Below are 63,813 nucleotides of genomic sequence, written 5' to 3'. Positions count from 1 at the left end.
TCAATGAAGGAAAATGGCACAAGCTTGTATAGACAATGAGATGGGAAAAGTTTAGAGGAATTAGATGATTTATAACTAAAACATAAATTACTAAAAGTGGTTGGAAAGAAATTGCAACAGAGCAATTACTAGAGAAGAAAAGGGCCAGGGATTATCACAGTTGAATTATATAAAACCTTTATGATGTAACAGCGTGTGATGGTCCCCCAGATGCTTATCAAAGCATTGATCTTACAGTCTGACAAAGACGGCATAGTAATAAAAAGGATAAGTAGTAGTACCATGTAAAGAATTAAGTCAGCCGTGCCTGTGCGAGGGCTTCCTTAATGGCCCAGTTGGTAAAGGATCTGCCTGCAACGCAGGAGACTCTGGTTTGATTCCTGGGTTGGGAAGATCCCTTGGAGAAGAGATAGGCTACTCACTCCAGTATTCTTGGGCTTCCCTTGTGGCTCAGCTGGTAAAGAATCTGCCCCGCAGTGCAGGAGACCTGGGTTCGACCCCTGGGTTGGGAAGATCCCCTGGAGAAGGGAAAGGCTACCCACTCCAGTATTCTGGCCTGGAGAATTCCATGGACTATATCACAAAGAGTTGGACACGACAGTGACTTTCAGCTTTTCATGTCTATGCAAGGCTGATGGCAGGGCATTTCCTCTGAGATCAGGAACAAGGTAAGGATGCCTACCATAATTACTTCTGTTTAGCATAGTGTTGGAAGTACTAGCTAGAGCAATTAGGCAAGAAAAAAACTGGAAGTAATATGTTTGCAGATGATATGATCTTATATGTAGAAAATGAAATATTTCACAAAGTTTGGATGAGTTAAGTAAAGTAGCAGAATACAAAGTCAACACAAAAATCAGTTGCATTTCTACATACTAACAATAAAAAGGAAATAAAAACAATTCCATTTACTAAGGCATCAAAAAAAAAAAAAATCTTAGTGATTGACCAAGGAAGTGGAAGGTTTTTATAATGAAAACCATAAAACATTGCCAGATGAAATTAAGACAAATGGAAACACATCTTTTGTTCAGGGATTGGAAGAGTCAATATTACCCAAAGTGATCTACAGGTTCAATGCAATTACTATCAAAATCCCAATGATGTTTTTTGCAGAAATAGAAAAACCCATCCCAAAATTAATAAGGAATCTCAAAGGACACCAACCAAATAGTCAAAACAATCCTGAAAAAGAACAAAACACTTGGAGGACTCAAAATTGATTTCAAAACTTAACTACCAAAGATACAGTGATTTTAAAGACAAATAGACCAATGGAACAGAGCCCTGAAATAAACACTCATATATTGTCAAATAGAAAAGGACAGTCTTCAATAAATGGAGCTGGGAAAACAAGATAGTCTTATGCTAAACAACAAATTTGGACCCTAAAGTAACACCAGAAAAAATGGAGCAAGACCTAAAAAAAAACAAAAAACAACTTTTAGAACTAGTGTTACTTGGAGAAGGAAATGGCAACCCATTCCACTATTCTTGCCTGAAAAATTCCATGGACAGAAGAGCCTGGTAGCTTATAGTCCAAAGGGTCAGAGTTGGACACAACTGTGTCTATGCATATGGTATTAACTACATTGGACTTGGCAATCATTTCTTGGTACATCAGGGAAGGCACAGGTAACAAGGGGAAATAGACAAATTGGACTTGGTGAAAATTTAAAAATTTTATGCATCATAAGACACTCAACAGAGTAAAAAGACATCCCTCAGGAGAAAATACTTGTAAATCTTATCATCTAATGTGGGATTAATATCCAGATTGTATAGAATTAAAACTCAAAATAACCCAGTTCAAAAATGGGCAAGGAACTGGAACAGACATTTATTCAAAGCATCAAGTGCTGGAGTGGTGCAGGACAGGGGTCTCTTATGGTGGTCCCAGCAGGCAGGCCAGAGCCCCAGGTGGTCTTCAATCTGCAGCCTCCACACTGGACTGGAAGCAAGTCTGTGCTGTTAAGGAGCAGAGTACTGGTTACTTACAGCCCTCTAGTAAGACTCACCATTTTCAAGTCCCCTAAATGGGGCTCATCTTGGTGTTGGGCCCCAGGGCTGGGGTGTCTACTATGTGGCTTAAACCCTTTACTGCCCAGGGTGGACCCCTGGCTTGCCCTGTGACACCCCCTCTTCTGGGTCACCCACTGGGGTTGCAGGTTCAGACTGTATCACTTTTCTCATAAGACTATATGGTTCTTTTTTACTGCCTGGTTCTGGGAGAGCCACACTGCTAGTCTTCAGATCATTCTCAGAACTATATGGAGTTGCAGGCTTGTTGTTTTAGAGTTTTATTTATATTTATTTATGGCTATGCTGGGTCTTTGTTGTTGCCTGGGCTTCTCTCTAGTTGTGGTGCACAGGCTTCTCTTGTTGTGCAGCACAGATTTTAGGGTGCCTGGGCTTCAGTAATTAAGGCACTTGAGCTCAGCAGTTGGCACACAGGCTTAGTTGCTCCTTGGCACATGGGATCTTCCTGGATCAGGGATCGAACCTGTGTCTCCTGCATTGGTAAGCTGATTCTTTACCGCTCAGTCACCAGGGAAGCCCATGTAGTTGTAGTTGTGAGTTTGTTGGGGGAGGTGAGCCCAGGGTCCTACAGCACCATTTTGATCCTGCCTCCCAGAGTTACTGTATAATGGGTAGAGTTTCACTCTTGTTCTTTTTTTCAATGGCTGTGCTGGGTCTTTATTGCTGCACATGGGCTTTCCTTAGTTACAGCAAGCAGGGGCACTCTCTAGCTGTGGTACACGGGCTCCTTATTGTGGTGGCTTCTCCTGTTGTGGAACACGGGCTCTAGGCACACGGGCCCAGCAGTTGCGGCATGTGGGCTCGAGGGCGCAGGTTTCAGTAGCTGTGACACTGGCTTAGCTGCCCGAGGCATGTGGGATTTTCCTGGACATGGATTGAACCCATATCACCTGCAGTGGCAGACAGATTCTTAACCCCTGGACCACCAGGGAAGTCTGAGTTTCAGTTTTAAAGAGTTAAGATTATGGGGCAGAATGGTGGTTGATGGTTGCACAGCAATGTGAATGTATTTAACACGTTTGAACTGTACACTTACAAGTGGTTCAGATATTAATTATGTGTATTTTTACCACAATAAAAAACCCAGAAAACTTGAAGTTCAGATAGTTCAAACTGTCAAGCACAAAAGGAAATTAAGTGTTTAAAGATTAATGTAACTACATGAAAATCTTATTTCACAAAATTCCAGTAAAAAGGTAAAAAGATAAATAGCATGTAATATCTAATTGCAAAACAATAAGGAAAATACCATTTCTCCTCTATTAGTTTGGCAAAAGGGTCATAAAGTTTATTGGTATGGCAACAAGCACATGAAAAGAGGCTCAACATGGTAATTATTAGAGAAATGCAAATCAGAACTACAATAAGCTATCACCTCACACGGGTCAGAATGGCCATCATTAAAAAGCCTACAAATAAATGCTAGAGAGGGTGTGGAGAAAAGGGAACCTTCCTATATTGTTGGTGGGAATGTAAATTGGTGCGGTCACTATGGAGGTTCCACAAAAAACTAAAAATAGAGTTGCCATATGATCCAGCAATCGCACTCCTGGGCATGTATCTGGAGAAGATGCTAACTTGTAAAGATCTGTGTACCCCTAGGTTCACTGCAACACTATTCATGATAGCCAACAAATAAATGCCTATCAACAGATGAATGGGTAAAGAAGGTGTGGTGCATATATATAAACAAAAGAATACTAGTCAACAATGAGAGGCAAAAAGCAAAGGAGAAAAGGAAAGATATAAGCATCTGAATGCAGAGTTCCAACGAATAGCAAGAAGAGTAAGAAAGCCTTCTTCAGCGATCAATGCAAAGAAATAGAGGAAAACAACAGAATGGGAAAGACTAGACATCTCTTCAAGAAAATTAGAGATACCAAGGGAACATTTCATGCAAAGATGGGCTCGATAAAGGACAGAAATGGTCTGGACCTAACAGAAGCAGAAGATATTAAGAAGAGGTGGCAAGAATACACGGAAGAACTGTACAAAAAAGATCTTCACGACCCAGATAATCATGATGATGTGATCACTAATCTAGACCCAGACATCTTGGAATGTGAAGTCAAGTGGGCCTTAGAAAGCATCATTACAAACAAAGCTAGCGGAGGTGATGGAATTCCAGTTGAGCTGTTTCAAATCCTGAAAGATGATGCTGTGAAAGTGCTGCACTCAATATGCCAGCAAATTTGGAAAACTCAGCAGTGGCCACAGCACTGGAAAGGGTCAGTTTTCATTCCAATTCCAAAGAAAGGCAATGCTAAAGAATGCTCAAACTACCGCACAATTGCACTCATCTCAGTTCAGTTCAGTTCAGTTCAGTCACTCAGTCATGTCCGACTCTTTGCAACCCCATGAATCGCAGCACGCCAGGCCTCCCTGTCCATCACCATCTCCTGGAGTTCACTCAGACTCACGTCCATCGAGTCCGTGATGCCATCCAGCCATCTCATCCTGGGTCGTCCCCTTCTCCTCCTGCCCCCAATCCCTCCCAGCATCAGAGTCTTCTCCAATGACGTCAAGGCTGTATATTGTCACCCTGCTTATTTAACTTATATGCAGAGTACATCATGAGAAATGCTGGGTTGGAAGAAGCACAAGCTGGAATCAAGATTGCTGGGAGAAATATCAATAACCTCAGATATGCAGATGACACCACCCTTATGGCAGAAAGTGAAGAGGAGCTAAAAAGCCTCTTGATGAAAGTGAAAGAGGAGAGTGAAAAAGTTGGCTTAAAGCTCAACATTCAGAAAACGAAGATCATGGCATCCAGTCCCATCACTTCATGGGAAATAGATGGGGAAACAGTGGAAACAGTGTCAGACTTTATTTTTGGGGGGCTCCAAAATCACTGCAGATGGTGACTGCAGCCATGAAATTAAAAGACACTCACTCCTGGGAAGAAAAGTTATGACCAACCTAGATAGTATATTCAAAAGCAGAGACATTACTTTGCTGACTAAAGTCCGTCTAGTCAAGGTTTTTCCTGTGGTCATGTATGGATGTGAGAGTTGGACTGTGAAGAAGGCTGAGCGCTGAAGAATTGATGCGTTTGAACTGTGGTGTTGGAGAAGACTCTTGAGAGTCCCTTGGACTGCAAGGAGATCCAAACAGTCCATTCTGAAGATCAACCCTGGGATTTCTTTGGAAGGAATGATGCTAAAGCTGAAGCTCCAGTACTTTGGCCACCTCATGCGAAGAGTTGACTCATTGGAAAAGACTCTGATGCTGGGAGGGATTGGGGGCAGGAGGAGAAGGGGACGACCCAGGATGAGATGGCTGGATGGCATCACGGACTTGATGGACGTGAGTCTGAGTGAACTCCAGGAGATGGTGATGGACAGGGAGGCCTGGCGTGCTGCGATTCATGGGGTTGCAAAGAGTCGGACACGACTGAGGGACTGAACTGATAAAATGAATGAAATAATGCTATTTGCAGCAACCTGGATGAATCCAGACCATGCTAAATGAACTAAGTCACAAAGAGAAAGACATGATATCATCTTAATCTAAATCTAAAATATGACCCAAATGAACTTTCCTCCGAAAAGATCCGCAGACGCAGAAAACAGACTTGTAGTCGCCAAGGAGGCGGGGGTGGGGGAGGGAGGGCTTGATTAGGAGTTTGGTAGCAGATGTAAGCTATTATCTACAGAGTGCAGAGACAGCAGGTCCTACTGTATAGCACAGGGAACCATGTTTAATATCCTGTAATAAACCATAATGGAAAAGAATATAAAAATATGTATGTGTATAACTGAATCACTTTGCTATACACCAGAAGCTAACACAACATTGTAAATCAACTACGCTTCAATAAATTAAAAAAAAACAACATGCTTTAAAGATGCATGGTTCAGTAAAAATGCAAGATACACTCACTTTAAACTATGGGGTGATATAAGCACATTCATGTACAGAATAGTTTGGAATGACATACCAATAAACTGGTAACTGGACAGGACAAGGATTGGGAGGTCAGAGGGTCAGGGAAGATGAGACAACTCACTTTATAAACTCCTTATACTGTTTGAAGAAATAATGTTTTACCCATTAATCCAGCTTTGCCATTATGCAAAATTAGATTCAATGCTCATTTTAATGTGAACATTCTAAAGTGTCTTTCCTATAACTGAATTATCAAATGTTTTAAGAGTCAACTAGCCAAATGCTATTAATTTAGAACCAAGTCTGACAATTTTAAAATAGTGAAAATCATAAAGCATACACATTTTTAAATCATATAGTAATTTTAATGAACATCAATATGAGCAGAATTTGTGCTACTACACAATCCCAAAGAATGGGAAGAATGGAAATGGAAAAAAAATCACTATCAATTCTTCCCAGATAGATTCTGTTGGAAGAAGAAAAGTAAGCAGTTGGTAATAACAGTGAAATGGCAAGATTGAAATAACAAGCAATTGATCCATTTGTTCGTTTTCATAGGTAATTTTATTTGGTTTTTAGAAAAATATATACAATAAATGGAACCTCAGTTTTCTTAAATAGTTTTAAATTAAAAGTATGCAAGTGAGAGGACAAGTGTATTTCCACAGTCAGGACATCAACACTGTTTAATACAAAGTGGCAGATAGGCATTCTGCAGCAAGTCACAAACGTGTACAGGAATGGTAGGAAGTGAGTAGGAGCAGCTTGAGACCAGTGGGCTAGCCAGCTCAGACAACACAGTGGGGGTGAAAGTTCTATCTTGCCCCTTTAGTGTGAATTTAAGAAAAGAATGATTTGCCTATCCTAGCCACTACAGCTTTTGAGTACAAACGTTTGAATGTGGGGAGAAGGCCCTCCAGGGCTCTGCTAACAAGCTAAGTGGGCCAGCCGGAGCCTGCCCTTTCCGTTTGGTATTCAGCTGGACTGAGATGTATTAGGATTACCCGTCAGTCACAGTGCCACTGGTAGCAGATGTAATGAACTCAAAGGCTTGGAGTATTTGTAATGCCATTTGCTTTGGATGGGACCCCTGCTTTCTCCTGAACATTCTTCACGAATTCACAGTATCCAAGTGTTTGTGAAAGACCTTTTCATGTGGCAGCCGTCTGACTTCTACATAGTTTTGAGAAGTTAAGCAAGAAGGCAGCAGGAACTGCATTAGCTTCGTTTCAGCTCTGCCATTTCCCCTATATAATATACACTAGATTATACATACTATATACTACAGTTACTCCAGGCCTACTTCTCTAGGGGCACAGATGTTCCCTCCACTGGTTCTGGGGCTTTTCAAGGAACTGCAACCTAATCATCGCGCTAGCCAGAGGCCAGTCTGTCATGGGATTTCCTGAGGAGCTTAAACGGACTGGATTATACAACTGCCACCAGGAACCACCTTCCTTCCTCACTCCATGCATTTGCTAATACTTAAGCAAAGCAATGAGGCCAACGTCAGGAGCAACATCAGGCTTCGGGGTCGACACACACTTGCGTGAGTGGGAGAGAGAGGTAACAGGAAACAGGCCAGTTAGCCGTGGAGCTGGTGGTTCACTTAGGAATGAGAGGAAAGAGATCGGTATTTGGTTCTCTGTTCGTCTATTTCCTGTTTCGTTTTCTTGATGCAACTGAAGATCTCCTTAAAAAGCGCTTTGTATTCTGGTGGCGTCGAGGCGGTGGGGGAGCTGATGGGCTCTGGGGTGACAGAGGCTGGGTCCCAGCTGAGGGTGCTGGGCTTGGGCTGGGCGTTCAGGGCAGCCAGGTCCTTGGCCGGAGCCCGGGAGGTCTGCACAGCCTTGTGGGACAGGCTGTCCTCCTCCTGCTGGCACTTCTTCAGCAGCTCCTCGTACTTCGCCTTCAGGGCGCTGTACTGTGTGTCCACCTCGTGCAGAAGGGAGATGCCCCTCTGCTTCACTGCCTGGGCCCGGCGGATGCAGGTCTCCTCGTGGCCCCTCACAATGTCGCTGCCCGCCAGGCTGCTCAGCACTGTCTCACTGCTGCTACGCTTGAGGGGCTTCCTGTGCGCTTCGGGCACGGTCAGGAGCATCTCATCCAGCAGGCTCTGGCCGGGCTCTTTGAAAGGGACAAACAGAGAGTCCGGCACCAGCTTCTCCACCCCGTCCACAAAAGGGTGCTCCGCCTGCAGCATCTGCCGCATCTCGGCCACCTCTGCCTCCAGCTCCAGCACGCGGGCCCGGTAGGCGTCCGTGGCTCCCAGCTGCTGCTCCAGCTCGCTGTTCTCCTTCAGCACCAGCCCGTATTCCTCCTCCATGGTCACCCGCTTCTGCCGCTCCAGGCTCAGCTGGGCCTGCAGCATTGTCACTGTTTTCTTCAAATGCTCATTTTCTTCCTCATCGGGGCTTTGCTGACTTGGTAAGGAAGTGATCTTCTCGGCAAACACATGATCGTACACGAAGTGCCTGGGGGAAATATTGAAAGACTCTTACACAGGCCAACTGAGAAGGCAAAGAGGGAGGCTGATGATTTTTCTCCAACTACGTATTTTTGAGCTGTGATGTGACTGATTTTTTGCCTATTCCACCCTAGAGCAGTGGCTAAAATGAATGTGTGAGGCTGACAACACATGGAAGAAAACACAACTTTTGTAATTAATTTTTTTTTAAACATGAAAAATGCTATAGAACATCCGTTCCCAAAGACCAGTAGTATGACTGAGACTGTTCAAGGAGATCAGAACAGCCAGCGGTGCTCAATCTTGGCTGCAGATTAGAATCACCTGGGCAGTCCTAAAACATACTGACACCTGGGTCCCACCCCCATAGATGATGACCTAGCTGGTCTGCCACATGGACTAGAGGATTTGTATTTTTTAAAGCTCTTCCTATGATTCATAATATGCAGCTAAGACTGAGAACCATTGCTGCAGTGATTTTAAACCAAGAACAGACAGACATCAGAATCACCTGAATAGCCTTTTACTCATACCTAGAGATTCTGATTAGGCCTGATGGTGATCTGATGAACAGTCAAGTTGAGGCCCACCAAATGCACGAGCTGGTCTCTCTCCTGGTCAGAGTCCTGGGCAACTTGTAACTGTACTTATTTGCTACCTGCCTCTTCCTGAGACTGAAAGCTCCATGAGGGCAGAAACTGTGTCTGTTTTGCTCACCACTCCTCACATCTGGCATAGCACCTGCCTTACCACAGGTGTTCAAGAAATAGTTCTTAAATCAAGATTCAATCTCCAAAGTCTAAATTGTAAAAGGCTTTTCTTCAGGCAAAAAAAAAAAACAAACAAAAAACAAGCCTTCTGTTTGCCTGGATTTTGTTTTACTGAAATTTCAATTGGACTAAACAACAACAACAAAAACTATCACCTGTATGTTTAAGTGGTTTTGTTCAAACCACTGGTGGTCTAATAGCCAAGTGGCATTTCCTAAAAGGGTACTTTTAATCTACTGGGATCCAGAATGTGCCAATGACACGAGATGTTCTCCTGCTTGCAAATGGAAGGTGGGCTCTTACTGGCGGAGGTCATACAGCTCTTTCAAAGACGAGAAGCTGGGGGCCGACTTCTCCTGGTCATGCCTCCCCTGGCTCCTTCTCCTTTGGCTGGATGATTTCAGCTCCTCCACTTGGCTCTGGAGGTGATCAATGTTCATTTGCAGGCATTCAATCGTTTCAGTCAGACTGTGAGGAACAGACAGAAGCCAATTGCAGCTTGTCATATTAAATTAAAGGCATAAGCAGTGAGGAGAGCTTAGTTGGCAACCACTCAAACTGGGCTTTTGTAATTGGAAAAGACTTCTATTTAATCTCTATTCTCCATAGAGAATTAAATTAAAGCTTACCCCACACTGACCTGAACCCACTACAGCCATGTTCTATTCTAGTTTATACTAAATGACTTCCCCTAGGGCTTCTTCAACAGATTCTAAAGAATTTACCTCAGAATCTTTTGCTGTGAGGCCTTGCTGTCAGCAACGAGCTTTTGATTTGTTTCTTCCAGTTCCCTCGCTGTGACGTCTAATTGCTCATAAACCTTTGCATGCTGTTCATTCATCTGCCGCAGAAGCTCCACCTGCTTAGTCAGATACTGGAAGAGATAATTGTGACCAGGTTACACATTAAACATGTGGGATACCTGCAGTATTCCAGGTATAATACAGAATGTATCCTGCAATTCACTTCAATTCTGACACCACCTGGAGTGATAAGGGCTCAGTTCCACAAAACTGCCCCCAATTCAGGTACCAGAGGTAAGTCCTAGGGACCACCCGTCCTTTCGACCAAATAGCTATAATTTGGGAATTCCCATGACCTCCTCTCACATTCAATAATCTGCTAAAACAACACACAGGGCTTGGGAAAGGGATTTACTTACAGTTTTATTCTCAGATGCACCACCCTCCCTGGAAACCTCTTGGTCTCCTTTCAGAGTTTTACTGAAGCTTCATGGCACAGGCATGATTAATTAAATCATGGGCCACTGGTGAACAAACTTCATTCCAGTCCCTGACCCCTCTGCAGAGGCTGGGGACAGGGCTGAAAGTTCTAACCCTCTAATCATGTGGTCGGCTCCTCTGGTGAGCAGTCTCATTCTATTATTCAGGAAATTCCGAGGGATTCAGGACATGGGGACAAAGGTCGAATATATAGTTTTCATTATACCAAAATACCACAAGTTTATTTTACAAAATGAAGAACTTCAAATCTCAGTTAAACTACTTTTCTTAAAAGGAGCTGAGTACAGGCCGTCCTTTAGTTCCCCTAAAGCTCACCAATACAGTTTAGGCTGGTCTACTTTTATAAAGCACAAAACACACATAAAATTAATATTTGACAGGAAAATCTAGGCAAGACATGATAATCCCACAAGAGAAAACACTTGGAACACATCATCAAAGTTTAAGCAAAAATATATTTTACAGAAATAAGGGAAGCCTAAGAGGGAGGATTTTAGATGATTTTTGCTTGAAAAATATTTGATTTCTTTCTTCTAGGTGAGATATTCTGGACAAAAAATAGGGAAAAAAATACTGACTTAGCCAGAAAAAGATACTTTAACTTAATATTATTCAACAATATTTTTAATTCTGTGAGAATGTTGTCACCATAATCCTCCATATTTGTGAGAAATCTGAGAGATTATTTATTTTGCTAAGGGTGCTTTCCAATTGGCTGAGGATAAAGGGGAATAATCACAATTTTAATGCCTTGCTGTCACGTTACCTTGATTCCCTACCCCCGCATCTCCCCAACTCCCCCCTGCCGCTCGACTCCACTTGAAGACCATGAAACACTGTATCTATTCCATATGAAACAGTCATAATATTTCTCTGGGGGCACAACCAGAAAGAGGCAAAAGGTAAGTGTGAAGCATTACCAATGGCCAAATGGTAACAGACCAAAGACACAACTTTAAAAATACTTTCTCGAGGATCTTCAGACACATCTGTTAAGTATTTGCAAAGCTAATGGACTTCTTTCAAAGAACAGGCTACATGACTTTTAACGGGCTCTTTAGATGGCAGTGTGGCAGAGTTGAAAAAAGTATATGAGGTCTTTTTTCAAATCTAGTTACACAGTTCAGTAGCAATGTGTTGAGAAAACACTTCATTCTCACACCTTTTCATACCCCTGAAACTCTTGGCTGAGAATGCTTGGGAAAATTCTTTGAATTTTAGGAAGACAACACACACTTTATACCATCCTCAGTGAGGGCTGGGCAAAACCCTGTAATCAAGATTTAATACTCTCATCAGAGACTATGAGTCAAGATTACAGAAAGCCTCATGCAGGTTCACGTGAAGGTTTGCTGTCAAATGAATTTGCTGCACTTGGGCCAAAAAAAACCCTTGTTTTTATAGAGCTTTTTGGGTTCAGAATTTAAAATGAATTGTGGATCAGTTAGTATCTACCTTGTAGGACTGAAGGGGCTTCCCTCATAGCTCAGTTGGTAAAGAATCTGCCTGCAATGCAGGAGACCCTGGTTGACTCCTGGATCGGGAAGATCCCCTGAATAAGGGATAGGCTACCCACTCCAGTATTCTTGGGATTCCCTTGTGGCTCAGCTGGTAAAGAATCCGCCTGCAATGCCGGAGACCTGGGTTTGATCCCTGGGTTGGGAAGATCCCCTGGAAAAGGGAAAGGCTACCCACTCCAGTATTCTGGCCTAGAGAATTCCATAGACTGTATAGTCCATGGAGTCTCAAAGAATCGGACACAGCTGAGCGATTTTCACTTTGTAGGACTGAAAGTATTAAGTGAGGGAATGAGCACAAGGCATAGCACCTGTGAAAGCCTGTTTACTCCACTCCCTCAATGCCCACCAGCCTCTCCTAGAGGTGTGCCCTTCATCCTTCCCTCTCGCTAGCAATGTCCTGGTGGGTTCCTGTCACTGACGGGAATGTGTTCAATCTCTTCAGAACACTGGAGTGGAAAAAAGAATATAGAAATGTGTTTAATAGCTGCAGACATTCTGCAGGCTACTTTATGTCAATTATAAGGTCTCAAGTAGAGCTTCCCATGTGGCTCAGCAATAAAAAGTTTGCCTGCAATGCATGAGATGTGGGAGACTTGGGTTTGATCCCTGGGTTGGGAAGATCCCCTGCAGAAGGAAATAGCAACCCACTCCAGTATTCTTGCCAAGAAAATTCCATGGAAAGAGGAGCCTGGCAGGTTATAGTCCATGAGGTCACAAAGAGTTGGACATGACTGAGGAAGGAAACTATGACAAACCTAGATAGCATATCAAAAAGCAGAGACATCACTTTGCCAACAAAGATCTGTATAGTCAATCTATGGTTTTTTTTCCAGTAGTCCTGTACAGATGAAAGAGTTGGATCATAAAGAAAGCTGAGTGCCAAAGAATTGATGCTTTTGAATTGTGCTGGAAAAGACTCTTGAGAATCCCTTGGACTGCAAGGACATCAAACCAGTCAATCCCAAACAAAATCAACCCTGAATATTCACTGGAAGGACTGATGCTAAAGCTGAAGGATAGTTTGGCCACCTGATGCGAAGAGCAGACTTATTGGAAAAGACCCTGATGCTGGGAGAGGTTGAAGGCAAAAGCAGAAGAGAGCAGCAGAGCATGAGCTCATTAGGATAGCATCACCGACTCAATAGACACGAACTTGAGCAAACTCCGCGTGACAGAGGAGGACAGAGGAGCCTGGTGTGCTGAGTCCATGGGGTCAAACGTCTCAAGGATTCTTTGGGACAATTCACAACAATCTAAAAGTCTAATACATAGCATGTGTGTGTTTAGTCACTATGTCATGTCTGACTCTTTTGCGACCCAATGCACTGTAGCCTGCCAGGCTCCTCTGTCCATGGGATCTCCCAGGCAAGAATACTGGAGTGGGTTGCCATTTCCTTCTCCAGGGGATCTTCCTGACCCAGGGATTGAACCTGCTACTCCTGCACTGGAGGCAGCATAGACAAGACACTAATTAATTCAAGAGAGATTCCTGCCCAGTAACTGGATTATTCACATCCTCCTTAGGGTCTGCCCCTTTGAGCAGACGGGAGGCCAGTGCCCGTGGAAGTCTTGGTGGACAGAGGACCAGAGGAGAGAGACGGCCTGACGGGAGGCAGCAGTAGAGCAGCTGAGAGCACAGGCTGTGGGGCTGGAACTGGGTTTGGAGTCCCACTTTGCCGTTTCTAACTGGATGACTCCTATAAGCAACTCAGTTTTTCTAAGGTGCAATTTCTTCATCACCTAGGGAAGGGTTCAGCATGCTATCTTGCAAATGGTAAAACTGCTCAATAAAAGCAGCTATTTTATCTTATTTACAGTTAAGTTTTCAAACTTTTAATGTGCTAAAATTCATCTAGGGGATTTATAAAAGTATAAGAACCTGGGCCCCTTTCCCCTAAAACTGAGTCCATGAGACTGGGATTGAATCAGGATTCTGCATTTTTAGTAAAAACCCCAGATGATATTAGTATAAGTGGTCCGTGGATCACACTTATTGGAAAAATGTTGATCTCAGAAATGGAAAATCCTGGAAGCCTCCCCTCCTCCAAACCAATGTCCCTTTCTCATGGGTCTAGGAGACATAAACATTCACTTGGATCAACAATGAACAGCTTGCAGTTATTCAACAAAATTAGACTATATTTTAACTGTATCACAACAGCACTCTTTATCATGTTATACTGTGACATGTTCCTACAGTCATAATTCCCTGAAATCAACTCTTTTCGACCCCATGGACTGTAGCCCGTCAGGCTCCTCTGTCCATGGAATTCTCCAGGCAAGAATGCTGAAGTGGGATGCCATTCCCTTCTCCAGGAGGATCTTCCCAACCCAGGGATCGAACTTGGGTCTTCTGCATTGCAGGTGGATGCTTTACCGTCTGAGCCACCAGGAAAGCCCTCACATACTAAATTGTGAGTGCTTCTTCCTAAATTTTCAGTCCACCCAAATACTCTCTACAGATGGCTTATCTACTGCATTTTAAAACACTTTAAATGGATAACTTCAAACATACATAAATGCAGAAAAAATGGTCTAACAAACCTTCATCACATCATCCAATTTCAACAACTGTCAATACACAATCTTGTTTCATCTCTTCTATTCTCCCAAGCCTCAATCAATTTAAAGCAAATCCAAGACAGCTTAAATATACATATTTATATATCTCTAAGTGATAAGACTTCATTTTAACCACAATTCAAATCATACCTTTAAAAACCCCAACAATGCCTTAATATCATCTGTTATGTTTTAGTATTAGCATTTTCCTGTCTCAATGTTTTTTCCAGTTTCATTTGTAGTCCTTATTTCCCACTCAGGGGGTAATTTTATCTTGAAATTGTGGAGCTGTCTCACGCTAAGGCAAGCTCCTTCTTCCTTTAGGGCCTTTGTTATCCTCCTCTCCCCTCTCCCAGGGCCTCACTTTTCCTGGCTGGCTCCATCTAATCCAGCAGTTCTTGACCTGAGGTCCCTGGGCAGAATTGAGAGGATCCAAGAACTTGGTTGGAAGAAAAGTTATACCTTCATTTTCACTAACTTCTAACTGAAATTTAGCATTTTCTTCAATTAGGAATGGAAGCAACAAATCACCAGTAGTATGAGGAATCCTTAGGAGTTCATCACCACCAGAAACCACAGTTATCATATGATAGTGGTTGCAGAAATCCTGATTTATTTCATCACTATTTGAAATTACAATTTTTAGATTACCATTTGATTTTGATATTTAATGTATTAATAAACACATGTTAATATATCAGAAATTTATTTTTTCAGTATTTTAATAGTCATTTCAATATAACCAATTCCCTTTGTAATTCTGTGTATTTTATGTATTTTAAGAGGGTCATCAAAGAGTCACTAGAAAGCCAAAGGGATCCATAGCATAAAGATGGCTAAAACATTCAAGATTATCCTTTAGGCCTCCATCCAAACATAAAGGATTCAGAAGCCTTTCTAGGCCACCCCGTTTAAAGCAGCACCACTCCCAAGGGACGCTGTCGTTGGGTTGGCCAAAAACTTTGCTTGGGTTTTTCCATAAGACATTATGGAATAATTTCTCTCAAAACACTTTGCACTTAATAAACAACCAAATTGCTTACTTAACATCATAGTCTTTCTAATGCTCCTTGAAGAAGGGAAGTGTCTTATATATCTAGTCCATTGAGCACAATTCTTGATCCACAATAGGGACTAAAAAAATATTGGTAACTGACAATTTCTAGACCTCTCTTCACAATAGCTTATCATGCCCAGTACCACAACTCAGACTGCTGGAATGTTGAGAGGATCATTCAGAGAGGCTGAGAAGAGCTTTGGCTATAGCCCTTTTGGGAAAAGGCCCTGTTAGTCCCTAATTCTTCCCCCCTGGCTCCATTTACAGATAATTTCTCTGTGTTTATTCCCCATGGCACAGCTATGCCCCAGCAATCTGAAACAGACTTTTTTTAAACAAGTCTCTCTTACATGGGCCCCAAGATATTGAACCTTTTGTGACCAGTATAAAGGAAACAAGTCAGTATGTAAATAAGTACAAAGAGGCTGTTTAGAAAACTACAGTAGGTCCCCCTTATTTGATATATAAAAACCTGTGGGGGGTGGGAAAATATAATGAAACTGATTAGGAAGAACTTGTGATATTTTGGTCTTAGATGACTTGGCTTAGGACAACCTGAAGAATGGCAGGGAGCTTGTTTTCATGTAGTAGGAGTTTAATCTTATTATTATTATTAAATCAAAGCTAATCAGAAAAGCCCTTCACTTCTCCAAGACTCTGTGATAGGTTACCTAACAAAGGAGTCTGACTAAACTGGTCAGCAACTTCTAAGAAAAATGTTGAGCCCTCTCAGCAAACAGTGAGTGATATGAGACCAGAGAATCAGAATCCATGTAGTCAGACATTGCTTTAAGGTTGGCCTCTAAAACTTCAAATTAGTATTTAATCAAATTTTTCCAATTCTACAAGGAAATGGGTTAGCTTATTTTCTACCCTTTAAAGGCATGGCTATGCTTCCTATGTTCTGGTTTTTTCAATTCAGAATCTTTGATCACAGCCTCAAATAAATCTGCCTGGACTGCAGAGATCCTAAAATTCAAGTGTCAAAAAGAGCTTGAGTACACAAGTATTTGCCATACTAAACAGGGGAGAGTGACGAGGGGATATTTAAGCAAAACAGTGGCAGAAGGGGAACATGAGGGTAGCAAAATCATAGGCAAAAATGTCAACTTATAGCCAAGAGTATCAAAGTTTAAGTTCTGTGGGTTGTCTCCCAAATGTCTTAGAATATGTACAGAATGTCACCTCAAAGGAGTATATGCCTTTTAGGAGTATAAGGTCCAGGTTATATGAAAAAAGCTATAAGTAGGCTGCCTTTACAATTGAGGCAAACCTTTGAAAAAGGCCACAAGGATTATATTAACACCTATTTGCAACTGTAGAACCCTGACCTGGAATGCTGAAAAGACAGACACAGCCAAACACTCATAAGGAATGGAATGGAAATTTGGCTTTTATGTAGTGTTGGGATTATCCTGATATTAAAGATTACATCCCAACTCCTCTGAACTTAGTATCAAAATGACCTTCCACAACACTGAAGAAATGTTTCCCACTACCTTTGAAAAACCTCTCTCTCCTGATTAAAATTTCCCTTGGATGAAATTTAGGAAAAAGTTAAAAAGTATGAAATATGAAAATAAAAACCACTTATAATCTCATTATTAAAAGCTTTGCTTGTTTTAATTTAGATCTACTTTCCAGTAATTGAAAAGGATTTATTTTTTTCAGAATTAAGATTCTTTCATTGCTAAAATTCTTGAAACATGGATCAACAGTGCAACAATTCATACTGTCCAAAATATATACACTTAAATATATATGTGTATATATCATTTCATCGCCTCAGAACAGCCCTGTGCTAATGTCATGCAAGCGTTCTTATCACCATTACACAGCAGAGCAAACAGGATCTGAGAGGTAATTCATTGGCCTAAAATCTAGCCAAAGAATGCTCAAACTACTGCACAACTGCACTCATCTCACATGCTAGCAAAGTAATATTCAAACTTCTCTAAGCCAGGCTTCAATAGTATGTGAACTGTGAACTTCCAGATGTTCAAGCTGGATTTAGAAAAGGCAGAGGAACCAGATACCAAATTGCCAACATCCACTGGAACATCAAAAAAGCAAGAGAGTTTCAGAAAAACATCTACTTTCGCTTTATTGACTATGCCAAAGCCTTTAACTGTGTGGACCACAACAAACTGTGGAAAATTCATCAAGAGATGGGAATACCAGACCACCTGACCTACCTCTTGAGAAATCTGTATGCAGGTCAAGAAGCAACAGTTAGAACTGGACATGGAGTAACAAAGGAGTCTGACTGGAACCAGAACAGACTGGTTCCAAACCGGGAAAGGAGTATGCCAAGGCTGTATATTGTCACCCTGCTTATTTACTTATATGCAGAGTACATCATGAGAAACACTGGACTGGATGAAGCACAAGCTGGAATCAAGATTGCCGGGATAAATATCAATAACCTCACATATGCAGATGACACCACCCTTATGGCAGAAAGCAAGGAAGAACTAAAGAGCCTCTTGATGAAAGTCAAAGAGGAGAGTGCAAAAACTGGCTTAAAACTTAGCATTCAGAAAACTAAGATCATGGCACCTGGTCCCATCACTTCATGGCAAATAGATGGAGAAACAGTGGAAACAGTGACAGACTTAATTTTTTAGCCTCCAAAATCACTGCAGATGGTGATTGCAGCCATGAAATGAAAAGACGCTTACTCCTTGGAAGAAAAGTTAGGACCAACTCAGACAGCTTACTAAAAAGCAGAGACATTACTTTGTCAACAAAGATCCATCTAGTCAAAGCTATGGTTTTTCCAGTAGTCATGTATGCATGTGAAAGTTCAACTATAAAGAAACCTGAGTGCCAAAGAATTGATGCTTTTGAACTGTGGTGTTGGAGAAGACTCTTGAGAGTCCCTTGGACTGCAAGGAGATCCAACCAGTCCATTCTGAAGGAGATCAGCCCTGAATATTCACTGGAAGGACTAATGCTGAAGCTGAAAGTCCAACACTTTGGCCACCTGATGCAAAGAGCTGACTCATTTGAAAAGACCCTGATGCTGGGAAAGATTGAAGGCGGGAGGAGAAGGGGACGACAAAGGATGAGATGGTTGGATGGCATCACCAACACGATGGACATGAGTTTGAGCCAGCTTTGGGAGTTGGTGATGGACAGGGAAGTCTGGCGTGCTGCAGTCCATGGGGTCACAAAGAGTTGGACATGACTGAGCGATTGGACTGAACTGAACTGAAAGTCTAGCTATTTGGTATGGAATTGAGAGTTTAGGTCTGAATCTTCTAACACTGAGGTCAGAGCTTCTTCCACTTCCTTTCAAAATCTCCAGAGGTGGAAACATTTAGGAATTATTGGAAGTGCTTTGTAAACTGCTTATCTGTCCTCTGTTAAGATATTGATTTGAACAAGTACTCATTGATTATCTACTATGTTTGAAAGACCATGAATAAACACAGCAACAGCCTTCAAAGTTGCAGTGGAAAATGGGAAGGTAAGGCGGGGCGGGGAGAGAAGGAGACTAAAACAAATCAAGAAATAAGTATAATATACAGTAGAATATTGATAAATGTAGTAGGGGAAGCACAGAATGCTTTAAAATTTTCAAGGAAGACATGAGCTCTTGAAATAAGGGGCCCTACGGCCAGACTCCTTTGACTCCTGTGGGGATAATGCAGGTTTCCAGGCAGAGAAGCAACAAAAACTCAAGGCTGTAGGCTGCTCACACAACTGTCAGAAACTTTAAGAGAATCCAATCACGTTTGATGGTGTCAGATCTCATTATTCTCCAAAGCTTCTCTCCTTCTCTTCAGCCAAGAAAAAAACACTTGCTCTGGAATCTTGAAAAATCAGATGCTGAGTAAAAGCCACAAAGGCTATATAGGCATCTCTGGAGCCAATCATTACTTTCAAAGCTTATTTAATCTTTTTTTTTTAAAAAACATAATGCCTAACAAAATACTGATCAATTTTTATGAGGACTGTTTGAAACCCACAAACAGTTTTTGAAAGCATACTTGTAGTTCTACTGAGAAAATATCCTTTGACAGTTTCCTAGTTGTCTATTTCCATAATGAGTCACAGTTTGGGGGATTTTATCCTAGTATTTTCACCAGTTCCCCATCATTCTTCATCCACTCTTGAGTAGTTTGTTCCAGGACTATTTTCTGGCTGATTTAAAATTTCTCTGGGTTGGTAGAGAGGTTCCTTTTTGGTTTTCAATATATTTTCTAAATTTAAAAAATGATCCATGTATTACTTTCCAAATCAGGAAAATTTCCAATGGACATTCTAAAAAGTTAGTTTAAAACTTGTACAAGTCACTTGTGTAAGTGACTCCATTTATGTAAAGTTCAAAGATAGGCTAAACTGATATATAAGGGTATTAGAGTGCTGCTTAGTGGGGGTGGTGACTGGAAGAGCTGATAATGTTATTTCTTTTTTTTCTAATTTTTTTATTTTTAAAATTTTTGGCTGTACTGGGTCTTCATTGCCGCACAGGCTTTTCTCTAGTTGCAGAGAGCAGTAATGCATGGGTTTCTCATTGTGGTGGCTTCTCTTGTTGCAGAGCACAAGAAGCTCTAGGCGAGTGGGCTTCAGTAGTTGTGGCATCTGGGCTCTAGAGCGCAGGCTCAATAGCTGTGGCACAGGGCTTGGCTGCTCCACAGTATGTGGGATCTTCCCCGACTGGCACGCAGATTCTTTACCACTGAGCCACCAAGGAAGCCCACTTTCTCATTTCTCATCTGGCTGTTGGCTGCAAGGGTATTTTTATGAAAATTATCTGACCTAGCATTTGTGTTTTTTTCTGCATATTTTTTTTAAAGTTTACTTAAAAGAGAAAAAAAGACATCAGGTTTGAATTAAAGGAAGAGTCCTTATAAAGTTTAGGGGGCTCTCCACGGGTATAATGATAAGAGACACTATACATACTGCATGGGTCATCATTTAGTAGAGAATTAGGTTCTTCAGCTGCCTGGTTACTTTTATGAGAGTGTTCAAGCCATCCTTGGTATAGACTATTGGACAGAGATCTTGGAAGTCTGTCGTGATCTGCAAGTCTGCCTGGGCACAGGTATAAATCGAGCAGGCAGTAAGTCTAGTCTGTAGGAGGCCCCTGGCTGGTAAGTGGGTTTAGACAGAATTGCCATTTCATCCCACCCCTTATTGACTTTCAGGAAGCGATTTATAAAGAGAAAGAAAAAAGTCAACCATAATGGCAGAGAAGAAGTCTAAGATTTCTAAAGAGAAGAAATCTTTGTTCTTACGCAAAAAATAGCTTTTGATAAAGAGTGAAATGGTGAACACTACAATACTTGGTCTATGAACCACTGGATTACAGAAGCAAGAGATCTATGGAAATGTTTCTGGAAGTACTCCAGGCTAAAGTTACTCAATTAGCTTTATATTAATACATATAGTTGATTGTATATTTACTCAATCATTAAGGTCTGACCTGGATACTTCATTTCTATTATCCTTTTCAATATCTCATAAGAGTCAGGGGTTGGGGAGAGGTGACTGCTGGGGCCATGGTACCACCTCTGTGTGAAAGCCTGAATACAAACAATTTTTAAGGAAAAAAATCTTATAGAAGACATTAGATAGTGGAGTGTTATTTATACATTTGGATAATCTCAAAGATCTTTGGATTTTTTTCAGAATGTCAATGATCTCTTTTAATTGTTTAATTATTTTCAATACCACAGAAAACAAAAGTAGAAAGACAGGTAACTTAGATCATAAAGCAATTGTGTTTGTCATCCTTACAGTAACAAATAGGCATCATTCTCTAATTATACAAATACTTGGACTTTTTAAATCTGTATTTGGCAGATGTGCTAAAATAAGTATTCACTACAGTATTCAGTTATGGTGATTTGTAGGTGCTTTCATGGAAAACACCAATACAAGGTATGAAGACTATTCAGATAAATGTACCACACAGTACATGATAATCTTCAGGTATATGCCCTGGGACCACTCTATGAAACCTTCCAATCAGTTGAAAAACAAAGCCCACAAAACAAAACAGGAATGAGTTTCTTGATCATGTATGACACTTGGATATCACAGTTTTAAAATGCCTGGTTTTCCTGCATTTTTAGGTTTCTGCCCAATTCTATGAGTAATAAATTCAACTTTAGGTATGGGAAGTTCTATGCTCTTCTGATATAGAATATACTTAAAATGATAGCTGATGACTTCAATATCATTACAAGGTACACCTTTCTAGAATTATAAAAGCATTTTTTGTCACATCACTGGCTAAATTCATAAACCCTGAGATGGGGGAGGGGAATCTACTGTATGCATCTTAATTATGATCACTATGTAAAAGTAAGAATACTGAAATGATAAATTTGTCTTAGTTTTAATGACAGGTTTATTTGTATTCAAAAATGGAAATCTGTAATTTCGATTGAAGTCAAGGACTATGTCATCTACTCTGCCTTTCTAGCACCTGGTTCAGTGTATAATCAGAGCCTAGTAAGTTCTGACCCTGATGAATGGGTTCTGCGTTCTAAGGTCTTCTACATTTTCCTGCACAGAGACTTATAAGAGTCCTGGTTCTACTGTATCAATTTGAGAGGAAGGAGCTACAATTTAAGTGCAAGACTTTTTTAAGGTGGGAGGGTAGTCTGGGGGATGAAATGTTCTGATGGACAATTGTTTTGTTAATATCCATAACTATCATCTTTACAGTCACCTGGCCTACACATAGTTGGGCTACATTAATGGGACCATTTACAAGACAGCACTTCCATTTTAAAGCCTTGAGCTTACATCTTTCATATCAGGTACTACAATTTTAACATTTTTCATCAAATTTAGGATGGTGTTTGGTTAAGGGGAGGGGATGCAGCCAAGTGGGGTCTACAGAGGGAGTCTCAACAGACAGTTTTCTTTCTCAGTCTGGTTGGTGGGTACAAGGGTACCCACTATATTTTTCTCTTGTACCTCTTTGCAAATCTTAAATATTACATAATTCATTTTTAAAAGAAAAAAATAAAAAACTGAACGTAATATTCACAGCTTTACTTTGCTTCACATATTGGTAAATACTGGACCATTTACTTCTAAGTATACTTCACCAAGGGAGTAGAGAGAAATGCTTTTCATCATAGCAGATTTATATACTGCGAAAGCTTAAAGACAGTAAAAATCAACCTCTATACACTTTCCATGGTTCTTAATACTTGAAAAGTCTATGTTATAAACATTACTTTTAATTGCAAGTGTTACTTTAGTAGAATACAATTGGTATAAGAGCAGAGACAGCCAATACTGCAAAAGTAACTCTCCCGTTGAGTAAATTACCTCGATTTCCTGTAACTGCTCCTGATTGGTTGTGTACATCTGCTGAAGAGAATCCTCCAACTCTGTGTTTCGATCCAGTAATGTCTTCCCAAGCTCAGCTGCAAGTTGGAGATCTAGCACAACAAGAAATCCTATTAGGTTAGTGCAAATGATCTCATTTCAACTTTTTACATAAGCCAGGGCTTAGAATAGGAATGAACTAAAACCCAACCCATGTACAAAGTTTACCTTAGATCCCAGTGGAAGATGGAATGGCTCAGAAGGAAACCCAGATTCTACTTAAAGTTCAGGGACAATGGGGCCTTTTACCTGGTACTGTACTCTTGATGTGCCCTTACTGACAAGACGTCAAGAATAGTGATGTACTTTATGAAGGTGTATTCATTTGTTTAGGAATGATCATTCAGCATTGTGACATCTAAGTTCATAATTAGTTGCCAAAGTGCAGGCAAACCTAAAGTCCCACGAGTTTGGCTGCTATGAATACAACTGTCAAAGCAAGTGTGTTACAGACCCTGGCCTTCTCAGTGTACTAAAACTTAAGTCAAAAAAAGGAAAATGACATCAGTGATAAGAACACTACCGCAGGCCTCTCTCATTTTTTCTGTTTATTTTCATGCCTTCTTCAAGATGAGCAAACCAGATAAGCAAAGCAGCAGAACAGTTTGTGTGGTAACTCGCTCATAGCTCAGACTTTCATTTAACACAGAACCATATTTCCATTTTAAACCTCGCTTTTCAACACTCTCTCTTCTTAGGCATATGTGCATATATGACAGCATTAGTTTTGTTACACACAATCCTAGAAACAAAAATTCACTGATACAAACAAGGACAATAGTTGTAACATAGGTGCCTGAAACACTTTTCTGCATAGTAAGTTGGAGAGGTCCTTTGATAACAGTGGAAAATGCACTGAACTGAGTAGGAAAATTTGGAGTTCAGTTCTGGCAGCCGTTTACCAAGTGAACGCTTTAAACAGAGTGACTTTAAACATCCCTACATGTAGTATTCTTGTGTAGAGAGATGACTGTCCTGTCAATACGATCGTGAAAACCAAATGGAATAATGCACAAGGAAGACTTTACAAACTACGCGACAGTACACGGGCAAAGTCATTAGTCTTCACTGATTTACAAGTGAATGACCTTGTTGCTGACTGCCATAGCGCAATGAAAGTGTGAGCTATGACTGAGTTACCACACAAACTATACTGCTGCTTTGTTGCTAGACACCATGCTAAGATGTGGCTAGAAGGCTGAATCAATGGATGGAGTTCCTGCTTTCCTGACACTCCCAGGTTTACAGGGGAAGTCAGACAGCAAATAAGTAAATAAACTTGAAAACTGTGATAATCACTATTCATGCATGTATGCATATATTCAATAATACCAAACATCATTCTGGGGATATACAAGTGAACTCAGCTAACTCCCTGCCCTCATGGAGCTTATACTCTCATGGGAGAAACAGCATGAGAAAATAGACACTAGATAGCAAAAAAATGTTTGTTTTTTTTTTAAAAAAAAGGAAGGAAGAGGGAAGGAGGAGTATGGATGTGGGAGGTTGAAATTTAAGAACGGGCAACAAGGGTGATATTAGACTCCAGACGTGAAGGACTGAATAAGTGCCTCACCGTAGGTCTACTGAGGGGCCCAGCACTGGAGGCAGAGAGAAAAGAAGATCAAAGACCCTGGGAGGAAGCATGACTGGCGATAATAAGGACTGCAGCCAATGAGGCTTGAGCACACTGCGTGCGTCTGCGTGCATTTTGTGGCTGGGGCAGGAGGAGACAAAGAGGGCTTCCAAGGATGGCCAGCTTGTTAAAGCCAAACTACGGAGATCAAGATGCTGGTTTTCACTGAGTGAAAGGGAAGGCTTTTGATCAGCTCCACTCTGGCTGTTGGGTAAGTCGGCCAAAGAGACTAAGGTGGTGGCAGGGTGACAGGGATACTGCAGTCACCTGGGTGAGAGGTCGTGGTGGCTTAGACTAGAGTGGCAGAGACGGAGATGAGCAGAAGTGGCAAATACCGGATGTGTTTTGAAAGTAGAGCTAAAAGGATTTGTTAATCAATTGGATGTGCTATGTGATAGAGAAGAAAAAAAAAAAACTTCCAGGTTTGTGATAAGGAACAAAGGATTTTCTACTTTAGAAAAGGAGGTCATGATGGAAGTCTCTCTTAGAAGACGTTTTAGATTTTACCACATAAACGGCAGGAAGAAGCCCTAACACGGGAAACTGGCACACTGTACAGCCCAACATGGCTCATAGTTTCATGTCTGAAATGCAGTCCTTGGTTGCAATCTCAAAAACGACAGAATGATCTCTGTTCATTTCCAAGGCAAGCCATTCAATATCACAGTAATCCAAGTCTATGCCCCAACCACTAATGCCAAAAAAGCTGAAGTTGAACAGTTCTATGAAGACCTATAAGACCTTCTAGAATGAACACCCAAAAAAGATGTCCTTTTCATCATAGGGGACTGGAATGCAAAAGTAGGAAGTCAGGAAATACCTGGAGTAACAGGCAAGTTTGGTCATGGAGTACAAAATGAAACAGGGGAAAAGGCTAACAGAGTTGTGTCAAGAGAACACACTGGTCATAGCAAACACTGTCTTAAAACAATACAAGAGATGACTTTACACATGGACATCACTAGATGGTCAATACCAAAATCAGACTAATTATATTCTTTGCAGCTGAAGATGGAGAAGCTCTATGCAGTCAGCAAAAACAAGACTAAGAGCTGACAGTGGCTCAGATCATGAACAATTATAGCCAAATTCAGACTTAAATTGAAGTAGGCAAAACCACTAGGCCATGCAGGTAAGACCTAAATCAAATCCCTTACAGTTATACAATGGAAGTGACAAATAGATTCAAGGGATTAGATCTGACAGACTGAGTGCCTGAAGAACTACGGATGAAGGTTCGTAACACTGCACCAGAGGCAGTGATCAAAACCATCAAGAAAAAGAAATGCCAAAAGGCAAAATGGTTGTCTGAGGGGGCCTTACAAATAACTGAGAAAATAAGAGAAGCAAAAGGCAAAGGAGAAAATGAAAGATAAACACATCTGAATGGAGAGTTCTAAAGAATAGCAAGGAGAGATAAGAAAGCCTTTCTCGGCGATCAATGGAAAGAAACAGAGGAAAACAATAGAATTGGAACAACAGAGTGGATAAAACGTGGTCCACCGGAGAAGGGAATGGCAAAAACACTTCAGTATTCTTGCCTTGAGAACTCCATGAACAGTATGAAAAGGCAAAAAGAGAGGACACTGAAAGATGAACCCCCCAAGTCGGCAGGTGCCCAATATGCTACTGGAGAACAGTGGAGAAATAACTCCAGAAAGAATGAAGAGATGGAGCCAAAGCAAAAACAACACCTAATTGTGGATGTGACTGGTGATGGTAGTAAAGTCTGATGCTGTAAAGAGCAATATTGTATAGGAACATGGAATGTTAGGTCTATGAATTAAATTGGACATGGTCAAACAGGAGATGGCAATTTAGGAATTAGACATTTTAGGAATCAGCGAAATAAAATGGACTGCAATGGGTGAATTTAGCTCAGGTTACCATTATATCTACTACTGTGGGCAAGAATCCCTTACAAGAAATGGAGTAGCCCTCATAGTCAACAAGAGTGTGAAATGCAGTACTTAGATGCAGTCTCAAAAATAACAGAATGATCTCTGCTTGCTTGCAAGGCAAACCATTCAATATCACAGTAATTCAAGTCTATGCCCCGACCAGTAATGCTGAAGAAGCTGAAGTTGAACGGTTCTATGAAGACTTACAAGACCTTCTAGCACTAACACCAAAAAAAGATGTCCTTTTCATTATAGGGGACTGGAATGCAAAAGTAGGAAGTCAAGAAACACCTGGAGTAACAGGCAAATTTGGCTTTGGAGTACAGAATGAAGCAGGGCAAAGGCTAATAGAGTTTTGTTAAGAGAATGCACTGGTCATAGCAAACACCGTCTTCCAACAACACAAGAGAAGATTCTACCCATGGACATCACCAGATAGTCAATACCGAAATCAGACTGATTATATTATTTGCAGCCAAAGATGGAAAAGCTCTATACAGTCAGCAAAAATAAGACCAGGAGCTGACTGTGACTCAGATCATGAACTCCTTATTGCTAGATTCAGACTTAAATTGCAGAAAGTAGGGAAAACCACTAGATCATTCAGGTATGACCTAAATCAAATCCCTTATGATTATACAGTGGAAGTGACAAATAGATCCAAGGGATTAGATCTGATAGAGTACCTGAAGAACTAGGGATGGAGGTTCGTGACATGGTACAGGAGGCAGTGATCAAAACCATCCCCAAGAAAAAGAAATGCAAAAAGGCAAAATGGTGGTCTGAGGAGGCCTTACAAATACCTGAGAAAAAAAGCGAAAGGCAAAGGAGAAAAGGAAAGATATATCCATTTGAAGGCAGAGTTCTAAAGAATAGCAAGGAGAGAAGAAAGGCTTCCTCAATGATCAATGCAAAGAAATAGAGGAAAACAATAGAATGGGAAAGACTAGAGATCTCTTCAAGAAAATTAGAGATACTAAGGGAATATTTCATGCAAAGATGGGCATAATAAAGGACAGAAATGGTATGGACCTAAAAGAAGCAGAAGATGTTAAGAAGAGGTGGCCAGAATACACAGAGGACTATACAAAAAAGGTCTTCATGATCCAGATAACCGTAATGGTGTGATCACTCACCTAGAGCCAGACATCTTGGAGTGCAAAGTCAAGTGGGTCTTAGGAAGCATCACTATGAACAAAGCTAGTGGAGGTGATGGAATTCCAGTGGAGCTATTTCAAATCCTAAAAGATGATGCTGTAAAAGTGCTGCACTCAATATGCCAGCAAATTTGGAAAACTCGGCAGTGGCCACAGGCCTGGAGGAGGTCAGTTTTCATTCCAATCCAAAAGGAAAGCAATGCCAAACAATATTCAAACTACCGCACAATTGAACTCATCTCACACACTAGCAAAGTAATGCTCAAAATTCTCCAAGCCAGGCTTCAACAGTACGTGAACCGTGAAATTCCGGATGTTCAAGCTGGATTTAGAAAGGCAGAGGAACCAGGATCATATTGCCAACATATGCTGGATCATTGAAAAAGCAAGAAAGTTCCAGAAAAACATCTACTTCTGCTTTATTGACTATGCCAAAGCCTTTGACTGTGTGGATCACAACAAACTGTGGAAAATTCTTCAAGAGATGGGAATACCACCTGACCTGCCTCTTGAGAAAGCTGTACACAGATCAAGAAGCAACAGTAGACTGGTTCCAAACTGGAAAAGGAGTACGTCAAGACTATATATTGTCACCCTGCTTATTTAACTTATATGCAGAGTACACCATGAGAAATGCTGGACTGGATAAAGCACAAGCTGGAATCAAGATTGCCGGGAGAAATATCAATAACCTCAGATATGCAGACACCACCCTTATGGCAGAAAGCAAGGAAGAACTAAAGAGCGTCTTGATGAAAGTAAAAAAGGAGAGTGAAAAAGTTGACTTAAAGCTCAACATTCAGAAATCTAAGATCAGGGCATCCAGTCCCATCACTTCATGGCAAATAGATGGGGAAACAGTGAGAGACTATTTTTTTTAGGTTTAAAATCACTGCAGATGGTGACTGCAGCCATGAAATTAAAAGATGCTTAGTCCTTGGAAGAAAAGTTATGACCAACCCAGACAGCTTACTAAAAAGCAGAGACATTACTTTGTCAACAAAGGTCCATCTAGTCAAAGCTATGGTTTTTCCAGTAGTCATGTACGCATGTGAAAGTTGGACTATAAAGAAAGCTGAGTGCCAAAGAATTGATGGTTTTGAACTATGGTGTTTGAGAAGACTCTTGAGGGTCCCTTGGTCTGCAAGGAGATCCAACCAGTCCATCCTAAAGGAAATTAGTCCTGAATATTCAATAGAATGACTGATGCTGAAGCTGAAACTCCAATACTTCGGCCACCTGATGCGAAGAACTGACTCATTTGAAAAGACCCTAATGCTGGGAAAGATTGAAGGTGCGAGGAAAAGAGGACGACAGAGGATGTGATGGTCAGATGGCCTCACTGACTTGATGGACATGAATTTGAGCAAGCTCGGGAGTTGGTGATGGACAGGGAAGCCTGGCAGACCGCTGTCCATGGGGTGGCAAAGAGATGGACCCGACTAAGTCACTGAACAACAGCAGCCCAACATAAAGCCAGTGCGACAGAAGCTCACTGGGGAGCGTGGAATGGGAGCTGGAGGAGCAGGTACGGTTCACATTACACAAAGTATTATCTGCCATGGTAAGGAAAGTTCAGATTTTATTCTAAGTATGTAGGAAAGTCATTTCACCCAGTGTCAAGAAATACACTTATTACACTTATTATCAAAAGAGGGAACCTCACCACATATGATTTTAAAACAATTTTTAGAGGTTGACAAACAAGATTTAACATTTAATTCATTAAACCAATATTTGAACTTAACCAAGAATAAGTGGTAACTGGAAAGCAACTTGTGTTACCTGGTACTGGCCATTTGAGGGCATAATTAAATTGTGGTTGGTTAATTTTCCCTCACAAGGCAAAAAACAAAGCAGCAAAACCCATGAAACACCACTCCAGCTCATTTTAAAACATTTTACACCCATTTAAAATAAAACAGCATACTGTTGGTAGATCAGTGTTAAAATACATTCTCTTGTGATTTAAATATTAACAATGTCTATTAATGTACTTAAGACTTCATATACCAAGTCTATGAAATAATATCTTGTATTCACAAGACATCGAAACCCTTTACAAACTGTTCAACATTGCAAACATCTGACATTATTTTTTAATATCTTTTAAAGGTAGTTAATCCAGATTTTCAAGTGAGAAGCACAAAGATGCTAAGAAGTGATCTGACCCATTCCACATGGTAAGTCATAATAAGCAAAAGAGAAACCACTGTCAACAGATTCTAACTTTCACCCTCATCACGATTCTCTATTATCCACATCCACACACTTTCAAGTTTGTTGACAGGGATGTCCACATCTTTGTTTAAGGTACAGAGTACCTCAGTCTTTTTACTTGTTTTCCTAGATGACAATGAGAAACTAGAGTTGAGCTCTTTGGCTTTCACTGCCTGTGCTGCCAGGGAAAGCACACACAACCCCAGGCGAGTTGCTATCTTGTTTTCACTAAATGAAAAAGGAACTACGTACAGCTGAGATTTCCAGAAATAATTATTTTACACTCATAGAGTGTGTAATGTGTATACACAGCCCCACAAAATAACCACCATGCTGAATTATTAAGGACAAAGCAAACATTACCTAGACATTACTTAAGTCTCTCCTGGCCTGCTATAAAGTGGTGAGTAACCACTTTCCTCACTGGGAAAGACCAGAGACTCACCAAAGATATTCTTATCCAGCAACCAAAACTGAGCCAAAACCTATTCCAGAAGCAAGACTAATTTGAGACCATCTACAGCTATTTCCTTCAGTTAGGAAACTACCCATGTTACTAAATGTCAGCTGGGAGCGCCTTTCCCGTTTCTGCTGCCGCAGAAGAGACGCCCAGTATAGCACTCTTGCAGTAAACATCAAACAGAGAGGAATTTGAGACTTGTCCTTATCGCAATCCTTATTTTGACTTAAACAAAACCCAAGCCTGGCTCAGTAACCTGAAGTCTCAGTCTTCTAAATATTTCATTGGATGTGTAGGATAGAATTCTGGCAAAACAAGTCTCAACTACAAGAAAGCGTCTGTGAAGTCACACTGTATAATAGGATATTACTTCATCTGTTAGTTTTAAGACAAATGTCTTTTTTGGTCTTTAAAAAAAAAGTTTATTTCCTGTTGTGTAGCATCTGGCTTCCATTACCAAAAGGAGCCAAAAGCTGGCAGTAAGCCCAAGAAGGTTTTCTAAATAATTTGGGGAGGGAATGGGAGAATATTCAATGTCCTTTATTCTTACTTAACCCACAAAAGAAAAGGAAACAATATAGTTTTGAAGCCTTATACACCTGTTCATCTCACTTTACAAAAAGGATTTTCGTTAAGAGGTTGTCTTTTCTAAATCCTATTGAACTGGCGTAGGCAACCACTAAAAATACCACAGATTTACTGCAGGCTTGAGAACTGTAACTTTCAATACCTTCATGTTTAATATTCTTCCACTAATCAGTCTTTGCAAGTGATAATAATCTATTTTAACAATATAAACTATTAGCTTTAAACAGATAGTCTACTCAGCCCCATGCCCTAGGTAAAAAATTAACTCTAGTAGTCAGGTGATTTTTAAAAAAGATCTTCCTTCCAGAATTCTGAAATCTTTAAATTTCACTGCTCTTACATTTTTCTTCAGTTTTTTTTTTTCCTTTAAAGAGGACGACATATTCCCATGTTAGCTGTAGTCTCTAGCATTCATTCAATAACGTTAAGGCTGAAAGTTTTTCCTCCTACAAAACCAAATGCGTCATCTGGTGATGCTTCTGTGTAACTCCTGTTGCCGATGTTACTATAATTGGGAAAGCAAAAAATCTGAATATAAACATCAAGAAAAATGACGGTGTCAGTTTTAATGACCCTCCAAACAGTGATTCAGCAAATTCGTTGCTCATATGGAAAAGGTACTCATCTTATAAAGTAGAAATCTTAAACTAAGATTTCATTTGCTGATCTATACAGTAGAAACCTGAATCCTTACTCTAAGCTTGCACAGCTCGCCAAATGACAATTACAACAGCAGCTGGTCTAAAAGAAAACCCAGTCTCTGAAGTCTTTCCACCTTGTTCTCAGGGGCACATTTCAAAGCAAGCACCATCATTACCTACAGAGAAGGCTCCTGCTGTCCCAGAAAGGATCTTACTCACAGAGATCACAGTCAGTATTCTTACTTTGTCAACTCAGCCCTCTGACAAAAGACACTCTCTTGAAAGTGTTTTATAAAAGCAACGGGTTTTCTTCTTCTGCCTGCACAGTTTCACGTTTCTAACAAGGTATGAATGGTAGACCACAGCCTTCTGAGGTTAGAAACTTTCAACAATTTTAATTTTTACAAAGAATGCCCCAAGCAAACTTTGGTAAAGAGATTCAATCTACTTAAGTAATGCTTCTATTGCTAAAGAAAAAAAAAAATTGTAGTTCTATGACTGAGCACAGGATCTCAGAAAACTGTTTTAGCAACTCTCTTCAAGTAAGGCTCTCAGTGAAATTAATAGTGAGGATGTTAAAAAATGAACAGACATGTGTCTGCACTTGATAAAATCCCACTAGATCTGCTTATCAGCCTAAGAGGACAGACTTGCTCCCAAACCTTACTCAGCAGCAAAATTATCTAGGGAGGGCCCACCCACTGCCAAGCACTGTAGTGGGCACACCAGAAGGCAGCACCTCCAGTCAACAGATTCCTAGTAAATGAGTAGGATCCTGTCTGTCCTGTGGACAGGCACTGTAGTCCTAATGCCTCAATGAACACCTGGCACAGAATAAATACAATTTTTGAAAAATTAACAAAAGATCCATTAGAAGTTTAGGAGTTAACATATAATGTAATGAGAGTGGGACAAAGAGACCCTTCTATTCACACTGTAGCCTTCATTCTTTCACAGGCCAAATTCACAGTTGTGACTGCTGGAATTTCACATCTATTCCTACCCCACACACTTGGTTATGACACACAGGGTTATGTCAAAGTCCATTGTGATAACAAATGTAAAAGTCCTCTGAAAAGAACAGACCAAATTCCAAACGGAAACTGGCACAGGAAGTTTGGACCTGTGCGCTTCAAGATTTCATTACATCTGCACACCTGATGACTGATTTCAATCAGAGGTTAGAGAGTTCCGCGTCTAACCTCAATATGTTGCATTTGCTCCTCAGTAAGTTGAAATATTACAAGTGGTTGTTCCTAACAACCTCCCACAGGGGAAACTGCAGTGTAGACTAAGGTGCCTGGTGGAAGAGAGCCATGAAAACAATAATCCTGTGTGAGTGCCTCAGTTCAGGTCAACAAATGTTAAAATTGAGTTTCTATTATGTGCTAAGTATTGTGCTAGATTAAAAAAAAAAAAACCTGTACAGAGCTACACTTTCTAAAAATAATAAAGAAAACTATTTAGTTATGATTATAGGGCAAACTGCTTCATTTCTTTATAGGGAAAGGTTGCATTTGCAAAATGGTTGCCTCATAAATTCTGGAGAAAGTATCAAACTAGGCCATCGATCCCTCTGAGGCATTCTGAAAACAGGTTAAAACATAAGACAAATCTGCCTTGTGGATGCTGTGAATATGATGGCAAATACTGCACTGCAGCCACTGAATAGGTTAGACTATGTAAGCATAAACTTTGACTTATATAAAGGCTATATAAACTTTGATTTAAGCTACAAGCCACAACATATTGATTTAAGAAATCACCTTCCCCCAGAAGAGTTCCTTATGTTTCTTTTCTAAGTATGAGTCTTTCGAGCCTACATTCTTCCCCCCGGCTAAGTTCAATGGTTAGCATGAACAAACACCATGGTCATTTAATGTTCAACTAAATGAGATGGTAACTTTTTATGCCAGTTGAGAGATGAAAAAGTTGATTTACACAGAATTGCTGAAACAGAAGATGCCTGAAAAACATTTCTCAGGAGACAAGAAATCCAGGACAGGCCAAGATAGGAATGCCTCTTGTGAAAAAGCTAGGGAGCAAAGTGAAGAAAGCAGGTGAGGCACAAGTGCCCTTAAGTCATTCACTTACTTGGCATCTGGTAAACTACGCCCAAGTAGCCCCCCTCTCAGTCCGTCTAACACCAACTGTAAGAGCTGTAAGCCAGGTGGCGAAGAAGAGATAGGGGTTTGAGCAGCGACTAGGACGACTCCTCATTCTGAGTGTGTGGATTCAAAAATACTTTGCCCTACGGCAGAAACTAACGCAGTATTGTAAATCAACTAAATTCCAATAAAATCAGTCAAAAAAAAAAAAAAAAAGACTTGCTTCCACATTTGAGGGAAGTCACTTGGCCGCTTTAGCATCCGCGTTACCCATTTGGAAAAGGGGAACATATGAGTTACTCTCTCAACGGAGTTATCGTGCGGATCAAATATGTGCGCGACTCCTGCCACACGGCACTGCCACCCCGGGTCCACCACCTGCAGCAGCTCACACTCGCCGGCTGTGAGCACCGGCTGTGGTTCCGACAGCCCGGTAAGGGGCCACCCCCTCTCCGCTCCGAGGAACACCTTGGGGATTAAACCAGTTAATCCCCGGAGAGAGCTCCAAACGGTGCCTGGCGCCCGGTCAGCTCCTGACACGCAGTAGTGGCGGGGACGATGGGGGATGCTGATTACCGTGCAGGAGCCCGGGCCCGCGCAGCGGAGTCCTCCCGCGCAGGACCAGCAGACGCGACAGTCCCAACGCCAGGTGAGCGCCAGATCTTCCCCGATCCTGGCGTCGGTGGGCCCCGAGCAAAATAAACTTTTTAACAGTTTCGAGGCCAGGAGGTGAAGCCTCGAGCCGGCAGCCGCCCTGCCCTGGCGAGGCCCCGCCTGGCGACCGCACCCTCACCTTGCTGGAGGTCCTGGTGGTCGTACCACGGCTCGTCCTCCTTCATCTCAAACTCCTCCACCAGGTTTTCCGCCAGCATCTCGGCCGGCTCTTCTGGGGGCAGCGGCCCCCGCCGCCGCCGGCCCGCCTCAGCCGCTGCCCCGGGCTCTCCCCCGGCCCCTCCGCCCTCAGCCAGAGCCGCCCTCGGGCGGGACGCGCCGCCGCCCAGGCTCCACCGCGACGCCTGACCACAGCCGCCCACAGCCGCCGCCGGCGCCGCCGCGGGGCGGCCCGCAGCGCACGCCGCGGACTGGCTTCCCTCGCGCCGCCCAACCGCCCCAACGGCCGGCGCCCCGGCGCGAGCTCCTGAGTCGGCTCTCCGAGCCGGCTCCTCACGAGGCAGCCGGGCCCAACGTGGCACTTTGGCAGAACCCTCCCCGACCGGGGCTGCGATTCAAACCCCCGGCGGCCCCTCGGCCAATCGCGAGCAGGCCGCCGGCCGAGCGGCGGCGACTTCGTCCAATCGCGTCTCGCCGCAGGCCCGCGGTTCGCCCGGTATCAGAGGCAGGCAGCCAATGGTGACTCCTAAGGAAACAAAGAAGGCGGGAAAAGGACAAGGGGTGCGGCCGAGGGTCCCGCCCTCTCCTCCCTTCGAAACGCTTCTGGCCGTGCATTCGGCGAGCTGGGGTGAGGAGGTAGTGGCCTTCGCTTCCCCTGTGGTGGGTGGCCGGCTGCATGGCCGGTGGACGGGCTATGTGGGCGTGAGAATCAGAAGTACGGTCTACGAGCAGCGGACGGTTGCGGGAGGGCGGGAGGCGCGAGGCGTGCCGGGACCCTGAGGTCCGCTGCCCCGCCGACCCCTGCTGGTCTTCTGACTCCCAGATTTGCTCTGCTTGATGCCGGGAAATCGAGGATCGATCGGAAGTTCAGGGCAGTTAACTGTTTTCTTCTTGATATCTGAGCCCTCACCTCCAAATCGCTGAGAATTTGTACTGCCCCTGAAACGGTGGGCCTCAGACCCACCTGAAGGTGCAGTTGAAGCGACTCCTGAGAAAAAATCTGCAAGCGTTTTTGCATAATTTTTTAAAAAGAGAGATCACCTGTTAAGCATCTGGAGTCATGATGTTCCACCTGGAGAGAGATTGCAGCCCTAGCCCTTGATGGCCAGTAGGATAGTGAAAGCTGTTCTCTCCATACAACAAAATAAATACTGCTCGTAGGTTGTGGCTTTTACCATCTTCGTGCGGACAAAACATAAAAATTCTAAAATAAGGTGACAGATCAGAAAGTCAGTGTTCTTAGCCTTGATGTAATGGTGAAGGTACAGCTGACAGAAGACAGCTATGGTAGAATGCCAGCCAATAATCTTAGAAGGAACAGTCGTTTCAGAGGTGATAAAAGAGGAATGGTAAACTCACATTTCTTTTAAATCCAGGGACACTAAAAAGTAAAATGTTACTGATATATTTTTATTGTTAGGTTAAGAAAGAAACTAGGTTTACTATTCTGCCCTAACTGCCCTTATTCTGGTAGAGGTATTATTAGTCCACAGCCAAAAGAAAATAACTAAAACTATCTTAATTTACAAGTCACTACAGATAAACCTCTTTGGAAAGAGAGATGATTGGATTTAGGATTTGCTGATGATGATTTGTTGAAGCTGAAGGGCCACAATCATGCCTCTGACCTTCAAGAAACTCATCTTTCATAGCCACTAGTAACTGAAAGTGCTAACACTCTCCCCATGGCAAAAGCTTATTTTGACTCCAAATCAAACGGGAAACTGTATTGAAATGTTCTTTAGCATTCTTCAAAAAACAATTGCAAAACAACATCGAAAAAGAACGATCTGAAGAATTAAAGTTATTGATAATTTAAGTCCACACAAAACCCAACACACCAGACTTTATGCCTTTTGGTATTAGTGTGTTCTTTTTAAGAACACTGGGGGAACTTCTCCTCCACCCTCCGCCCCTGCCCCGGAAAAGCTTGAACAAAAATTGCACTGAAAAAGACAAGTTAGCTTTCAGTGCTAAACGCCCTGCTTTCAAGGGGTCTCCACCATTATTTAGAGTCCATGTAGTCATAGCTGAGAAGCAATCATAAGCAGCCTCTTCAGCAACATTATTATTTGGTTTAGCAATAGGTTAACAATAACAACCCAAGTTGATTCTGAAAGAAGGGTTTTGGATTTTCATTTAATAATTCACCAGTATTTAGTGCATGTTCCCAGCCTAATCATTATACCATTTTGCTACTTTTAAACTCTTCTATATAAAGCATTTTGTATTAAAGAAGAACCAGGTTCAGAAATCCTTTGTTCCTGCTTGTAAAGATACACTTACTATTCATGTTCTTTGGTGTTTTGTTGCTATAGTAAGGTCAAGTCAGAGTTTTAAGTAGTGTTGACTTTAAAGCCATTGTAAGTGGTGGTTTTCAGTTTGATACCTACTGAAATAAGTGTTTATTATAATGAAAATAATCTAAAGCAAAATATCAATAGTTCTTTCTGCAGATGGAAATAAGAAAGATTTTTACTTTTTTTTTGTCATAAACAGAAGTTCAGGCTATGGAATTTTTTATAATGTTATCAAAACTTTGTATCTACCATGCCTGCTGCTGCTAAGTCACTTCAGTCGTGTCCGACTCTGTGCGACCCCATAGACGGCAGCCCACCAGGGTCCCCCATCCCTGGGATTCTCCAGGCAAGAATACTGGAGTGGGTTGCCATTTCCTTCTCCATTGCATGAAAGTGAAAAGTGAAAGTGAAGTCGCTCAGTCGTGTCCGACTCCTAGCGACCCCATGGACTGCAGTCCACCAGGCTCCTCCATCCATGAGATTTTCCAGGCAAGAGTACTGGAGTGGGGTGCCACTGCCTTCTCCTGTATCCACCATATATATACATATATATGTATATATATATATATATATATATGACATTAACTTTTATGTTTCTGACAAGATGGGTGCTTAACTCAAAATCTTTTAAAAAAATTTGAACTCAGCTAAGCAAGCTTATGATTCCTTGCAAAATTCTGAGTTTATAAATACCTGCCTTCTGACTTAATGATAGATCAGTTCAGAAGGTGTGGCACGCTTCTTGTTTTAGCACGCCTGAAATAAAACTAAGAAAAAGAAGAGTGCCTAGATTTTGGTGGGCTAAATTTGTGTCTTAGGGCTTCTCTGGTGCTCAATGGTAAAGAGTCTGCCTGACACTTCAGGAGAGGCAGGTTCAGCCCCTGGGTTGAGAAGATCTCCTGGAGAAGGCAATGGAAACCCACTCCACTATTCTCCCCTGGGAAATCCCATGGTCAGAGGAGCCTGGCAGGCAACAGTCCATGGGATCACAAAAGAGTTGGACACAACAACAAATTTGTATCTTGGCTTTTGGTTCTCCTGATCTCCTTGTTTTTGGCTCTCTTAGTAACCAGTGGCCTCGGCTTCAGTCTTCATTCTCACTTATGCCAAAAGTAAGTCTCTAGAGTGAGGTCTTCAGCAGTAGTTCCCAGCTTTTTCAAACTGGAGAATTACCTTCATAGCCAAAAATGTTGGTTCATCTCCACATTTTAGTACTTGTATTTTTCAAAGGTTTGAGCATGCATAGTAACAAAGAAGTTCATGTATATGTTTTTTCTCATTACAGCAGAATCTATAGACATTTTAAGAAAGCTAGTACACAAGTGAGTAAAAGGGACATGAGTTTCAGCAGGTTCTGGGAGTTGGTGATGGACAGGGAAGCCTGGCATGCTGCAGTCCGTGGGGTTGCAAAGAGTCAGACATGACTGGGCAACTGCACTGAACTGAGTACACAAACGGGCAGATAGTCTATATTTTATTTATAGACAATGCTTGATCTACAAATGGAATTATTAACCCTTTTGATGATTCTCTACTTCTATAGAATTAAAATCATTCTTGTATCTACATGATGCAAAATGAAGCTCAGGGACTTTGGTCATTTGATCATTTGAGCAAAATGTCCACTTCCCCCTTATAACTTGCTCTCTGGATCCCCAAGTAATTGGGTAGTATAGACTGAGGTGCCTGCTTAATTCCCAGGGATTATTTAAGCACGTAGCATCTCTCAAATTATCTGGATATTTGTATTTTCTGCTTGAGTAAGATTTTGGAGAAGTGCGTATTAAAGAACCCGCCTGCCAATGCAGGTAGATGTAAGAGACATGGGTTCAATCTCTGGATTGGGAAGATCCCCCGGAGAAGGGATCCCATTCCAGTATTCTTGCCTGGAGAATCCCACAGACGGAGGAGCCTGGCAGGTTCCAGTCCATAGGGTCACACAGAGTCGGACATGACTGAAGTGACTTAGCACGCACACACCATTATAAAACAGGAAAATTCTGTTGTTATCTTAAAACTATAGTCAAGATTTAAAAAGCAATATGAGTCTATACCTACCTCTTGCTTGGTTAACCTTTTTCTGCTTTGCAGTTGGATAAATCAAGTCCGTGGACGGGTAAAACAAATAGGCCGGATTTAAGAGGAAGGTTTACATGAGAGCAAGGACCAAATGGGTTCTTTCTATACCCATGTTAGCGTGTCCTTTGGGCCAAAGTTGCATAGGCTGTAAGATCAAAAGAGAATCAAAAGATCAACAAGAGAAGATAAAAAATGAATCTCCCAATGCAAGTCTGTACTACTGAATGGACAACTTTATACTAAGATGAAAGGCTTGCTTCTATTCTTTCTCTCAGACACTACTTAAGGATGTCACCTCATTGTTTCATTTCTGTTGTGCCCTCCCAAGTAGGGAGGATCAATTCAGTTCAGTTGCTCAGTCGTGTCCGACTCTTTACGACCCCATGAATCTCAGCACGTCAGGCCTCCCTGTCCATCACCAACTCCCGGAGTTCACTCAGACTCACGTCCATTAAGTCAGTGATGCCATCCAGCCATCTCATCCTCTGTCGTCCCCTTCTCCTCCTGCCCCTAATCCCTCCCAGCATCAGAGTCTTTTGAGTCAACTCTTCACATGAGGTGGCCAAAGTACTGGAGTTTCAGCTTTAGCATCATTCCTTCCAAAGAAATCCCAGGGCTGATCTCCTTCAGAATGGATTGGTTGGATCTCTTTGCAGTCCAAGGGACTCTCAAGAGTCTTCTCCAACACCACAGTTCAAAAGCATCAATTCTTCAGTGCTCAGCCTTCTTCACAGTCCAACTCTCACATCCATACATGACTGCTGGAAAAACCATAGCCTTGACTAGACAGACCTTAGTCAGCAAAGTAATGTCTCTGCTTTTGAATATGCTATCTAGGTTGGTCATAACTTTTCTTCCAAGGAGTAAGCGTCTTTTAATTTCATGGCTGCAGTCACCATCTGCAGTGATTTTGGAGCCCAAAAAATTAAAGTCTGGCACTGTTTCCACTGTTTCCCCATCTATGTCCCATGAAGTGATGGGACCGTATGCCATGATCTTCGTTTTCTGAATGTTGAGCTTTAAGCCGACTTTTTCACTCTCCTCTTTCACTTTCATCAAGAGGCTTTTTAGTTCCTCTTCACTTTCTGCCATAAGGGTGGTGTCATCTGCATATCTGAGGTTATTGATATTTCTCCCAGCAGTCTTGATTCCAGCTTGTGTTTCTTCCAGTCCAGCGTTTCTCATGATGTACTCTGCATATAAGTAACGAGGATAAAAATGCCATAAACACATCTCCCTGGTCACTAGTTAAACGTGTCTAAACTCTTTGATATGTTTCACTTTTATAAGTTGGAAGAGATATTAAAATATATATTCAAGTAAAGCCACACACTATGCAAAATAGTGTTCCTGGCAACGTCTCAAAAATTGTTGAGTAAGTGGATTAAGAAAGTAAAATGTTAAATCTGGTTGCATATTCACAGCTAGTGCTTTTGGACTTTTATTTAACTAAAGTTAACTAGTATCTGGTGGAATTTGGTCACCCATCAGCTGAATCAGCTCTTGTACACAAGTAGTGAATGTTATCCATTTCTTTTTTTTCTTAAACAAAAGGAAGAAGAATTCCTCTGCATGGAAAATGACATTTTTAAATATCAAATCTATTGCTTGGGCATTCTCTCTAATAACATTAGGGACTGAAATGCTCAATTCTGTCTTCAGTTTCTACTATGTAAAGCTTTTTTTACATCTGTACAAGGTTTCAGAAGTGGCTTTTTACCAAGCCCAGGTGAGATGGAGCCCTGTGGTCCTTTTACTTTAGGAAAGTTTCTCCTTCTAGTTGTGCCTCGTGATTTTCCAAAAAGCTGGCTCTTCACAAGTTGAAAGAGTTATCAAGAAAAGGTCATCCATGTCCAAGATCCTCTGTTTAAGGGCAAAGAGACTTTTAAAAGATGGTCACTTATAACAGCTTTAATGCATATATATATCTAGAAAAATAATACAAATGAACCTTTTTGGAGGCAGGAATAGAGATGCAGATGTAGAGAACAGACATGTAGACACGATGGGTGTGGGGTGGGCGTTGGGATGAATCGGAAGATTTAGATTGACGTATGTGTGTCTAGTCAAGGCTATGGTTTTTCCAGTAGTCATGTATGGATGTGAGTGTTGGACTGTGAAGAAAGCTGAGCACCGAAGAATTGATGCTTTTGAACTGTGGTGTTGGAGAAGACTCTTGAGAGTCCCTTGGACTGCAAGGAAGTCCAACCAGTCCATCCTAAAGGAGATCAGTCCTGGGTGTTCATTGGAAGGACTGATGCTGAAGCTGAAACTGCAATACTTTGGCCACCTCATGCGAAGAGCTGACTCATTGGAAAATAGCCTGATGCTGGGAGGGATTGGGGGCAGGAGGAGAAGGGGACGACCGAGGATTAGATGGCTGGATTGCATCACTGACTCAATGGACATGAGTTTGGGTAAACTCTGGGAGTTGGTGATGGACAGGGAGGCATGGTGTGCTGTGGTTCATTGGGTTGCAAAGAGTTGGACACAACTGAGCAACTGAACTGAACTGATGTGCACTGCCATGTGTAAACAGATAACCAATGGGAACCTGCTGTATAGCGTAGGGAGCTCAGCTTAGTGCTCTCTGGTGACTTAGATGGGTGGGATAGAGGTGGATAAGAGGGAGGGGATATATGTATACGTATAGCTGATTCATTTCCTTGTACAGCAGAAACTAACACAACATTGTAAAGCAACTATATCCCAATTATAACAAATAATGACAGCTTAAAGTTTAATGGATACATTTTTGGTTATCTGGAAAAATTCCTTATGTGGAAAAATTAGAATTATTATTAAGATATTCTGTGCTTTGAAATGACCCATATATTTACAAATTGTATTGTAACTCATTACTAATTAGGTGGTCAGAATGGATAGAGTTCAAGGTCTTAAAAACCCATATGGTTTATAATGTTACTTGTTTATTACTAACAACAACATCCTTGATTTAATAAGTGTTTTTTCCATTTTGAGATAGCAAGCACTAATATTTTAACCTTTCCTGATGAAATTATGTAAAACTGTGCCATGGTCTGTAAACAGGCCATCATTCTCTGCAAAGGTATGGCCATATGCCTTGTGGGGAGACAGCGAAGCATAATGATTGAAAGCACGGACTCCAGGGTCATCTGCCTTGGCTCAGGCCCTTGGTTCAGTCATTTATTAGCCGAGAAAGTTGCTTAACTTCTCTGACCCTCAGTTTCCTCATGAACAAGGGATAAGAATAGTGCCTACTTCATAGGGTTGTTTTAAGGATTTAGTGAAATAATTCATATAAAAACTTGTTCAGTGCGTAAACATTCTGGTTTTGGGGTAGTATTAGCTGTCATTATTGTTTCAGTATGTATACTTCCTGCTGATTCTGGAAGCAGTGACTTTTTTTCCCACCTGATCAACTTTGGTCATTTCATATTAGCTAAAAATGCAAGTTACTTTCATTGGTATAAACTACACTAAAATAATCCTGTTTTTTTTTTTTTTTTCCCTAGATGATTTTAATGATCTGGAATGCTCTTAACGACCTGACGGGGTATTTTCACAACAACTCTAAGGCTGACTGCTGTTCCAATCGTCACAGTTCTGTTTTGTATGGTGCCCCTTTATATGCAGCAGCCTTCCTGCTTCCTTGGTTCCCCTGGAAATACTATCATGAAGGTGACTGGCTTAGTGGGCTTCAACTGGTGGTATCATTATGTGCTTTTGATAGCACACTTACCTTTGTTCAGCAAGCCCAGTGTGTACTGTTTGCGGAAATTTTCACTAGATACGAAAGTCGGCTTCAGCTTATTCCAGTCAACCAAGTGGCGTCACTGGTAGGATCTACCAGTATCCTTTTCTGTGGCCTCATCTCTGATAACCTGGAAATTTTGCTCAGTTTTCAGGTCATCGCTGTTATTGTTGCCATTTTGGCTACTGCCAGCCTTTATACTGGCATGTGCCACGTAAGTCACTTAGAACCTAAAAGAAGCCCCGAGGAAAACCATCTCTCAGAAACTGTACAGGATCTCCCCTGGACCTCCGTCGTCTCATTGGTGAGACAAATCTTGACGCAGAAAAACTTTCGCCTTTTTCTGATAGTGAATTTCTTTCAAGTCTTCCATTTAACCTTCTTCAGTAACTTCATGATGATATTTGTTGATAACCTCATTCCCATGGATGTTCTTCCTTCTTCCATAAGGAGCATCATGTATGGGGCAGGCTTTATCTGCCCACAGGTATGTGATGGTTCTTCATGTATCTTCCTACAAGGATTAAAGATATAACACTTAACTAGGCTAGGGCCTTCCCTGGTGGCTCAGTGGTAAAGAATCCGCCTGCCATTTCAAGAGATGCAGATTGAATGCTTGGGTCAGGAAGATCCCCTGGAGGAGAAAATGGCAATTTTCAAGTCCAGTACTTTTGCCCAGGAAATCCCATGGACAGAGGAGCCTGGCGGGCTACAGTCCATGGGATCGCAAAAGAGTCGGACATGACCTAGCAACTAAACAAGAACTTACCTGGCTGAGAATTAAAAACCTGATTGTATCAGTAATGAAAAAATGATTCAGAATTATTAAGAGGCCCAAAGATTCAGATTCCCTACATTAGACAAGATTCAGTAGGAATATGATGGAAACAAGAGATGAAAAGAAGAAAAAGAGGAGAACCCAATAAAAGCTGAGCTCTGTGATATTTTTACTATTTTAGCTTTTGATTTTTGTCCTCTTGAGCTGCCTCATTTAAACCTCTGCAGAGCTATGGAATAAAATGCATGGCTTCCTGTGAGCATGTCATTTTGCTTTATCCTGATATTTAAGATTCCTGTGACTGGTAGAAGGAAGAAGAGTTATTTGATCATAGATTCCTGAAGCCAGGTTTCAAAAGCACTTGGCTAAAAAACTAAGTCCTAGAATTCCAGAGTGTTAGTAAAATTCCATGGCCATGACCATTATTGTGGAGGGTGTGTCCTCCTTCAAAAAATATACCAGCCTGTTGTTTTTTACACGATTTGGAGAACTCATGAATAAAATTGCTTCCCTTAACCTAAATCTATCCTCCAAAAATATGACTTGACCTAGCCTATGATATGGATTTTTCCTGTTTTCTCAATTAAAATATGTAATCTATACTCTTCAGGGAGTAAGCTGAGTAACTTAGATAGATGAGATTTTGCTGCTGCTGCTGCTGCTAAGTCGCTTCAGTCGTGTCCGACTCTGTGCGACCCCAGACGGCAGCCCACCAGGATCCCCTGTCCCTGGGATTCTCCAGGCAAGAACACTGGAGTGGGTTGCCATTTCCTTCTCCATTGCATGAAAGTGAAAAGTCAAAGTGAAGTCGCTCAGTTGTGTCCGACTCCTAGCGACCCCATGGACTGCAGCCCACCAGGTTCCTCCATCCATGGGATTTTCCAGGCAGGAGAACTGGAGTGGGGTGCCATTGCCTTTACTATTTACTAACTTTTACAAAGATTTAAGCCCTGTGGAATAGAAATGGTTCTGAAATGTTCTAAGTGTTGCCACACTTTCTTAAGCAAAGTATATGGGATAGAATTTGCCTTTCTGCCATTAGCTCAAGGCCTTTATCATAGTTTGGTTACTGTATATACCATAATATTGAGAACTCACATTTTTTGCGTGCTTACTGTGTGCCATGGACTATGCCAAGTACATCATATACATTATCTCATGTAATCCTAACTACCATTATCTTGTGTAAGCCTGACAACTACCTTCAAGAGAAAGACCTTCCCAATGAAAAAACAGAGGCTCAGAGGCCTTTAAAGGTGTGTACTTGAAGATTCTGTCATGGTCTGTTTAGCAGAGGTTACCAAATAGAGTATCAGTTTTGGTTTATTGATATAGTCCTGGGTACTGTGTGTACATGATAAAATGATACTCTCCCTTAATGGCAGTTTGAGAGTTTTCAAGCTGTTTGTTGCTGTGTTCAATGACCCAGAATGGGCAGCTGCTTGAATTCTTGTCTCTATGTGTTATTGTCAGATTCTAGGCTATATATACATTCTCACTTTTAATCATGTACTTGCCTATAGTATCTCCTCTTCTCCAGGCAAAAACAAGTTTGTTAAACTCTTACCTGAGTTTTTTTTTTTTTTTAAAGAGTAGATAGGTATTTGGAGGCTTCCCAGGTGTCACAGTGGTAAAGAATCTGCCTGCCAATTCAGGAGACACAAGAGACATGGGTTAGATCCCTGAGAAAAAGGTCCCCTGGATAAGGAAATGGCACCCCACTCCACTATTCTTGCCTGGAGAATCCCATGGACAGAGGAGCCTGGCGAGCTACAGCCATAGGGTCACAAAAATCAGGACTGAGTGACTGAGCACACACACATGGGTATTTTTAAGCAGCTTTGTTGAGACGTAACTCACATACCATACTTATTAATTCACTCATTTAAAGTATACAATTCAGTGGGTTTTAGTATATTCACAGACATGTACAGCCATTACCACAGTCAGTTTTACTTTTTAAAAAAAATTTAAACTTTTTGGTTGTGCTGTGCAACTTGCAGGGATTTCAGTTCCCTAACCAGAGACTGGACCCAGATCACAGCAGTGAAAGCCTGAAATCCTAACCACTAGGGCACCACGGAAACCCCATGACAGTCAATTTTAGCACATTTCATTTCTTAGAAAATAAATATGTATGAGTTGAAATAAGGTAGTTTTTTTGGTTATTGTTTTTCTGAGGTATGATCGACTCTCAGTAAATTACATGTATTTAAACTGTACGATTTGGTACATTTTGAACTATGTCTGCACCATGAAGCTATCACCACAATCAAAGTAGCAGACATACCCATTGCTCTCCAAATTGTCTTTGTGCCTCTTTGTAATCCGTCCCTTTAATTCTATCTATTTTCTAGATTTTTATATACATGGAATAATATAATATGTACTATTTTTTGGTCTGGATTCTTCTGTCACATTGTTGTAGTATCAATATTTCATTCCTTTTTATTGCTGAATAATATTGCATTGTATGGATATACAACAGTTTGTTTACCTATTCACTTTTTGATGGGCATTTGGGTTGTTTCCAGTTTTTGGCTATTATAAACAAAGCTGCTATGAACATTCATGTCTTTGTATGGGCGTATTCTTTTCTTTCTCTTGGGTAAACCCCTTGAAGTAGAATGGCTGGACTGCATGGTAGGTGTATGTTTACTGAAGACACTGATAACCTGTTTTCCAAAGTGGCTGTACTATTTTACATTCCTCCCAATAATGTAAAGTTTTCCAATTGTTCTACATTCTCATCAGTACTATATCAGGCTATTTAGTTTTAGCCATGTTAGTAGGTGTGAAGCAGCAGTATGTTACTGTGGTTTTGATTTGCATTTTCTGATGACTGCTAATGATGTTGAGTATCTTTTAATGTGCTTACTTGCCATGCATATATCTTTTTGATAAATTATTTGTTCAAATTTTTTAAAAATTGAATTGTATAATGTTGAATTGTAAGAGTACTTTATATATATTCAATATATTATGTAGTCTCAGTAAAAGTGCTTTTTTAGATGTATGTTCAGCAATATTTTCTTCCAGTCTCTCTTGGCTACTAAATTTTAAGAGAAGTATAGCCAAAAGATTTCAATGATTCTTTTTCTCAAACCTTCATACTAACATATGTGTTTCTGTTGATCTCAATAAAAAATCATTATAAAATAGAAATCCAAAATTCCTTCAAATTTTATTCTTGATTTCTCAAAAAGTGACACCTATAAATTATTGGGGGGAAAAAAGACAGCTCTTTGGAATTTGCTGTTATTTTTTTGACTAGGTCACTTTAACACACTGCCTGTTGGTTCTGGTAATGAAGGCTAGGCGCTACATTTTCATTTTCTCAGAGTGTCTTCCCCATAGCTTTCTTTTAAGGAGTTGAATAAATGAAAGGAAAGAAGAATGAGGAAGTGTTCTTTCTCTGCAATAACTGTTTTAATAGGCTTGTGACTCTTCCACATCCCACTCACCTCCAAGAGGCAGAATAGTAAATGGGTTAGGAGCATGGAGACTGCCAGGGAGAAGTCTGCCTCCCCTCTTATTAGCTGTGTGACCCTGGCTGAGTTATTGAGGCTTTCTGGGTTTCAGTTTCCTTCTCTGTAAAAATGGAAATAAAAATGGTGCCTAAAGATTACAATGAGAATTAAATGAATTGACTTTGTAAGGCATGCAAAGTTCTTGAAACAGTTCCTGGCACAAAATAAACACTCTAGAAATGTTAACTTTTATTATTAAGTCTCAGTACAGCAAATACTTATTAAATGTTCACTGTAAACACAGCACTGCCTTTATCTTTGATTTAAGCTTCTTTGGCATCTGTTTGCCAACACTTCTGCTGAGACATGTTATTCATGAGCTTCTACTTAATAAACACATGAATGGAGAGCCAAAATCCTCAGTCTGTGGAAGGCTGTATTTTAGTAAAAGCAAAAGTAGTCTCTTTTTTTGTTGCTATATTACCCATCATTGGCTCATATATTTTTACACTGGACAGAATTATAACAGCTACCAATTATTAAGTACTTTGTATGATGCGAGGGACAGAGACAGAGAGGGAGTGCTAGAGGGAGGAAATGCTTCCTAGGTAAAGTAAGCTGGTAAAAGTGGCAGAGCTGGAATTTCAACCCAGTGTCGACTTTAAGAAAAATGCACAATATGAGAGTTGCGAGTTAAGTTTTATTTGGGGCAATATGAGGACTGCTGCCCGGGAGACAACAACTCAGGTAGCTCTCTGAGAAACTGTTCCAAAGAGGTAGTTCAGTTCAGTTCAGTTCAGTCGCTCAGTCGTGTCCGACTCTTTGCAACCCCATGAATCGCAGCACGCCAGGCCTCCCTGTCCATCACCAACTCCCAGAGTTCACTCAGACTCACGTCCATCGAGTCCGTGATGCCATCCAGCCATCTCATCCTGGGTCGTCCCCTTCTCCTCCTGCTCCCAATCCCTCCGAGCATCAGAGTCTTTTCTAATGAGTCAACTCTTCACATGAGGTGGCCAAAGTACTGGAGCTTCAGCTTCACCATCATTCCTTTTAAAGAAATCCCAGGGCTGATCTCCTTCAGAATGGACTGGTTGGATCTCCTTGCAGTCCAAGGGACTCTCAAGAGTCTTCTCCAACACCACACTTCGAAAGCATCAATTCTTCGGCGCTCAGCCTTCTTCACAGTCCAACTCTCACATCCATACATGACTGCTGGAAAAACTATAGCCTTGACCAGACGGACCTTAGTCGGAAAAGTAATGTCTCTGCTTTTGAATATACTATCTAGGTTAGTCGTAACTTTTCTTCCAAGGAGTAAGCGTCTTTTAATTTCATGGCTGCAGTCACCATCTGCAGTGATTTTGGAGCCCCCAAATTAAAGTCTGACACTGTTTCTAGTGTTTCCCCATCTATGTCCCATGAAGTGATGGGACTGGATGCCATGATCTTCGTTTTCTGAATGTTGAGCTTTAAGCCAACTTTTTTACTCTCCTCTTTCACTTTCATCAAGAGGCTTTTTAGCTCCTCTTCACTTTCTGCCATAAGGGTGGTGTCATCTGCACATCTGAGGTTATTGATATTTCTCCCAGCAATCTTGATTCCAGCTTGTATTTCTTCCAGTTCAGCATTCCTAATGATGTACTGTGCATATAAGTTAAATAAGCAGGGTGACAATATACAGCCTTGACGTAGTCCTTTTTCTATTTGGAACCAGTCTGTTGTTCCATGTCCAGTTCTAACTGTTGCTTCCTGACCTTTATACAGATTTCTCAAGAGGCAGGTTAGGTGGTCTGGTATTCCCATCTCTTTCAGAATTTTCCACGGTTTATTGTGATCCACACAGTCAAAGGCTTTGGCATAGTCAATAAAGCAGAAATAGATGTTTTTCTGGAACTCTCTTGCTTTTTCCATGATCCAGCGGATGTTGGCAATTTGATCTCTGGTTCCTCTGCCTTTCCTAAAACCAGCTTGAACATTAGGGAGTTCATGGTTCACGTATTGCTGAAGCCTGGCTTGGAGAATTGTGAGCATTACTTTACTAGCGTGTGAGTAGAGGACAGTATATATATGATTTTGGTAAAGGGGGAGTACATGCAATCAAGCATGCTTATTTTTTAGAAAGTTTCTGCTGGTCACAAAAAACAGTCGTCACTATGAAGGATTTTAGTGCTTTTCTAGGTATGAGGAGATACAAGAATTTGACTCATAAAATCAGCTCCTGAGAATGTCTAACTACTGAAGACTTGTCCTGCCAGTTTCCTGGGAGCACAGAGTACCTCATTTCTGTCCTCCACTCTAAACTTTTCGGGGGCGGTGGGTGTGGTGTTGGAGGTCAGCAGCTTCAGAGAACCTGATTTAATCCATTTAGAGGCAGATGGCAGCACCCATGGCAAGGGCCCATTTGTGGTCGACACTAGGGAATCTGGTTTCAAAATCTTGCACTTTCCACTTTGTCGCATGTTTCCTAGAGATTACTCTCATATCTTGTGTAGTATTTTATGGGTTGGAGATTGAGAACAAGAAGCTTCATTTCAAAATGTGGAACTGTGTAAATTTACAGTATTATTATTACACATAGGAATATAAGGGGACTTGGTCTGTTTTACATACTTTATCTTATAGAACTCTGAGAATTGGCATGGATCCTCTCAATCACCGTTTTACTATCCAGAAAAAAAGCGCTCTTGTGTCTTGAAAGTAGAGAAGTAAACCAAAAAATCAGTCAGAGCGGAAAACCCTTATATTTGTTAAAGAATATTGTTATTATACTTACATCATTAAAAATTCTCTTCTAATTGTATGTACATTTAGTTAGTGAAAATGATTCAGGGCTAAACAATGTGCTTTTTTATTGAAAACAAAGAGCATCTTCTAATCTTTGTTAATGTACATATGTATATTTAGCACTAACTTTTCGGTCTAGAACGATGAACTTTTTCATTGCTAGCAAGAAATGCAGGAAAAAATGTGATTGAACTCTCAACATGAATCTATTAGAAAGATGAAAACATATAAGATTAGACAGGAAACACAACCAAAGAAATCGATACAATCATAAACTATTGTTAATTTCTGGTGCTTGATTTTAGGATAAAAAAGTACATTTCAGATATATCTGGAATTCTTACTAAGAAGAATATAGTAAAATGTTTATTTTACTATTCACTACTGTGTACGAGGTGAATTCTGGGCTTTAATCCCAAATTTTAAAATCTGAATATAGTTTAGATTTCAGTTGGCCTTTTCACATTATAATAAAGCAAGGCTCATTGTTTCAGTGATGGTTCTTTCATAGTTGGTTTTAGTTAAACCTCCTCTTGTTAGTGTGAAAATAAAAATGTATGAAACTACTTCCCACTTTGTCCATTTTATAGGAAATATTAGCTGTTTTTTTGTAGTATATTAGTCAACTTTTATGGGTATAAATGGATAATAACACTTCTAACCATGATAGGTAGTATTAGTTGTGTGTTTCAACTGATATTATGATTCAGAAGCAAATTTATTTTTTGCTGAGAATATTTGTTTTGTTGTCAGAAAGAGTAAACCTATTTCACTGGATTCCATCTTAATGTTATGCCCATCTGTTTCCATTTCAGTGCCTTGTGCTTATCAGCCAGTCCTGGCTGAGGAAGTTTGGTTACTATAAAATTATCTTATTTTCATTCTACCTAGAAGGAACAGCCTCCATTGTCATGTTGCTTCTTGGACAGCAGTACTATTACTTTTTGGCTCTGTATCTCACTGTTATCATGTAAGTAAATGCCAGTGTCAATCCCCAAATTACCATAGATCTTGCCATTTCCTTTTAAGCAGTGAAACATCTTTGATCTGAAATGCATTTAGTATTCATTTCTAGGCAGTCATTATACTTTTCTGTCTTCTTATTTTGGGGGTGATTTTTTTTTTAATGTGGAGTCTTTTTTTTTTTAACCAAATATAGTCTTTGTTGAATTTGTTACAATATTGCTTCTGTTTTGTGTTTTGGGTTTTTTGGCCAGGAAGTATATGGCAATCTTAGCTCCCTGATCAGGGATTGAACCCACACCTTCTGCACTGGAAGGGGAAGACTTAACCACTGCGCCACCAGGGAAGCCCACCATTCTGTCTTCAGTTTTGCAGAGATTTCTAATGCCAAGTTTTGTAGTAAAGTTAAATTCCTCTTTCTGACCTATTAAAGTGCATCGTTTAGTAAATCCTGCTGCCAAATAAAGATCTTATCCCCAAAAGATGTTTCTTGCCATCTTGGGAAATGGCTCTGCCATCTATCCAGTTGCCCAGGTCGGAGACTGAGAAGTTGTCTTTGCCATCCCTTTCTTGTCTCCTACATCTAATAAGCTACCAATTATTAGTAGTTTTAGCTCCTTAATATGTCCTGAACCCATCCCTTTTCTGTTCCCATTGTCATTCTTTTAGCTCAGGTGTTTGTCATCTCTTACCTGGATTTCCGTATAACCTCCTACATGGTCCCCTTGCCCCTAGTCCCCAGTTGCTTCTAGAAGAGCGTGTCATTCCTTTGCTTAGCAATCTTTTAAGTGGTTTCTCTCTGCTTTTCGGATATAATGCAAAATGATGATATATGAGGTCCTTTGTTATACTGGCCCTGTTTACCTCGATATCTTCATTTCTTGTTACTCCTCCACTTACAACGAACTCCTGCCCTAGAGAAACACTTTGCAGTGCCAGGTTCAAACACCTCCATGCCTAACATGCAGCATTCTATGCCTGAAAAGCTTTCACCATTCTTACCTGGCTCTCTCCTACTGTTCCTTTAGGCTGCAGCTCAAGGATGTGCTTTCTGGAAAGCCTTCCGCAATTTCCTCACCTGGATTAGGTGTCCCTCCTGCTGCTGCTGCTGCTGCTAAGTCACTTCAGTCGTGTCCGACTCTGTGTGACCCCATAGACGGCAGCCCACCAGGCTCCCCCTCCCTGGGATTCTCCAGGCAAGAACACTGGAGTGGGTTGCCATTTCCCTCTCCAATACATGAAAGTGAAAAGTGAGAGTGAAGTCACTCAGTCGTGTCTGACCCTCAGCGACCCCATGGACTGCAGCCTTCCAGGCTCCTCCATCCCTGGGATTTTCCAGGCAGGAGTACTGGAGTGGGGAGGTGTCCCTCCTACATGACCCCAATGCCCCATGCTTATCTCTGCTGTAGCATTGATCCTTCTGTCTGTGACTGTCTTTGGCCCCCACTGGACTGAGCTGTATTATGAATAAAGTCTAGTTTCTTATTACTGTGGTCCCATCATCTACTACAGTTCCTACAAATAGTTGGTCCTTAGAAAAGGTGTTTTGGGTGAACAAACGAATAAATCTAACTCCAGGTCCCTGTTGGAACAATTTGAGAAATTTTCCATGAAGATTTAACTGCATTTTGAGTAAATCAGAAGCAGCAAATATAGTAATTAACTCAAAGTATTGATCTCTGTTGGAGAAGGAAATGGCAACCCACTCCAGTATTCTTGCGTAGAGAATCCCAGGGATGGGGGAGCCTGGTGGGCTGCCGTCTATGGGGTCGCACAGAGTCGGACACGACTGAAGCGACTTAGCAGCAGCAGCAGCAGCAGCAGCAGCATTGATCTCTGTAAAACCTGAAGAATTTAGAACCCCATATAGATAACTATTCTGTAAATCTACAGTGGTAGCTTTGGTTATGTCATATTTAAAAGACATTTTTATAGTGATTTTTAGAATGAAAATTTTTGTTTGCTTTTTCTTTTTTTTTAAACTTAAACCATTCCCCCATTTTCTTTCTTCTATCATAATTAAAATGTTTTATATCCCTTAGTAGTTCTTAATTTTCCTCTTGGTACCAAAGGATTTCTGTATTGGGTGTGATGTTGAACTAGAAGACTTCCTAAATGCTTTTCCAGTTAAAATACATTGGAACTTATATACATATATATTTACATTTATTCATTTATTCTGGGGTTGTGCTGAGTCTTCACTGCTTCACAGGCTTTTCTCTAGTTCCCGCAGGCGGGGGCTGCTGTTACGTGCCGTACGTGGGCTTCTCCTTGCGGTGGTTTCTCTTGTTGCAGGGCACAGGCTCTAGGGCGCTCAGGCTTCAGTAGTTGCAGTACAAGGACTCATTCGTTGTGGCTCCCGGGCTCTAGAGAACAGGTTCAATAGCTGTGGTGCACAGGCTTGGCTGCTCTGTGTGGCATGTGGGATCTTCCCAGACCAGGGATTGAACCCGAGTCTCCTCCATTGGCAGGAGGATTCTTTACCACTGAGCCACCAGGGAAGCCCTGGATTTATGTTATTAAACACTGCTGCTGCTAAGTCACTTCAGTCGTGTCCGACTCTGTGCGACCCCATAGACGGCAGCCCACCAGGCTCCCCCGTCCCTGGGACTCTCCAGGCAAGAACACTGGAGTGGGTTTCCATTTCCTTCTCCAGTGCATGAAAGTGAAAAGTGAAAGGGAAGTCGCTCGGTCGTATATACAATATTTTAGTTAGCTCATTCTTTTTTTGCATGGGACAAGGACTGTGCAAAATAAATAAAAGAAGATATAATATACCTTTCCTTGAAAGTGAAGGTGAAGTCGCTTAGTCGTGTCCGACTCTTTGCGACCCCGTGGACTGTAGCCTAACAGGCTTCTCCGTCCATGGGATTCTCCAGGCAAGAATACTGGAGTGGGTTACCATTTTCTTCTCCAGGGGATCTTCCTGACCCAGGGATCGAACCCGGGTCTCCTGCATTGGAGGCAGACGCTTTAACCTCTGAGCCACCAGGGAAGCCCAAAGCTTATGATAAACAATTAGCAAACCTAAGCAGTAGATTTTAAAGTTAAACTGAGAAAAAGTCTAAAATATCTCCTGTACTTGACTTCTGTTATCAAAGATGATTTTTAAAATTATATATTAATGTGAATGTGAGAAAGTGGATTCTCACTTTTTGTGTTATTGTACAGTTTACAAAATATTTATTCTGTTTAAAATATAAACCAAAACTCCATGTCATTATTACCATGCTCATGAAGCTAAAGTTCATATCTATTAAGGCAGTGATCAACTATAGGGAAAAAAAGGGGGAAAAGGAGGGGAAAAAGGAAAAATAAGGAGAAAAGAAATGAATTTCCATGGCATGTTTTGTTCTTTAGAACCTATCCATAATTTAAGCAGATTTAATGAATGGGTAGTCAACTGAGAATGAGTCAAAAGCATAGTAAAATTTTCAAAGTGTATTTATTTTATTTTTAAAAGAGAATTATATAGTCATAGATACATTCTGGGAGGATAGAAGTGTGTGCCTAATATATTTTTATTTTTATAGCATATTATTTCATTTTTCCTTTTCTGCAAACCAAATGTCAACTTTGTCATCTGATTTTTAAACAAATTTGTGTCTCCTAGTTATAGAATTTTCATATGTGTATTTTAAAATTGTTTCTAGGGTGATTGTGCAAGCTTCTTTTTGCTTATTTAACTTGCCACTGGCTGACATGGTCGATGCAGACTTACTGAAGTTCAATCGGCAGTAAGTATATTTTTCAAATATTAGCTATACAGATATCACATGGAGGGAGAACATATTAGTATCTCCGTATCTCAGTTATATTGCCACTACAAATCACATTACTGAGAGATGGTCATAAGAAGCAGCACTGGAAATCAGAGAGCAGAACATAATAAGATATTCATAATTGTTCACCCTGGGCAACTTTTCCCTGCTTTTGAAAAGACATGATAATTTTTCATCCCAAAGCTTCATACAGCTGGTGCTACAACAAAGTTAAATGTCAGAAACCAAAGTGAAATCTCAAAGAGCTTTACTTTATAATATAGTAAGTCCCCTACGTACGAACCTTCAAGTTGTGAGCTTTCAAACATGTGCAAGTATTCCATCAACTTCAGGCTAAGTGAAATTTCAGCTTGCCCTCCTATTGCTGACAATCCTTCAGCTCTATCTTGTCTCATCTCTTCTCCCTCCTCCAGTTAGTAAGTCTTCTTGCCTATTCACCCAATGCCAGCTGTTGTACTGTAAGGTAATGTACTGTAAGATTAAAAATGCTTTCTTTATGTTTTGTGTTTGTTTTCTGTGTATTATTTGTGTGAAAGGTATTATAAACTATTATAGTACAGTATTATATAACCAACTGTGTTAGTTGGGTACCTAGGCTAACTTTGTTGGACTTATCAATGCATTCTTGGAACACAGTTCATTCATATGTAGGGGACTTACTGTACTGCACTGGATGATCAGGCAAAGTGACCTTTACTCTGTAGCATAACAAGAATTTAAATTGAAAATCAAGGTCTATCTTACCTTTTTTCACTTGAAAAAGTGTAAGCTGATGAGAGGTTTTGTTCTTCGGTATGGTTATTATAAATGCTTTAGATCAGCCATAAAATTCACTTGATTGACACATATTTTCTGATATGTGCTCCATTTTATGGATTAGAGAGGAATGTATTAAGACCAGCACAGTCTTTATTAGCTTTGTAGAAACTGCATGGCCTTTTTTTTCTGTTCAGTTCAGTTCAGTCGCCCAGTCGTGTCTGACTCTCTGCGACCCCATGAACTGCAGCACGCCAGGCCTCCTTGTCCATCACCAGCTCCCAGAGTTTACCCAAACTCATGTCCATCAAGTCGGTGATGCCATCCAACCATCTCATCCTCTGTTGTCCCCTTCTCCTCCTGCCTTCAATCTTTCCCAACATCAGGGTCTTTTCAAATGAGTCAGCTCTTCGCATCAGGTGGCCAAAATATTGGAGTTTCAGCTTCAACATCAGTCCTTCCAATGAACACCCAGGACTGATTTCCTTAGGATGGACTGGTTGGATCTCTTTGCAGCCCAAGGGACTCTCAAGAGTCTTCTCCAACACCACAGTTCAAAAGCATCAATTCTTCAGTGCTCAGCTTTCTTTATAGTCCAACTCTCACATCCATACATGACTGCTGGAAAAACCATAGCCTTGACTAGATGGACCTTTGTTGACAAAGTAATGTCTCTTAATGTAACTTAAATTGAAGGAAGCTTTGCCAACCCAACTTGGTGATTTCTTCCATGTTTCAGAGTTTGTTGCTAAGTCATATATGGAGTGATGAGCAAGAAGGTGAGCTCCTTATGTTTCAGAACTATGTCCCCGATGCCTAGAAAACTGACAGACTTAAATCAGTTTTTTAAAAAAATAATTTAACAGGAAGAAATGTCAGTAAACATCTTTTAACACTCAAATTCTTTTTGAATGAAACTGGCTAATGAATAAAATGCCTCAAACAGTTGGAAAGGGAAGGGCACCAATATTTACCAAATGCCAGTGTGTACAAGCACTGTATGGCTTTTGCTCATTCAAGTCTCATACCAGCTGTATGTGGTGGATGTTATTGACTCCAAAAATACTTACTGATTGCCTCCTGTATGTCAGGCCCTGTGGTCAATGCTAGGGATACAATACAGCAGGTTTTGTAGTAGCAAATCCCTTCTAAAAATATACTCTCCTATGCATATGCTGGATGCTTCTGACTTAATGGCTATTCTTGAAGGGACATACGCTTTTCTGTTCCCCCCTAAGTTGTTTCCTTACCAAAAGTCAGTACTTTTTGTTTCAAATTGGTCAATGTCAGATGCAATTGTTATTATAATTTCATTTGTGCTGTGCTAAGTCGCTTCAGTAATGTCCAAATCTTTGCGACTCTAGGGACTGTAGCCCGCCAGGCTCCTCTGTCCATGGAATGTTCCAGGTAAGAATACTGGAGTGGGTTGCCATTTCCTCCTCCAGGGGACCTTCCCAACCCAGGGATTGAACCCGGGTCTCTTGTGTCTCCTCCATTGGCAGTCAGGTTCTTTATCACTAGCTCCACCTGGAAAGCCCCATAATTACATGTAGTTACCAGAGATCAAATTGGAAACATCTGCTGGATCATCGAAAAATGAAGAGAGTTCCAGAAAAACATCTATTTCTGCTTCATTGACTATGCCAAAGCCTTTGACTGTGTGGATCACAATAAACTGGAAAACTCTGAAAGAGATGGGAATACCAGACCACCTGACCTGCCTCTTGAGAAATCTATATGCAAGTCAGGAAGCAACAGTTAGAACTGGACATGGAACAACAGACTGGTTCCAAATAGGAAAAGGACTACGTCAAGGCTGTATATTGTCACCCGGCTTATTTAACTTCTATGCAGAGTACATCATGAGAAACGCTGGGCTGGAAGAAGCATAAGCTGGAATCAAGATTGCCGGGAGAAATATCAATAACCTCAGATATGCAGATGACACCACCCTTTTGGCAGAAAGTGAAGAGGAACTCAAAAGCCTCTTGATGAAAGTGAAACTGGAGAGTGAAAAAGTTGGCTTCAAGCTCAACATTCAGAAAACGAAGATCATGGCATATGGTCCCATCACTTCATGGCAAATAGATAGGGAAACAGTGGAAACAGTGTCAGACTTTATTTTTTTGGGCTCCAAAATCACTGCAGATGGTGAGTGCAGCCATGAAATTAAAAGACGCTTACTCCTTGGAAGAAAAGTTATGACAAACCTAGAGAGCATATTGAAAAACAGAGACATTACTTTGCCAACAAAATTCTGTCTAGTCAAGGCTATGGTTTTCCCAGTGGTCATGTATGGATGTGAGAGTTGGACTGTGAAGAAAGCTGAGCACCAAAGAATTGATGCTTTTGAACTGTGGTGTTGGAGAAGACTCTTGAGAGTCCCTTGGACTGCAAGGAGATCCAACCAGTCCATTCTAAAGGAGATCAGTGCTTGGTGTTCTTTGGAAGGAATGATGCTAAAGCTGAAACTCCAGTACTTTGGCCACCTCACGTGAAGAGTTGACTCATTGGAAAAGACTCTGATGCTGGGAGGGATTGGGGACAGAAGGAGAAGGGGACGACCCAGGATGAGATGGCTGGATGGCATCACGGACTCGATGGACGTGAGTTTGAGTGAACTCTGGGAGATGGTGATGGACAGGGAGGCCTGGCGTGCTGCGATTCATGGGGTCGCAAAGAGTCGGACACAACTGAGCAATTGAACTGAACTGAACACTTATATTTTATAAACTTAGGAAATATATGTATGAAATTAGACATTTCTATGAAAACTAAGTTGAATGCTTTAGAAAGACTAGATAAAGTTTAAAAAAATTACAATCAAACCTGATGTCTTGAGACCTTTAAATGTTTAAGGAAATAGAAAAATCTAAAACTATTCTGTATTCAGAATGCCTTGTAAACAACTTTAGGTTCTCTCTATAATTGACGGTAGAAACCATAGATCCTGTTGTATGAATAGTGTATGTGCCAGAAAGATAGCACAGCACTTTCATCAGTGGACCTGTATTCAAAAAAAAAAAAAAAAAGATAAGTGAATGAATATAGTTAAGTTGAAATAGAATGGTCAATGTCTCGTCTTCTGAAAATGACTTTTTTTTGCTTTAGTCAACTGTTGTCCTGATCATGTCAGATAAGAACTTAATCAGAGAGCCGAAGCAGATATAACCCTTGCCCTTGTGACTTTGATGGTCTAGTGGAGGATACTGATAGCAAGTTATCTTCTTATATTATCATGAAATCATAATTATCCTCATTTTTACAAAACTAAAACTCTTGAGGAGTTAACTTTCCCAGGGTAATGTAAGCACGATTGAAGAACTAGGGATGAAACTCAAGGTCTTACGGTCAGATCCATCTTCTTCCAATTCTCTGGCCTCATCTTTTCTCTTTCCTTCTCTCTTTCTCTTCCCTTTCTTCACCTCCCCATTTTCTTCTCTTCTTCCTTAGTTGCGAGTTTTCCATCATTGGTTGAAATATGGACAAAATTTCAGTTTATTCAGGCAATGCCCTTGATTTATTTTATACGATGTAACTTAATTATCAAAAAATGATATGGCAGGATTCTCACTGAGAATGTATTAAAGTAATCCTTCATAAAATTTGAGGAGGAAGACTTAGGTGTGAATCCCAGTTCTATTAGTTGCTAGCTGTGTATCTGTGGAAAAGCTAGTCTGTCCTCCAGCCCTACAACAGAAGTGATGATACCTTCCTTACAAGATTGTTGTGGGGCTTATGTGAAATAATACATTTTGTTGCTGGAGGTATTGTGGGTTCAGTTGCAGACTAGTGCAATAAAGCAAATATGGCACTAAGGCAAGTGAGAAATTTTCTTTTTTTTTTTTTTTTTTGCCGAGCAAAGGTTTAATGAGCCCCGCCCAGAGCCATCAGTGGGAAGCCTTCTTCTTCCCTTCCTCCTCCTTCTTCTTCTCCTTTTTCACCTTGGGCTTCTTGACCTTGCCTGAGGCGCTCCTGTGCGGCTCCGAGCCAGGCTTCGCCTCATTTTCCGAATCACTGGAGCTGCTGCTGGAATCTGAGCCGCTCCCTTGGCCGTGACCATGGCTGTGGTGATGCTTAAGGTTATCAGCTGACCCGCTCTGAACTTTGGTGGGCCTGTGCTTGGGGTCTCCCACCTTGCCTGCCCCTTGAGGCTTCTTGGAGGTAGACTCCACGGCTGCCGACAGGTCGAACTCCATGGTAGTGAGAGGTGACAAATTTCTTGTTTTTCCAATGCATATAAAAGTTATGTTTATACTATACGGTAGTTTTTTAAATATGCAATAGCATTGTGTCTAAAAATGTACATACCTTAATTTAAAAATTGTTTCTTGCTAAAAAATGAAATGTCCAAACTACAATAGTAACATCAGAGATCATTGATTACAGATCACTGTAACACACAGAATAATAATGATAATGTTCGATACATGGCAAGAATTACCAAAATGTGACTCAGAGGCAGAAAGTGAGAAAATTCTGTTGGAAAAACAGACTTGTTCAATGCAGGTTTATGACAACTGTGCATTATCAGATGATGGTCAGCATTTTATAGATTGCTTCTATTATTGTTTATTTAGGCTCAAGGAGGACTTAATAGACAGGTCCTTGATACTTGGATACATATACATAGTGTATATACACTCACATATATACATACGTGTAGTTTGTGTGTGATGTAGACTTATGCTACTTTTTTCTGTTCCAGGTCACCCCTTTCCTCCATGGTCTTTGGCATCAATGCTTTATTTACCAAACCTGCTCAGTCTTTAGCTCCCATGGTGATACTCTCAAGGCTAAACCAGTTTGGATACGGAAACCCAAACAAGAGGTAGAGTAAAAAAACACTTTGGAAGAATGTGATAGAAATATGAATGCAAACTCAACCTTTTACATTGATGACTGGGTGATATCTCAGACTTTGGACAGTATAAGTCATTAATTTACAGGTTGCGAGTAAATTATAATAGAAAATATTAATGTCAAACAAACTTCAGTAGGGATACCTTTGAAGTGAAGTAAAGTGAAAGCCACTCTCAGGCCAGAATACTGGAGTGGGTAGCCTTTCCCTTCTCCAGGGGATCTTCCCAACCCAGGGATTGAACCCAGATTTCCCGCACTGCGGGCAGATTCTTTACCAGCTGAGCCACAAGGGAAGCCCAGAATACTGGAGTGGGTAGCCTATCCCTTCTCCAGCGGATTTTCCTGACCCAGGAATCAAAACGGGGTCTCCTGTACTGCAGGTGGATTCTTTACCAACTGAACTATCAGGGAAGCCTTTAAGGGTATTCTTTAAATTATGTATGCTACAAATATCTACATAATTCACCCTAAACTACATATGGATTGCTTTTCTATGTCATTCACTCATTTATCATGCCATTCCACAAATGTTTCTGAGGGCCTGCTGTTATCTGCCAGGTTCAAAGGTGCTGGGGATACAAGATAAAGAAGGAGTCTCCATGGAGCCCCACAGCTTGCAAAACACTAAGGCCCCACCAGTCTTTGGTGATAATGGGACAGTGTGGGAAGAGGTTCCTACCTACTCCTGTCTGCCTAAAGTCAGGGAGCCCTCTGCAAAAGAGAGGTTTCTTGAGCTGAATTTTGGAGGTCGGGTGGATTTTCTCTTCTGAACCCGGAGGAATGTCATTCCAGGCAGAGAAAACAGCGTGGCAAGTGTCTGGAAGCATGAGAGAACGCTCATGAAGGCCTTCATGTATTCAGTGGACAAACATGGTCCAGAGCCTGCCACATCCCAGGCTCCGTGATAAGGCAGTGAACAGCAGGGAACAAAGCAACAGAAGCCTCTGCCCTCCCAGAGCTTATGTTCTAGCGTGAGGAAGGCAGACAAGAAATTAGCTAAGTAAAATGCATAGTGTGTTAGTTGGTGAGAAGTCCTCTGGCGAAAAATGAAACAAGAAGAACAGGAAGGCTTGGGGAAAGCTGCATTTTTACATAAGGTGATGGGGAAGTCTCATTGCCAAGTAGGTGGCACTTGAATAAAGACCTGAAGGAAGGTGGGAGGGGAGCAGGGTGCTCTCCAGTAGGAGTGTTCCTGGCAGAAAGAACAGTGAGTGCAGAAGCACTGAAGTGCAGCAGGCCTGGGTCTGATGAGGAGGCTCCCTGTGTGGCTGGAGCAGAGGGAGCAGGTGGAGACCAAATCCGCTGGTCCTTGCAGCCCTTCTTTATTGCTCTGGTTTCACTACAAGGTAAATGGTGATGGTGAGGTAGTGGAGGATATATTCGTTTGTTTATCTGACATTTTTTAGAGCAGTTTTTAAAAAAGGATTCTTTATTATTATCGGGCTTCCCCGATGGCTCAGAGAGTAAAGCATCTGCCCACAATGCGGGAGACCCGGGTTCGATCCCTGGGTCGGGAAAATCCCCTGGAGAAGGAAATGCCAACCCACTCCAGTATTCTTGCCTGGAGAATCCCATGGATGGAGGAGCCTGATAGGCTACAGTCCCTGAGGTCACTAAGAGTCGGTCATGACTGAGCGACCTCACTTTTCACTTTGATTATTATTATTGGCTGCGCTGGGTCTTCTTTGCTTTTGTTTGGTCTTTCTCGAGTTGCAGTGAGCATGGGCTACTATTCCTTGTAGTACACAGGCTTCTCATTGTGGTGGCTTCTCCGGTTGTGGAGCACAGGCTCTAGGCTGCCCCGGCTCCCGCTGTTGCCACATGTGGGCTCTAGGGCTCATCAGCTCCAGTCGTTGTGGCTCACAGGCTCTAGAGCATTGGTTTAGCAGTTGTGGAGCACAGGCTTAGCTGCTCTTTGGCATGTGGAATCTTCCCAGACCAGGAATCGAATCCGAGTCCCTTGCATTGGCAGGCAGATTCTTATCCTCTGCACCACCACGGAAGTCCTAGAGCAGTTTTAGGGTCACAACAACATTAGGCAGAAAGTACACAGAGTTCCTATAAATTCTCTGCCCTCCCACACAAACAGCTTCCTCCACTATCAGCATCCCCAGCTGGAGTGGTACATAATCCACGAGCCTACATCCTTATCACCAAGGTCCATAGTTTACATTCGAGTTTGTGCTTGGTGTTACATACTCTATGGATTTTGACAAATAACTCATAGAATAATGACCTATGGACAATGACATATATCCACCATTACACTATTATACAGAATAGTTTTACTGCCCTAAAAATCCTGTGTTCTGTATATCCATCCCTCCTTCTCCCCAACACTGACAGCTACTGATCTTTTTTACTGTCTCCATAGTTTTGCCTTTTCCAGAATGTCATACAGTTGGGATCATACTTTTCATATTGGCTTCTTTCACTTAGTAGTACACATTTAAGATCCCTCCATTTCTTTTCATGGTTTGATAGCTGATCGAACCCAGGTCTCCTGTATTGCGGGCAGATTTTTTACTACCCGAGCCACCAGGGAAGCCCTAATTTCTATTTAGCACTGAATAAATATCCCACTGTGTAGATGTACCCTGCTGCTGCTGCCGCTGCCAAGTCACTTCAGTCGTGTCCGACTGTGTGTGACCCCATAGACGGCAGCCCACCAGGCTCCCCCGTCCCTGGGATTCTCCAGGCAAGAACACTGGAGTGGGTTGCCATTTCCTTCTCCAATGCAGGAAAGTGTACCCTAGCTTGTTTATTCATTCACCTACTGAAAGACATCTTGGTTGTTCCCAGATTTGGGCAGTTATGAAGAAAGCAGCTATAAACATCATGTGCAGGCTTTTGTGTGGACATAAGTTTTCAACTCCTTTGGGTAAAGACCAAGGAACACAATTGCTAGATAATATTATAAACGTATGTTTCATTTTCTAAGAAACTGCCAACCTGTTTTCCAAAGTGACTATACCATTTTAATTTCTCACTGGCAAAGAAATGGGAGTTCTTGTTTCTCCACATCCTTATCAACATTTGGTATTGACAGTGTTCTGCATTTTGGTCATCCCAATAGGTGTATAGTGGTATCTCATTTTAATCTGCAATTTGCTAATGGCATATTATCTAGAACATCTTTTCACATAGTTATTTGCCAACTGTATGTCTTTGGTGAGGTATCTGTTCAGATCTCTTGCCCATATTTAAATCCGGTTGTTAGTTTTCTTACTGCTGAGTTTTAAGATCTCTTTGTACGTTTTGGATATCAATCCTTTGTTTTATATGCCTTTTGCAAATATTTTCTCCCATGTATGACTTGTCTTCCCATTCTCTTGACAGTGTCTTTGGCAGAACAGAAGTTTTTAATTTTAATGAAGTCCACCCTATCAATGACTCTTTCATGTACTGTGCCTTTCATGATCTATCTAAAAAGTCATTGCCACCTAGATTTTCTATTCTTCTAGGAATTTATAGTTTTGCATTTTACGTTTAGCCCTGCGATCCATTCTGAGATAATTTTTGTAAAAGGTAAAAGATCTATATCTAGGTTAATTTTTGGCATGTCTATGTCTAATATCATTTGTTGAACCTGTTCCTCATTTTATTTGCTCCTTTGTCAAAGATCAGTTGATTGTATTTATGTGGGACTATTTCTGGGCTCTCCATTCTCCTCCACGGATCTGACTGTCTACTCTTCTGTCAATATCACAGTGTATGTTTTCTCTTCCAGTTTTACTGAAATATAATTGACCTACAGCACTGAATAAGTTTAAGGTATAAAGCCTGATTTGTCTTGCATACAACAGGAAATGACTGTCACAAGTTTCATGAATATCCATCATCT

At 41.2% G+C, this 63,813-nt stretch overlaps 1 protein-coding gene, 1 non-coding gene and 1 pseudogene across 2 annotated transcripts; all 3 read right to left on the bottom strand.

Moving 5' to 3' along the window:
* Window positions 1-6,436: 6,436 nt before the first annotated feature.
* Window positions 6,437-34,530, bottom strand: CDR2 (cerebellar degeneration related protein 2). The gene is made up of 5 exons (XM_068968001.1): window positions 34,418-34,530; window positions 22,854-22,966; window positions 9,897-10,045; window positions 9,475-9,639; window positions 6,437-8,408 (listed from the first exon to the last, which is right to left on the bottom strand). The coding sequence occupies exons 1-5, from the start codon at window positions 34,494-34,496 to the stop codon at window positions 7,544-7,546; spliced, it is 1,371 nt and encodes a 456-aa protein (XP_068824102.1). The 5' UTR covers window positions 34,497-34,530; the 3' UTR covers window positions 6,437-7,543.
* Window positions 34,531-53,490: 18,960 nt separating this feature from the next.
* Window positions 53,491-53,563, bottom strand: TRNAW-CCA (transfer RNA tryptophan (anticodon CCA)). Its single transcript has one exon. It is a non-coding gene; the product is annotated as a tRNA-Trp (tRNA).
* A 5,433-nt stretch (window positions 53,564-58,996) lies between these two features.
* Window positions 58,997-59,305, bottom strand: LOC138075311 (immortalization up-regulated protein pseudogene; annotated as a pseudogene).
* Window positions 59,306-63,813: the final 4,508 nt, after the last annotated feature.

Source organism: Capricornis sumatraensis, chromosome 3 (genome assembly GCF_032405125.1).
Source record: "Capricornis sumatraensis isolate serow.1 chromosome 3, serow.2, whole genome shotgun sequence".
In the NCBI taxonomy this organism is placed as follows: Eukaryota; Metazoa; Chordata; class Mammalia; order Artiodactyla; family Bovidae; genus Capricornis; species Capricornis sumatraensis.
The sequence above is the reverse complement of the archived record's forward strand: the minus strand, read 5'-3'. Positions and strand labels throughout refer to the sequence as shown.

Bases quoted from the DNA above. Each gene is read 5' to 3' on its own strand.
- CDR2 (XM_068968001.1), bottom strand. From the start codon at position 34,496: ATGCTGGCGGAAAACCTGGTGGAGGAGTTTGAGATGAAGGAGGACGAG. The intron at 10,046-22,853 runs GTAATTTACTCA...TATCTCTTCCAG, and splicing joins AGCAGTTACAGGAAATCGAG to TATCTGACTAAGCAGGTGGA. The intron at 8,409-9,474 runs GTAAGAGCCCAC...TATTTCCCCCAG, and splicing joins GAGCTGTATGACCTCCGCCA to GCACTTCGTGTACGATCATG.